We start from the raw sequence: 72,089 nt of genomic DNA on the forward strand, positions 1-72,089 counted from the left end.
GACAAAGGCACGGTGATCTCATTCCCAAAGCTCCAACAGCAATATCACTTAAGCCCAACCGAGACGTTTCGATATGTGCAGATCAGGCAAGCACTGCTTCAAGCGATTCCAGCGGGCAATGATATACCAGAGTCCTCGCCACTAGAAGACAGACTCTTAACAGACTATATGTCGCAAAGCGCAACTTCCCTCACCTATAAAAAACTGATCAACAACCTAGGGGACCCAACGGTAAAGTTACGAGACAACTGGGTGGGAGACGTAGGTGAGATCACTGACTCTGAGTGGAATGAGGCACTGGCTTCCCCAAAGGAAGTTGGCATCTCGGCGAAATTCAGACTGGTGCAACTGAAAATCTACATATCAATTGCTTACTCTTTCCCTGGTCTAGGAACCTTATTCTTTTATACCCAGGGGGTCCTTGTTAAATACACGCGAGCAACTGAAAATCTTACATCGCATTTATTACACTAGGACCCTGCTTCACAGAATACACCGGGCACCACATCCCTTTTGTCTTCGGGGGTGCGGGGAGGAGGGGAAACTATATCATACGCTATGGGAATGCGCACACATACAAGACTTCTGGAGGCAGGTTATGCGTACTGTCTCGCAAACGCTTAAGATCTCCATTTTGCCAGAACCTCGAAAATGCTTATTGAGTATCTGGGACCCTACTGATCTAAATAGGCATGAAATGATATGGGCTACCCTGGCCATGATGGTGGCCAAACGTGACATTGCGCAACAGTGGGGATCACCGGATTTCCCTACAGCTAATAGGTGGGGTAACAATATGGACAAGCTGATGATTACGGAAAGAGCGGTCTATGTGTTAAGGGCCTGCCCCCGCAAATGGAATAAGGTATGGACAGCATGGAATATTTATAGAGGGGACCTTTGTGACCCATTGCCGGAGGACGAAGACCTCGACTCCGAAGGGGAGGACGATTAGATGCTAGGGGGGTGATTACTAAAGTTGAACTGTCAGACAATGTACCGTTCTATTGTAACTGGGATCGTGAGGGATGGCTGACGGTCGGTACAAACGTAAGAGTATATCTACCTGTGATGACCTTTTTATAATGTTACATGTTTCTATATTGTTGCTTATTTTAAACGTAAGAGTATATCTACCTGTGATGACCTTTTTATAATGTTACATGTTTCTATATTGTTGCTTATTTTAACACACGCTGAAAGCTGAAGGTCCTCTAGAATGTGCTCAAGAGATGACTGAGTGACTATATGGACGCGAGAATTGACACACCTGTACAAAACTCACAAGATGATTATATGATTATTAGTTAATTAATATGAGTCAAAGTTAAAAGACTGTGAGAACTGGAATTGTTAACTTGAAGGCAACCGTATGCATATGATGTATACCTGCAACTTAAATAAAAAGTTAAAAAAAAAAAAAAAGGTAAAATCTTTGACCAGCACGAACCTGGTTGGTGTATCCGACCTGACTTCCATCGTGGTCACCATCAATTTATGCCTAGGTCTTCCGCAACAATGGAGTATCATTGGCACCTTGTGATTCTTGGCACTATCGCTACTTGAAGCGTTACATTTCATATCTCAGATTCCGCTTATTGGGTTTTGTCATTTTATTGTTATTTTGTTCATTACATTTTACATTATTTTTCTATTTTGTTTTTTTTGTTTTTATTGTTTTGCATTTTGACTTTTACTGTTTTGGTTTCTGCATACATATTTTACATATTGTCCTAAGTTAAGCCTGCCTGTTCCGTGCCTTAGGTACCAGGGGGTTGACTCCAGGTTACTTTTAATGGCGTTGGGAATTCACTCTGACAGGGGTTGTGATTTTTCCTCTTTCACCACAAATAATCCAATTTCTTGCAGAAACTAGCAGAGAGTTTTTAGAAATGATCTGCAAATAGGCAGTTGATTACCTACCAGGGTTGAATCACTTGGAATATGGGAAGAGTATTGTGCGGGAACAGAACCGCTACAAAATTCAGTTTAGAGATGAACCAAGCATCACGCTTGAACGTCACAACTTTTTAAAACAAATATATTGCAGCTCTTGCATTTTGACAGCCCCAAGCAAATTTGAGAACAGAGTGGATGTATGTAGCAGAGACGAGTTTGTGTTTAACTGTTTATCTAAGAATTTGCAGGAGAGATTACTGAGCTGCAGGAACCCAACTCTCCCCGAGAGGTGAACATTCCTAAAAGCATAGAGCGCTCCACTCTTCCATCTGGAACACTGACCTCTGAGGAGGGCACATCACCAGTGAGTCGCATTCTTGGGACTGCTCTGGGTTGTTCTGTGAACTCCAGAGACCGGACACAAATGAATTGGGCTGAGAAAGCTCATTATGGCAGTTGTTACAGTTGTGGGTTTAAGGCACACGTGGGAAGTAATGGGAAAGGCCCGGATCAAGGACAGTGTTGCAGTGTTGGGGCATTTTCAAGCAGTATGATTGTATGCACTACTGTAAAAGTCGGCACAATTGATGTTAATGAGGAAGAATGTCTCCAGAGGGAATAACTTAGTTTTAGCAATTGATTTCATAGTTCGTTCCACCTTCATGCGACAGGTAATGTGTCCCTTGTGTATGGTTCATGCTGGTACGGTGTTGTTAAATGGAATGGCGCATTCAGGACTATCCATCAAGATTTTGTGTGATGTAGCCTTTGATAAACCTAGAGCTGTGAGAAACAGCTGACCAGCTCCAGTATAAATCCCCACACCTTAGGTGAGCAGGATATCGATATATACTGGATTACTTTGTTAGTCTGCTGGAATGATTGGGTAAAACGATTCCCTCAAAAATGTATGTATCTATCAATGGAAGGTAAGGGATGGAATGGCAGAATCAGACTAAGTTGGGTTTCGCTATGAGGCCGGGTCCTGATAATCCAGCGGTGTTGAGTGACAGGCCTATATCGAATGTAAATTTTTATGCCTATGACATTAAGAATACTTTACTACATTCTCCTATTGTTAACCGAGTGGGTGCAGTAAATGGGTTGAGCATTGTATCAAACTTAAAGCTCAGGCAGTACCTCTCATTCATAGAGTGCGCTCTGTTTTTCTGAGGGTACTGAGTGAGCTTACTGGCCTTTTACATGATTTATGATGTCACCAATTCCTCTGAATGGTTTCGCCAGTTTTTATTGTCCAGAAGAGATCTGGGGACATGCATCTTTTAAAGTACACAGACCACAGCCCTTTGGTTTGAACCCTTAATGGTATCAGTAAGGCCCCTGTAAGGCTGCTAAGGCTGTTTTTTAAAATTACAACTTTGGCATCAAATTTGTACACAGAGACAGGGCTGGCTGCCTATCTAGAAAGCCACTTTTGGGTAGTTTGGGTGACGAGGATTTGGATGTTCATGAATGTTTGTGGTAGCGGTGTTAGACGCTGCCCATGATGCTTCTTGTGGAGTGGTGCAAGTTAACAAGGACTTCACAGATGGTCTCCCCTGGAACTAGTGCTTAAGTGCTGAGGTGTCTGGGTGTGCTCAAGTGGCGGCAGAGCTAGCTGTGACTCTGGGTATGGTTATGAGACCCGATTATTTTGTTCTGCTTGGTAAGCTGAGACGTACTTGTTGAATATTCACCCAGTGTGAGTGGTGAGATCCGCATTGCAGGTCTGCCTGAAGTTTTGATGCTGCCGACAGTAGCGTGTCTGCTAAAAGCAATGGCGTGACTGGTGGAACTATAAAGCCAAATAAGAGAAAGTTATCTTCCGACACCACAGTCTTCGTGACTGAGACCAGTAATATGGAAGACTCTGAGACTCACAGCAGTAATTTCTCCTTTCAGAGCGTTATTGCTGCAGACGGAGTGAAGCCCAGAAGTAAGCACATTACTAAGGTACCAACAAAGTTTAATATTGTTCATTTGTATTAACAGTTTCTCTTTTGGAGCATTTGAGGGAAAATGCATTTTCTAGTTTTGTTGCTTTTTGTTTAGTTTTTTCTTGTAGGCTGTTACCTTTGGTTTAAAGGGAATGCTCTGGAAGCTTGAACTAGTATTGCTCCTGTTGCTGCCAGTTATCCTTGCCCTGCTGTGGTGGGGGTTTGTCGCTGAACTCGCGGCCGTTGCCGCGTCCGCCCCTACCTACCGGGTTGCTCAAACTACATTTCCGATCAACCCCCCGGGCGGCGCAAGAAGAACGCGTCATCCCCCAGCGCCAGGAGGCGCATAAATCTTTGGGAGGGCCCTCGCAGCGCGGGACACTCTGGAAGCTTGAACTAGTATTGCTCCTGTTGCTGTCAGTTATCCTTGCCCTGCTGTGGTGGTGGTTTGTCGCTGAACTCGCGGCCGTTGCCACGTCCACCCCTACCTACTGGGTTGCTCAAACTACATTTCCGATTAACCCCCCGGACGGCGCAAGAAGAACGCGCCATCGCCCAGCGCCAGGAGGCGCATAAATCTTCGGAAGGGCCCTCGCTGCCCGGGACAAGGGTGGGACCGTCCAAGGCCTCCAGGCTGGGCTGGGCCACCCCCTTTGGCCCTTAGGCTCTGGACTTTTTCATCTCGGAGGGAGTGATAGTAACCGGTGACTCGAGAAGGAATTGCAGAAGGACTCTTGAACTGAACACTGGGCCCCCAAAAACTGTAAGCAAAAAGAAGAGGGCTAGAGGGGGGCTCCCTGGTCCATGGTACATCTGTGAATGTTCGGGGCTTGGAGTACTTTTCTGTGAGTGTTTGATTTAATCTATTGGGGTAGTCACACCTAGTGTCCAAACACAGCATGGCTAACAAAGCAAATACCCGTGCAGCAAAAGCAAAATCAAATGTCCCTCTTACACCAAGGGTAATTGTACAGGATCTTAACTCATTGCCCCCTCCTAATATACAACCCACCGCGATTGATCGCATGTTGCGGAAAGCCCTAGGGGCAGTCTCCAACGAAATAGAGCGCACGGAGAGACGACTGTCTCTAACACCATTAATTGACCCTCTTACTTTACCCCAGGATAACATCGAGAGAACAGGTGTCTCCCCAGACACTAGCCTTGAGTTAATCACCCAGGACATTCCATGCGCACAGCTGGCTATTGGTGAAGTCCAGGTGACATCATTGCCAGATAAGATAGCCCCTACCAGTAAGAAAAGAAGAGTATGCCAGAAGAACCCAGGCACTAAGAAAATCAAATCAAGGTCAACTATCGCTCAAACTAGACACATAGAGGTAGAGGTTTATGAAGTTCAAGTGGCCCAACAGCTATCCCCCCCAAGTTGGATGGCTCAGGTGGTAATAGATCTACAAAAATCTTTAGAAACATTTATAGTGAGTCAGATCAAACCACTAGCCAGTAGACTGGACACAATTATACATGTTTTACACAAGAGGGAAAGGATACTGGGCAGCCCAGGGAATCTTAGTGCGAGTGGTAGTACTTCCATATTAGAACCTAGCAAAGTTCCTTCAGTCTGTTACACTATCCGACTGTACTGTCAGTAACCCACAAAGTGCAACACAGGACCCAACAACCCTTGGCTTGCCGATACAAATGAACACTGTACCCCGCCAGGACGGAGGCACTAGTGTTCTAGATAGAAGGTCTAGTACGTTACCAGCACAATTGCAAAATAAAAAGCCGCTGAATAACAAATCACCAGAGACACAAAATCTAGATCAAGACACCAACCCAAGATCAATTAAGCCCCTACCTAGTATAAATCCTTTGCCCGAGGCATGCCCCTACGTAGTGGTACTTGGGGGAGTCCCAGAACTGAAGCCAGATCAGAAAGAGTCCTATCCAGAGCTTAAAAACAAGACAATAGCCTGGCTGAATGAGAACAGACCAGTGGTAGGGAACAAAAGTGGAGAAATCTTACATGTCAGAAGGGTGAATTGGATTGGTAGGGAAAGCAAAGACCTGGTGGGCAACTGTATAAATGTGAACTTTAGGGACATCAGATTGGTAGAGTATATATTAACTAGTGGCTCTTTTCAATCAGCCAGTAACATAAGAACGCTGTCGCTGGGATATTTTTATCCCATGCAATGTGCCCCCTCGACCCAAGGCATTACCTGGGGAGACCGGGGATGGGCCAAAATGTCAAGGGGGCTCGAAGCTATCCCACAAACGATGCTCTGGTAAATAAACAAGATGTTCCTAACTGGGCAAACAGATTTGGTCCCCTTATGTCCCTAGAAGATAACGATTGACCAGGAATATCATCAGATCAAGTAGTGGAGTCAATCAGGAGTGAGGGTGTCAAAATTAACTTACTGGACCGGGCAGAAATAGGGTTGGGTGGGATTAAAAATGATGTCTTGGTCACAACTCCATGTAAGGAAAGTACCTTATTTATTAACAAGCTCTAATAGGGAGATCACCCAGGAGACTGAAAACCAACCCCACCCTCAAACACGTAGTACACTGGAAGAGAAGTCGAGGGTGGTACCAGCCCTGTCATCAACGCAGAGACCCGGGATACAAATCACACCTCCAAGTACTGAGGAAGGGTCGAGGGTCCAAAGTCAGAGAGATAATCACCTAGGCAGGGAATCTCAAGTGGTGGGGAGCTAAAGATATTAACCTGGAATATCACGGGCCTGGCAGGAAAATTTAACAACAACGAATGGAGACAGTACATCAGTGGGTTTCAGATAATTAGCCTACAAGAGACCTGGGCGGTTGACAGTAACCCCTTCCATTTGGCAGGGTACAAATGTTTCTTTGTGCCAGTTCAAAAAGCAAGGTCAGGAAGAGCGATTGGAGGCTTATCAGTATATGTAGACCTAAACCTGGAAGGAGTCTGGACCAGTCCCCCTTGGACCTCACACACCATCCAGGCCTTAGGCTTTACCAGTTTCGGGCTAAGGTTGACCTTGTTCAACCTATACAATGCAGGGTCTACAAAAGGAAACAATCCTACATTAAAGGGACTAGACTATAGACTTCATCAGGAAGCAGCCCATAGAAAAGGGGCTTCAGAAACCACTATATTAATAATGGGTGATTTTAATTGTCACATGTGTCCAACCCTGTTCCCCTTGAATGCAGACTGGTCCCGATGCCCCATTGAGAAGGGCTCACACTTTGAACATTCCCCAGAGGGAACAGACCTTAGTAACCTTCTAAAGACCCATGATTTGGAACATACCATTGATCTGGCCCACCTGGAGGAAGATGGGTCCCTCACTCCAACTTTTAAAGGGAAAGGATGCTCCCCTTATATTGATTATATTTTAGCATCTAGGCAAGCAAAAAATTGGTCAGGGCATTTAGATCAGTGACCAAACTGGTAGATGGTCTACTAAAAACAAAAGCTCCCATGAAGAAAGGGTTCAACAGCAAGTGCTCGCGAGCACTGAGAGACTTAAAAACCAGTCTAAAATCTAACCCAGGGACAATTTAAGAATAGTCCAGTGCAGACGAACATACAAATGCGCGCTTAAACAAAGAAAGACTACTCTCCAAAAGGAAGCATAGGCAGACCTAAGAGAGGCTGAAGAAAGAAGGGACATGGCCCAATTCTGGAGGATTGTAAATAACCCATGCTTTCAGATTAGTAATACCCCTGGGATTGGGACGAACATCTTACCGGGACAGTGGGTATCACATTTTGAGGGATTGTACAATCATAACCAGGATATAGATATGGAGAGGGGGTGGGCTGAATCACAGGGCCCAGTTATCGAGTTGTCTCTAGCTGAAATAATGCAGGGGATCCAGGACCTGACACGTAACAAAGCCCCAGACCCGATGGCTCACCTCCTGACTTGTATTTAAGCAATGTAGATTTGTGGGCGCCCATTCTCACAAGAGTGTTAAATGCGGCAGTTCAGTATGGTTTACCTCGCTCTTGGTCTACTGCAGTTATTGTTCCCATCTTTAAGAAGGGCAACAGGGATAATCCGCAATGTTATAGACCAATCTCCCTGATTGATGTTTTTGATGTTAATTTTGCTGCAGCTCATGGAATGGACAGAAGATCACCATATAATAACGGATATCCAGTATGGCTTTAGAACTGGGAGGTCCACAAGTGATCAATGCCTCAATCTTTATTTGCTGGTTGCAAAATACACTAAAGCCAGCAATGAAGCTATGTATCTGGGGTTCATGGACCTGGCGGCCGCTTTTGACCATGTTAACAGGAAAAAGCTATGGTGCCTGATGAGAGATATGGGAATTGTCCCAGGTTTGATCAACATCCTTAGAGCGCTGCATAGGGACACCACAGCCAAAGTGCGTTATAACACGGAGGGGGGGGACACAGAACCATTCCTTTGTACGAGCGGGGTGAGACAGGGTTGCATCCTGGCCTCCTTCCTGTTTTCACTTTATATTAACAACCTAGAGCAGGCTTTGATTGATCTAAACACAGATTGCCCGAGAGTAGACCGCGTCATATACCGGTGCTTTTATACACAGATGACGCGGTCCTGCTTGCCCGCACCCCGAAGGGCCTGCAATGTTTAATTGATGGATTTGTTAAATGTATGGGCACTTTGGATCTGTCGGTGAACCTGAGCAAGTCCTTTGTGATGTTGGCTGGAACCAAGCCTTGTAAGAGGTTCTCACATAAAATAGGGAACCACACACTAGAAAAGGTGCAGTCTTTCTCCTACCTGGGGCTGCTATTTGATGGTGCACTAAAATTTAAATCCCTAGTTGAGGATCGCTGCACTAAACTAATATCCGTAAATGGGGCAATAGGAAATTTTGGCCGAAGGCTAGGTCGCTGGTCCCCGGGAACAGGTGATGAACCTTTATAGTTCGATAGGCTGTTCGAAAGTCATGTATGGATCAGAAGTGTGGGGTTATGTCAATGTGGACCAACTGCAACTGGAGGAAAACAAATATTTGCGAAGGATTTTAAAAGTCCCCCAGAGCACCCCAGCTGCAATTGTACATAGTGAATTGGGGATCCCTTTCATAGAGGACCAGGTCAAGTTAAGACCCATCATGGCATGGTTAAAAATCTGGGTAAACCCTGAGGCAGAACTAAGCAGACACATTTTGAGAGACTGTCTGCACAGGGATGAAGGGTTACAAATACCATGGTTAAAGTATGTTAAGGTCACCTTGGAGGGTATGGACCGGAAGGACCTTTTTATTAAAACCAGCACTATTTTGCACACTGATAAACTGAACATTAAAAGAATGTTGTCTGACCAGTTGTCCACACGTAGAGCAGAAGACGAGATGACCAAACACTCAGTAGGTGCCCACAGTTTTTTAAAGAACAATGAGGGCATGGAGCCATATTTGTATTTGATGCACAACGTCCAGGATAGGTTTTTAATGACCCGTTTGAGGCTTAATTTATTACCACATAGACTGGCCGATCCGCCAGGTTTTACATTGACAATTGAGCAGAAGGGTGCCTGCGGCTGCGACAATCGGTTTCCGCAGGACACCTTTCACTTTATACTTCTGTGACCCTTTTTTAAGTTTCCTAGGTGAAAATTTTTGGTGGAGATTTAAAAAAAAGAGAGGTTCTGTCATGCTAAAACTGCCCTACTTTTTTTGCAAAGAGCTAACGACCCATGGGCACTTCTTTGTATTATGAATTTTATTAAGATTGCTGTGAAGTTAAGAAACACGAGGAGAGGGCTAATCATTGGATTATTTAAGAATACTTTTTTTTATCTGATTTTAAACACAAATTAAGAAGTTGTTCAGATGTAATTTAATTCATTTTTTAAATCTGTATATATGTGTACTTTTATGATGTTTTTTAATGATCGAATAAAGAATTACTGAACTGAACTGAACTAAAGGGAATGCTGTTGTAGTGTGTGACCTTAATGCTGCAGTTTGCATTTTCATTACCATCATTTGCTTATCCTGGAGAATCTCCAGGGTGCAGGAGGTTTGCTGTTTCAGAGTTCTTTCTTCAGCTTCTGGCCAGTTGTGGCGATCTGTGGTCCTGTTTCTCTGCTCTTCTTGTAGTAGCTCCTATCAGAGCTTCATCCATCCGCCAACGATAATAAGATGCCAGGCATCACCCAGCACACAACACAGACTATGATGGGCTACGTCTATCTGTTCAGCGCAGTTAGAGCGCGGATAACGTTCTCCAGACCCATCAGGCTGTGAATGTAACCTAAGGGCTTCAGATGAAATGAAGAGCTTACCTCCTTCCTGAGTGGCTCCAGACTGCTGTGTGCAGACCCGATAGCTGACAGCACCCTGGAGTATGTATGTATACATCAGATTATGTTGGAAGTAACCTGCAATATATTGTGGCAGGCAGCACCCTGCCATAGAGTAGGATTTCCTGGGTGTGAAGGGCGGCTGATTCTGATTGGGTGCTTGTTAGTTTTCCAGAAACTCATGTTCTTGATTGTTCATTTTTGTCAGTAGTTAATTAAACACGCCCAGGGGTTTTATCTCTTCAGTTGACAGAAGCTGCAATAAAGTTTCTTTGTCGTTGCAAAAAAATATGAAAGGCCAACGAGCCTCTGTCTGTCAAAGAATGGAAGGGATGGGGAACTGTCATTCATCTCACTGCTAAGCAGAGCAGTGTCATGCTTCATCCTGCGTCAGGCCTCTGATTTTGACCAACATCGCTTAGAACACTGGGACTTTAGAGACCATCCTTTTAATGGGAAAAACAAAACTACAAGTCCCATAAGCAACAGTGGTGGAAGGTGTCTGTCACGCATGACCTGGGACAACATCCGATTCAGCACATTCAGTTCCATTTCTTAAGTATTTGACACAATATTGAATTGATAACCTTTGTTTTTATGGTCAGGAGTCACCAGAATACTAAAAACGTCTTTTATTTTCAGGGTCAATTAAGTAATGGTCACCAGCTTGGAAGCTCTGTTAATTATTCAGTATTTGTCATTGATCTCCACGTGTGGCTGGTTTGGGTCTGCCCCTGCATCGTTCCCGATAACTCGCACAGGTAAGGAGCTTGAAGCAGCAACATGAAGTCTTTATATGCTAATTTAATCCTGTTTTATGTATTTTAATCAATTAACTATTTAGTAGCTCAGTGTAAATGTGTAATTATGTACTGGTAGGAGATGTGTTTGGGAATGTATGGCTAAATTAAGCTTTTAAGTACTTTTTTATGGTAAATGTTGTAAATAGAAGAAGAAAGTGTTTTATGATGTCTTTTATGATGAAATATATCGAAATAAAGACGTTTTGAACTGAACTGAGTTAGACACTGATGAACCACCTTTTGCTATTTTTGGTTTTGCTGATTGCAGTGTTAGCGTCAAGGATTGTACATTCCTTGCTACTTGTTTTTTACTTCCAGTTGGCTCACTCAGCGCCCCTTTTGATTTACCTACTCCGCTGGAATGTTAATCTCATTCTTTTTCCCGTTTTATTGTCTTACGGGTTATTGCTTGGGACGGTGTCATCTTTTAGATTTGGGATTAGATCACGAGGCCCCTTTTGCCAATACCAATTCAATATCCTGTACCCGTGTGACTAGCGCCGTCGCTTTTGGGTTCGTTTTAATGTCCTTGATTATTAAGAAAAACAATTACAGCCCTTCCATATTTTAAACCTATGTAGGACAACTGCTCCTCAATTACCTCTGTTTCACGGTTTGCCGCTGTGCACTCCGCTCTTCCAGCCCCCTGCTACCGTCGGCTAATTGTCTGCCCAGGTGCTGTCACCAACTCTAACTCTGCTGGTGCCTACAGCACTTCTTAGGGCCTGTGTTTTATTTTAAGTTTAAATTTATGGTTAATGTGCCGGGTGCCAGGGTTTCGCCGCCTCAAGCTTCTCAGCTAAAGTCTGGACCTCCCCCCTGGCCTCCGGCTGCAATTCTCAGCCTCCAGCAGGGCACCACGGGCCCCCGGATCCTCTATTCACTTAACGCTCCGCTCGGCGTTCAGCAAGAGCGGAGCGGGTGCAGGTACAGTATCCCCGGGACAAACGGGCACGCGAACACAAGCAGCGAGAGCAGGTACGATTGTGCGCGTGGTAACTGAAACAGAGTTTATGGGCAGGGAATATGATCAGCTCTCTATGCCTCAGTACCTTGTCCCAAATATTTAGTGTTAGGGCCACCGTAGTACTTGAGTGGCTCAAGACTGCTGTGTGCAGACCCTATAGCTGGCTGGACCCTGGAGTATGTATGTATAAATCAGATTATGTTGGAAGTAACCTGCAAAATAGTGGCCGGCAGCACCCTGCCAACAAGTAGGATTTCTCATAGTATTCTATTTCCTGGCACATTAATGGTACTAGTCTTTTAACTGGCAGAAGAACAACACTGACCGTACATTTTCCTGGGTTTGTCTTTAAAATGACGTACACATTAGGAATGGCATTTCGTTCTGCTGGAATAATAACACAAGTTATCTTGCACTCTGCTATGATGTTGCATAGATTGTTGGCTGCAATGCATTCCATGTTTCATTCAAACATGCTTTCTACAGGGCGCATACATGATTTGCTGCTGTAGAGAAGAAAATAGTTATTTACCTGTACACTATAGTTCTCCAGTATTATCTTTCATAGATTCACATGCTTGTATCTTCCCCGTCGTCATGGTGGGAGTCTCAAGGTAACAGAATGACCAAAGCAGTATCATAGAGAAGAGAAAACTGCATAGATAAGCCCATAGGGCCTGAAATTATTTGGTAACCAGACCTTCTCGTTGTTTGGTCCAAAACTTAGCCAATCAACACCCCTGCCCTGACATCACACACCCCAACAGAACGTTCCTGCCTCAGATTTCCAGCCCCAAGTGAGAGACATGGATATACCAGAGGAAACCGGTTCTGCCTGAGAAACGGGGAGGTGGGCGGGCGCATGTGAATCTATGAAAGATAATACTGGAGAACTATAGTGTACAGGTAAGTAACTATTTTATTCTCCAGTATTGAATCTTCCATAGATTCACATGCTTGTATCAGAGTAGCAAGTAGTACCGGAAAAAACGTTGGCGTTTCCAGGATAGAACCCCAATAGAATGGTTCTGTTGTTAAAACTTGTGATGTCCAAATTTTTACAAACACCACCTGATAAATGGATAAATCCATAATTATCTTTTAAATAACATAACTTGCATATAATTGAAACAAATGCGAAAACATTCACACATTGATCAAGAATATAGACATTAATAACTTCAACAAGAAACTAAGAAACTTGAAAGTACATGCACAGACTTATAAACTGTATACAACAGGTACACCAATTAAAGAATACCTTATTGAAATAGTCGCTGCAGAACGGCTTGCCCCACTGCCGTGTCCTCCTTCCACGCAGTTTCCAGACAGTAGTGTCTAGTAAATGAATGTATACTCTTCCACGTTGCTGCTCTGCAAATGTCTGGCAGCGACACCCCTGCAAACAAGGCCATAGATGTCGCCATCTTTCTTGTGGAATGAGCTTGCACCCTGGATTGAAGCGACTTTCCAGCTTTTTCGTGACATTTGACGATAGCAGACGTAATCCATCTGGAAATGCTCGATCTTGACAGCGGAAGTCCTTTCCTTTGCCCCTCAAAGGCAATAAACAATTGACTTGACTTCCTAAAGCTTTTTGTTCTCTCGATATAGAACTTCAGACACCTTTTGATATCGAGAGAGTGCAGGGCCCTCGCTGCTTCCGATGAAAGATTTCCAAACAAAGTAGGTAGAATAATTGGCTCATTAAGATGAAATATTGTAGGAACCTTAGGGATAAACTTGGGATTTGTCCTTAGTATTACCCTGTCTCGTCGAAATTGAAGGAAAGGCTCTTCTATTGAGAAAGCCTGTATCTCGCTAACTCTCCTCGCTGAAGTAAGAGCCAAGAGTAGTGCCGTCTTTCATGATATGAATTGGAGATCTATCTTATGTATTGGTTCGAATGGAGGTCTCATAAGCTGAGCTAACACCGTGTTGAGATGCCAGGAAATTGGCGGCCTTTGAATTGGGGGAAATGCTCTAAAAAGTCCTTTGACAAATTCTTTAATTACTCTGTGAGACCAGAGTGACTGCTGATTTGGAACTCTCCTGTATCTTGATATTGCCGCCAAGTGTACCTTCAATGAGGCATGCGAGAGACCCGCTTTCGATAATGACAGCAGGTAAGGCAAAATACGTTCCGGAGACACTGTGAACGGATGCAGCGTATTAGCAGCGCACCAATGACAGAATCTTGTCCATTTTGCTGCGTACGTTTTGTTTGTGGAAACAGCTCTAGATTGTAATAAGATTTCTTTGCAATCTTGAGGTATGTTCATGGCCTGAAATTCGCACTCATGAGGTTCCATGCTGATAATTTCAGCGATGTTAAGGTTGGATGAAGGATTTGCCCGTTGCTCATTGATATCAGGTTCTGGAAAATCGGGAGCTGAATCCTGTGGACACTGAGAGTTGCAGAAGCTCCGAAAACCAGGCTTGCCTCGACCAGGCTGGCGCTATTAGAATTACATGGCATGACTCTGCCCTCATTTTGCAGAGTACTTTTGGATTCAATGGGAATGGAGGGAACGCATAAGCAAACATTCCCGTCCAATTCAGATGTAATGCATTTCCCAGCAATCTATGTTGAGAGTATCTGGTTGCAAACTGTTCGCACTTTGTGTTGTCTCGGGTTGCGAACAAATCGAATGTTGGTGTGCCCCATCTTTGAAACACTCTGTATAGTTGAACCCGGTCCAATTCCCACTCGTGTGACACAGTTGCTGTGCGGCTTAGGAAATCTGCCGTTGTGTTGTGAACACCCTGAATGTGTTGTACTTGAATTGAAATGTTGTGACGGATCAGCCATTTCCAAATTTTCTGTGCTAGCAAGGAAAGCATCTTCGATCTCGTTCCTCCTTGTTTATTTTATTTTATTTATTTTTAAAATTTCTAGAGCGCGCAAATACCTTGCGGTGTCTCGTTTCAAGAGATAGAACATTGTCGTTGCGCTGTCCTTCTTCATCAGCACTGCAGACCCCTGTATCCTGGGCAAAAAGGCTTGCAGACCTAAGAAAACCGCTTTCAGCTCCAGCATGTTTATGTGCAATTTTGCTTCCCACTCTGACCAGTGTCCCTGGATTTCCAGTTCCTGCAGATGCGCTCCCCAACCTTGCAGCGAAGCATCTGATGTCATCACATATCTGTGACTCTGAGGTTCGAAATCCAGGCCTTGACTCAAGTTTTCCCGAACCTTCCACCATGACATAGCCTTTTTCATCTGATGAGATATGACGATCCGATCTTCGAATGTACCTTTTGATTGAATCCACTGCTCGTCTAGGTGCTCCTGTAAAGGCCTCATCCGAAGACGGAGGTTTGGAACCAGTGGGATACAAGAAGACCTCATTCCCAACAAGGACTTGTATATTCTTACAGAAGTGCACTTTTTTGATTGAAGGGTGGATGCCAATCCGACTATCTTTCTGATCCTTTCCTCTGATGGGTATGCCTTTGCTTCCTGAGTGCATAGCAATGCTCCCAGGAATTGAATGGTTTGTGACGGCAACAGCGGCGACTTCTCCAAGTTGATTCACAGACCCAACTGTTGAAACAGATTCATGCAGCATTGCAGAGACATCTTGGCTTTCCTGAATGATGGACCTGTTATAAGCCAATCATCCAGATATGGGTAAATCTGATGCCCTTGCAGCCTCAAGTGAACTGCAACCGGGGTCATGCATTTCGTAAATACTCTTGGGGCCGATTTGAGGCCGAAGGGAAGCACTTTGAACTGGAAAGGGCGACTCTCCACAACAAAGCGAAGATATTTCCTGTGTTTCTGATGAATGGGAATATGGAAATATGCATCCATGAGGTCTAATGAAGTCATGCAGTCCTTTCTCTTCAGTAGAAGAAGAATCTCCTGTAGAGAAAGCATTCGGAAGGGAATTTTCTTTATGTATTGATTTAAGTCCCTCAAGTCCATTACCTGTCTCCATTTTGTAGTTTGCTTTTTCTTTATTAGGAAGAAATGACAATAAAATCCTTTTCCTCTCTTGAAAAGGCACTTCCTCTATAGCCCCCTTTTCTAGTAGCGAAAAAACCTCCTTCTTCAGCGCCGACCGATGTTGTTGCTGCCTGAATACTGGGGGATGATTTGGTGGTATTTGCGCAAACTCCAGGGTATGGCCCTTGCTTATTATATCCAAAATCCATTTGTCGGATGTTATAGAAATCCAAGAGAATAGAGACAGATAGTGGTCGTTGCCGAGGATTCGGCAAGCGGAGAGCGCCATTCTGAGATCATTGCCTCCTATTAGACTGTTGGTTCTTCCCTCGTGTGTAGGACCTGCCTCTGGACTGCTGATGAAACGAGGAATTGGAAGGTCTGTATTGCTGTCCGGAATTGTACTGACGATACCCCTGTTGGTTATAGGTCTGGTATCGATTAGATTGGTATGAAGATCTTTCATTAAATTGCCCTCTAGTACCTCTTCTCCGAAAGGATCGAAATCTTCCTTGCTGAAGTGACCCCAGCACTCTCGCTGTGTCCGTATCTGCTTTAATGCCTTGCAAGGCCTCGTCTATGTGCTTTATTATTATTATTATTATTATTATTAACGAATTTTGTACCGCGCACGGTTACCCAGGGGCATCCCAGCGCTTATAGAGACCTAAAGCGAGCTGCACATGCAGAGCAAGAGAGCTAAAGTTATACCAGGAATAGATAGGTTTTTAAATGTTTCCGGAACCTGAGAAGATTTGGTTCAGAACGTTATGAGAGTGGGAGGGAGTTCCAGGCCCGCGCTGTATGGATGGAAAAGCTCCTGCCGCCTGAACGAGCTCTCCTAACTCTCTTCGTCTGAAGGAGGTGTTTGTTGTCAGAGCGTAGGGCTCTTGTAGGCTTGTAAGGCCGGATCATATCCTTCAGGATGGCTGGTCCTGTCCCCTGTATGCTCTTATGGGCAATACAGAGGGCCTTAAAGGTGACTCTCTCTCGGATAGGGAGCCAGTGAAGTGCTTTTAAAGCGGGCCTGGCTGACTGCCTGGCCGGAATGTTCAGCAGCAACCTTGCTGCTGCATTCTGCACTTGTTGCAGGATCTTGAACGTTTACTCCGGCGCTCCGAGAAAGAGCGCATTACTGTAGTCCAGGCGCGAGATGATTAGACCTTGGACTAACAGTTTCCGAGAGAGTTCTGGTAACAGGGGAAGAACCTTACGGGCCGACCGGAGCATTCCATAACACACGCCAGCGGTCTTCTTGGTGTGTGTCCTAAAGGACAAATCCGGCTCCAGCCAGACCCCCAAGCTCTTGATCTCCTTCTTTGGGTCAGGCGGGGTGCCCATACAGTTGGGCCAGCTGCTCGGCGAGAGGGCGAAGCTTGACTGGCCCAAGATCATCAGCTCAGTTTTTGAGCCATTCAGTTTGAGCGATGACCTGGACATCCAATCAAACACCTCTCCCAAGCATGAGTGGAGCATCTCAGGCTGTTTCTCCAGCTGTGTCAGACCCACTACTAGCTGGGTGTCATCCGCATAGCTTATGGTCTTGAAGCCAAACGGAGACACCACACCCTCCAGGGGTACCATATACACGTTAAATAACGTGGGGCTCAGGGATGAGCCCTGGGGCACCCCGCAGTGAAGTGGGAGGGGAGGAGATTTTGCGTTTCCTTCCCAAACCTCGAAGGTACGCCCCTCCAGAAAGGAGGCCAACCATTCCAGGGCCACTCCTGTGACACCTGACTCTGCTAGACGTTGTATCAGCACTCCATGATTGACCGTATCGAAGGCCGCACTAAGGTCCAGGAGGATCACTGCCACTGACCCCCCTGCGTCCAAAGTGCTTCTGGCCTCCTCTACCACTGCTAGCAGAGCCGTGTCTGTTCCATTTTTTTTTTTTTGAAAATCTGTTTATTAGCATAGTAGGTAAAGCAGTCACAGAATTTCCAGTCCTGGAGGGAAACAGGGTAATACATACATAAGGTTGCTCAGAACATATATTTGCATAGTTGTCTCGATTTTGCATTTTGTTGGTGACAAGAACCGTCACATTATAGACAAACCCCGGTCAAAGCTATCCCTCCCCCCACCCTCAACAAACCCACCCGACACTCTTACAAAAACATATGATTGAGCAATGATTAGACTGGGGCACGTACGGTAGTACAACATATTGCTCCATCTGCCTGTACACATAGATGGAACGAGACTATTACAGTGATGGTGATTGTGATTGGGGGGGCCCCACGCACCTCTCCATAGCGCACCACAGTCAGTGACAGTGTATGTCAGTCCGGCTAAGGACACATTTATCTTACATTCGGAGAGGCACCTGCATCCTCGTCCCCTCCGTCGTCCCCAGCTTCAAACATACCTAATATGGTAAACCAATCCAGTGAGATTGGCGTTTTCCTCAGGCCTCTGTATTCCTCCCGCTGCAGTGCATCTCCCTCTGCCTTGCCCCACCTTACCACTTCTGCCCTCCACAGTTCAGGGTTGGGAGGTCTGGGTGACTTCCACCTCATCGTGATGGCACGCTTCGCCAGCAACAGGGCCAGGTCCGAGAAACGTGCCGCCACGGTTCTGGTGCGTTGTGAGGGCCCCAACCCCAGTAACGTGCATTCCAGTGTAGGAGATCGGGACAGGGCGCCCGCTTTCTGGAGCGATTCATGGACCGTGGTCCAGTAGTATCCTAGTTTGGGGCATTGCCAAAGCATGTGTATTAGTGTTGCGTCCTCGGTGTCACATCGGGGGCAATTACTTTTCGCATCAGGAAACATCATATGTATGCGGCATGGGGTCAGGTAGGCTCTGTGTAGGAGCATCAATTGGATGAACTTAAACTTGGGGTTCCTAGCTACTTTTTTGGGAAACTGAAGGATACGTTCCCACTCTCTATCCCTCAGGGGCCTACCAATGTCCCCCTCCCATGTTGCCCGGAGTGGCGACAGGTCGAAAGCCCTCCCCTTCTTAATACTAGCAGTGAGCCACCTTGTCAGGTGGGCGCCCGTGCCCATCAGGTAGTGCATTGTGATGAGAGGATTTGCAGCCGGCTCTCGGCCCCTAGGGGACCACTTGTGTGTGATATAGTGGCGAAGGCCAGAGTGTAGGAGGAAGGTGCCTCCAGGGACACCATGGGTAGTTCTAAAGTCTGCAAAGGACAATAGGTGCTCTTCCGCGAACAGGTCACCTACGTGTGACACTCCCGCGTCATGCGCCGTGTCTGTTCCATGACCCGGTGGGAGTCCCTCAACCAGCCATTCTCCTCGAGAAAGTTGGATAGCTGTCGGTTTACCAACCTCTCGGCGACCTTACTGACCCCTGGTAACAAGGAAATGGGCCTGAAGTTGGCCAGATTCAGCGGGTCCAAGCCGGGCTTCTTCAAAAGCGCTTTGACGACCGCACTTTTCCAATCAGGCGGCACCGTCCCATGGGCGAAGGAGAGATTGACCAAATCGGTCAAGGGCTCTCCTATCGACAAGGCGGCCTGCTTTAAATACCGCATTGGGACGGGGTCCCGGGGTGAGCCACTTTTCAGGCTCCCGAGGACCTTCAATACTTCGCCTGAAGTTACAGGGCCAAATGACGTTAGTCGCTTTTCCGAGATGCTCGAGTCCCCAGAAGAGGCCGGAGCCCCCATAACCGGGGGAAGAGAGCTTATGATGGTGTCAATTTTATTCTTAAAATAAGTGGCCAATTCCAGACATTTTTCCTGTGGTCTGTTGTGGACAAGTGGGGGATCAGGCGGTTTAAGAAGCTCCTTCATCACTAGAAAAGCTTCCCTGGATGAGGACGCAGCGTGCCTAACTCTCTCCCCATAAAAGGAGGCCTTTGCAGCACGTATTGCAAGTTTATATGTCCTTAGTTCCATGCGATATTTTTCCCTGCTATCTGTCCCCAAATTCCTCCTCCATGTCCTCTCAGCCCGTTTACAGTTCTTTCTCAGGGTTCTGAGCTCTAGGGTATACCATGGGGCGGACCCCACTCTCCTATCCCTGATGAGCATCTTTTTGAGTGGAAGCACATGGTCCACTGCGTTGGTCAGCCAGTTCCTCACAGTGACATCTGCAGTCACCGGGTCCCGACCCTTCTTAGGCAGGGTGACCTCCAAGCGGGCATTCCAGGCCTCTACAGGGAGCCTTGACCATGCCCTGTCTATTCTAAATTTCCTGGATGGGAGAGTGTCATCACACTTTACTTCCCAACTAGCCATAATCAATGAGTGATCGGACCAGGGAAGAGCGAGGGGGGGCATAGCTGATATACCCGCCATATTCGCGAAGAAAGGGTCCAGAAGGTGACCCTTAGCATGTGTGGCCCCAGTGTTCATTAATTTAATCTGCAGGGCGCTCAGCTCGCTCATCAGATTAGTTAACATTGGGTCAGTTGCCTCATCAAAGTGGCAATTGAGGTCTCCCAGCAGGATGAAGTTGGACGAGGCCGAAGCCAGGAGCGTGGTAGTTTCCATTAGTGAAGATATAAAATCACCCGCACTCCCAGGTGGCCGGTAGACTAGAAGGCCTGTCAGCGTGCTAGTAGGGGAGAATTGAAGGGAGAAGTGGCAGCTCTCACAGTCTTTCACCCCTGCCTCCCGTGCCTTACAACCCAGTGAATCCCTGTAGATAATAGCCAGACCCCCCCCCCTCCCTACGCCTCTGTCAAGATGGTAGATCAAATATCCCGGGGCCAACGCTGTAACTACGTCCGGACCCGAGGTGTCAGATAGCCAAGTCTCAGTAAGAAACAAGGCATCAACCTTGTGGTCCAGGACTTTCCGAATAGATTCTCACCATCGAAAGCCATATCGATAATTTTTGCCTGCACATTCTGGTCTAAAAGAAGTCGCTTTCAGCCATCCTTGTATTCTAAGAGAGACAGCCCCTGCCATTTGTCGAAAAGCCATTGAGGAGACGTCCATGGCGACATCAATCGACTCTGAGGCCGCTTTCGCCCCATCTTGGAGAATAGCTGCCGCCTCTCCCTTTTTATCTTCTGGAAGCAAAGCCAAAAGTGGCGCTATATCTGACCACATTTGCCTGTTAAAGCGGCTGTGTAGTGCCATAGCATTGGCAGCTTTAATGGTAGACGCCGCCATAACTGCAAATCTTTTTCCAGCTCCGTCCATTCTCCTTCCTTCCTTATCCGGTGGAACTATAGAAGTGGAGACCGGATTTTTCGAATTTCTTTGCGCCGCCTGCCTCACCAACGATTCTGGGCATGGATGCCCTATCAGACAGGCCGGAGAGGACTCTGGTGCACAGTATTTCTTTTCGATTCTAGGAAGCGAAACCGAAATTGAAGCTGGCGTCTTCAAGATTTTCAGACCCTCATCCCAAATATGTTGAATAATTGGAATTAATCTTGTTGACTTTCTGGAGTCATCCTTAAAATCATATAGAAAACATTCAGTTTCCTGAACCGTCATCTCCAGATCAAATCGCTTAGCTGCTTTTTCCACGATATCGTGAAAACCTCCAATGTCCTGAGGAGGTGAAGACGCTGGAGTAGGCGAAGGAGGAGTTGTTGGTAACACATATTCATTGCATTCCTGTCCCCCTGTGGTATCCTGTAGAAGTTCACCTTCTTCAGGTTGATCATCCCCATCACTGACGGTCAGATCATCTCTGATTGTAACCACAGATGACGATCGCAGCTTTTGCGTCTGAGGCGTAGACAGAGCCATTGGATCTTGCATTCGAGGTACTGTAGGCGTCTAGACCGGAGCATTAGCCTCGGGGAAACGACGATAGTAATCATTAATCATGAGTCTCAGATCCGTTACCAGTGATCCTGGTAGCGAGACTGATTCCTCTCTTGCTTTCTCCTGCTGCTCCTCTTCATCATAGTCGCAAGGTTCCTGAAAAGATTCATATCTCGAAGATTTGGATTGAGTAGTATCTTTAAAAGAAAAAACTTCCTCTTCATCCGTGTCTTGGCTCTTAATGTGAAGCTGAGAAGGACTATATGCCACTCCAGAAGCTTCCTCATCCTCAGAATCCTGCTCCAGTAATGTGGATGGAGGCAGAGGGGATATCTTTGCCCATGCTGTAAATTCTGATGACTTCCTAATCGTCGACGATCCCGTCAACGATTGAAAAGATCTTATAGAGATCACTGTCTTCGACTGCGGAGATTTAAAAGCCTTCGCCGTTGACACTATATTCATCGTCGACAGAGCTGTCGTCGACGGGGTCATCGTCGACGGAGTCATCGTCGACGGAATTACCGTCGACGAGGAGGTCGTCGACGGCTTCGTCATCTATCCTGTCATCGACGATGTGGTCGTCGACGAAGATTGCCTCGTCGACGGGGTAGCTGGTCTCGTCGACCTAGCCGTCGTCGACGACGGTATAGATTTGGTCCCAGTCATCGCCGTGGCAATGGTCGTCGTCGACACTGTAGTCGTCGACGGTTTCACCACAATATTAACAGGAGACACCATAGAACTGGTCGACGGAGCAGAAGATGCTCCTTTTAGACTAGACAGCTTTTTCAAGGGAGTAGGAGGAAGAGATGACGCCTCCTTTCCATTCTTTTTACCCTTTTTAGGATCCACCACCTCCTCAGAATAAGAAGTTTTCCTCTTTTTGGGAGGCTGACTTGAGGATTCCTCTCCAGAATCTGAGGTGGCCTTCTTCTTTTGAAGCCACAACAGAAGGCGAGCTTCTCTGTCCCGTAAGGTTTTGGCAGAGAAAGTTCTGGAGTATTTACAGTTCTTAGCAACATGCTGGGGATGAAAGCAGTATAAGCAGTCCTTATGTGGGTCTTCAGAAAAAACCTAGCTTTCCCACAGGATCTGCAAGGCCTGAAAAGCCTCTTCTTTGAGCTTTCGGCCATTATAAGGTAAAAAGATAGATCACAATACCTTATATCCAGAAATAATTCAGTTAGAAAGGTCAAAAGTTCACACTGGAACAAACAGACTGAGCAGAGCTCAGGGAGAATCCTTTCTCACACGAAGGCAGGAAGGTTCTGTTGGGGAGTGTGATGTCAGGGCAGGGGTGCTGATTGGCTGAGTTTTGGACCAAACAACGAGGAGGTCTGGTTACCAAATAATTTCAGGCCCTATGGGCTTAACTATGCAGTTTTCTCTTCTCTATGATACTGCTTTGGTCATTCTGTTACCAAGAGACTCCCACCATGACGACGGGGAAGATACAAGCATGTGAATCTATGAAAGATTCAATACTGGAGAAATAAGGCTCCTGTGTACTGTGGCAGACTCAGAAATATTGAAAAACGTCATGATTTCTCTTTCAGCATTTCCTAGTAAAATCTTTCACTTTTTGACTCATACATTTAGCAGAAACATAACTTAGTACCATTAAAATAGTTGTGATGGGGAACATCCATGTGGGGTTAGGACAGGCTCGACAAGAGTGCTTGCTGACTTGGAGTTGACCGCCTTGCCTGGTCTGGTGTGGAACCAAGCCAGCAATGCTTTGCTGCAGGCTCATTTGCCCTGATAGCTGGTCAACAGTTTGAGGAGGAGGAGGTGAAGAGCTGGCTAAGTGTGCCATGAAGCTGGCATTTCAGTACATCCCTGAGAAGTGAGCTATGAGTCGATGTAGTGTTCCTCTTATACCACGTGCAGTTCATCCTCTCCAAAGCCTCAAGAATTCCTGGGTGTGAAGGGTGGCTGATTCTGATTGGGTGCTTGATAGTTTTCCAGAAACTCATGTTCTTGATTGTTCATGTTTGTCAGTAGTCAATTAAACACGCCCAGGCATTTTATCTCTTCAGTTAGCACAAGCTGCAATAAAAGTTTCTTTCCCATTGCAAAAAAATATGAACGGCTGGCGAGCCTCTGTAGGTCAAAGAATGGAAGGGCTGAGGAACTGTCATTCATCTCACTGCTAAGCAGAGCAGTGTCATGCTTCACCCTCACTCAGACCTCTGATTTTAACCAACATCGCTTAGATCACTGGGACTTTAGAACCCATCCTTTTAATGAAAAAAACAAAACTACAAGTCCCTTAAGCAATAGTGGTGGAAGGTGTCACACATGACCTAGGACAACATCCGATTCAGCACATCCAGTTCCATTTTTTTTTTTTTTTTTTTATAGCAATCACTTTATTATTTACTGAGTGTATTTTTATCAAGTTAAAATGGACAGGTTGATATTCATGCATACCATTTCCAACGCCAACATTTTTCTTTGCCACAGTCATTTTAAAAAAATTTTTTTTTTTTAAAAAAGACCTTTATTGTATTTCAGCAGCATACACCGGGCCTGGCCTACAACCCCATGGGCCGGCCGTTACGTAGTCAAAATTACTTTGCAATATCAGTAATAACACAGCCCCTGTGCCGACATCCCTGGGGTACGGCGGCATTCCACAATCATGAGTGTACACAATTCACAGAAGGATCATAAATCACATAAGGTCCATTTTCTATTTTTAAATTAACTAAATTGACTAAACTCGGTAAGATCGCATCGCACACAGAAGACGACATAACATTTATGTGTGTAGTAGTTTGTAAACACGTAGAGCAAGTACAGGTAAGTCCCCATCAGTAAACCTTCTGCAGCCACTGGCCGAATACCTGAATGAGCAAAAAGAAAAACCCACCATACAGCACTGAACCTCGGGGAGGAGACTCTCAGTCCGAAAGGGCCTCTTCCGAGTCAATCTGGGGCGGTTCACAAATATCCCCCCTGAACTTGTTCCACGCCCCCCAGATCTGCCCCCATTTCCTGGGGCATCCCCGATGGATAAAAACCGCTTTCTCGGCAACCATTGATATATCCATGTCCCTGCACCAGTCCCTAAGCGTAGGTGAAACTTCAGCGCCCCACAGTCTAGCTATGTTTCGCTTCGCTACCATCATCCCCAGCATGGCCCAGTCCTGTTGTCGAAGGGTTAAATCCGTTGCGTCCCATACGTTTAACAGGCAATGCCGGGGTTCAGGCAGCAGGGAGACATTCATGGTCTGAGACACGGTACGCATCACAGCTGCCCAGAACCTAGCCACTCGACCACAGTCCCAAATAGTGTGGTAGAACGTTCCCCTCTCCCCGCAGCCGCGAAGACAGTACTCGTGTGATGCCCTCCCCATCTTATGTAGGACTGTTCTGGTGTAATACGTGCGGTGCAGTATTTTCAGTTGTACCAATTTAAGTCTGGAGGGGATCGCTGTTTCCCGCGGCGAGGAGATAGCCTCCTGCCAATCTGAATCCTCAAAGTCGCCCACATCCCTCGCCCAACTCAACCTTAACCTAGTCAGCCTGTCTGGCAGATTGTTCACCAGCTTTCGATACGTGAATGACGTGGCTTTGCGGGGCATGTGTTCCGTGAGCAATCTATCCTCAAGAGGAGTGGATTCTGGTAGGGCTGTCTCTGCCGGGATGGCTGCCTGCAATGCATGGCGGATTTGCAGGTACCTATAGTGTTCAGATCGCGCCATCTCATATTTGGCTTGTATAAACGTAAAGTCCACTACCCTGCGTTTCTTCCAAAGGTCTCCCACAACTGATATTCCTATGTTGTCCCACGCCTGGAACCCCTTACTGTTGCAAAGGAGGCCTAGTCTGTATGAGTCCCACAGAGGTGTCATTTGTGTGATTGTGTTAGCGCATCGAAGATATCTGTGCGCCTTGTACCAAATTAGAATCGTGTGACGTGTCGGTCCAAACAGGTCGGTTGGAACACTACGGCTATAAAGGTTTCGCAACAGACCTCTGGGCTCCAGGCCGTGCCTATCAGCTAAGTAAGCAGGTTCGGTCTGTGGGGAGTGCAACCAATAGTTAATTTGTTTGAGATGGGCCGCCCAGTAATATAGTTCTATGTTTGGAAGTGCTATGCCACCATCATACCAATCGTTTACCAGTTTGCACTGTGCAATCCGTGCTGGCCTACCGTCCCACAGCAGAGCCGAAACCGCAGACGAGATCGCCGCAAAGTAGGAGGGGAGGACCGGAAACGGGGTATTTTCAAGAATGTACAGAAAGCGGGGGAGCGTCATCATTTTGAACAGTGCAGCTTTGCCAAGGAGAGTAAGAGGGAGGGAACGCCATACTTTCACATCCCGTTTGAAACGGTCCAGTGGGGGTTTCAAATTCAGGGTGTGGAATTCGTCCGGATCTGACGAAGCGTAAACACCCAGGTATTTGAACGCCGCGTCAGTATAACTCAAGGGGCAGCTCGCCGGGAGAGACGGTGGGTGACCCGCAAGGACGAATAGGACCGATTTGGACCAATTAATCCTATATCCCGACACTCTCCCAAATTTCTCACAGACGTTGAGAAGCTCAAGAATCGATTTTTTGGGAGAGGTGAGCTAGAGCAGGATATCGTCCGCATAGAGAGATATGCGATCTTCCCACGTCGGCGACCATCGGATACCCTTAATGGATGGTTCCCACCTGATCCAAATTGCCAACGGTTCCAGGACCAAAGCAAACAGTAGGGGGGAGAGTGGGCAGCCCTGCCTTGTCCCTCGACCAAGCGGGAAGTCCCTAGAAATGTGGCCATTGGCTACCACCTGGGCCAGGGGCCCAGTATAAAGTAATCGAACCCAGGCGCAGAACTTGGGGCCAAAGCCCATATGGTGGAGCACAGCAAATAAGTAGGGCCATTCCACGGTATCAAATGCCATAGTGGCGTCGAGGGAAAGGAGAACAGCTGGCTCTTGTATGCTGTCCCGGCGGGCCAAAACGGCCTGCAACCGTCGAAGGTTATGCGACGTATTGCGAGATGGCATAAAGCCAGACTGGTCTGGGTGCACCAAGGTGGCAAGGTGCGGGGCCAATCGCTGCGCTAATAACTTGGCCAGGATTTTTGGTTCCGCATTTATTAAAGAAATACGGCGGTAAGAGGTGCAAGCCTCAGCCGCCTTACCGGGTTTATGGATCGGAATAATTGTGGTGAGGCGCTGATCTCTAGGGAGTTCACCCGCTTCCAGACTATCGGTAAACATATTAAGAAGATGGGGGGCCGTAATTTGAACCGAGCTCTTGTACAGCTCCACTGGGAACCCGTTGGGGCCCAGTGCTTTGCCAGAAGCCAACGCGTAGGTTGCCTCCTGTATTTCTTCCACCGTGATATCTGCGTCAAGTTGGAGCACCGCTTCTGGAGAGAGGCCAGGAATGGTTAAGTCTTTGATATAATCATATGCCTCCTCGATCGAGTATTGCGCCTCGGGGGTATATAGGGTCTCGAAGTGGTCTGCGAGCAGGTCGACTATGGTCTCGGGATTCGAGGTCGTATGACCGGAAGGCGATGTCAGCTGGGCAATGACTCTGCCCGCCCTCTCCTTTTTGTCCAGCCAAGCCAGCATCTTACCGGCCTTGTCACCTAGCTCGTAAACCCTGTGAAGGGTGGCCTGGATTGTGCCCAGCACCATTTCTTTCTGGTACGTCATCCACTCATTGCGCCGTAGCCGGACAGCCTGGGCCGCCCCGAGGGACGGTCGAACCTCCTGATCCCGGATCGCAGTGTTAAGCGCCTCCTCCAAAGCGTGAAATTCCCGTCGCTGTGTTCGTTTGTGGTCAGCAACGGAGGCTATGGCCTGTCCGCGTAGGACCGTTTTGTAAGCCTCCCACAAGGTAGTGGGTGAATCCACCGATCCAGAATTTTCTTGGAAATACTGTTCAGTAGCCCTGGTGAAACCTTTCGATAGAGAGGGGACCTGCAGGCAGCTCGCGTGGATAGGGAAAAGGCGGCGTCTATGTGCACGGTGGTGCGTGTATGTGAGTTGCAGTGGAGAGTGATCAGATATTTCCCTAGGACGGATAACTATCTCCTCAATGCCCTGCAGCCCCTCCCCTGACATCAGGAGGTAATCTATCCGGGAGAGGCAATTGTGGGCAGCCGAGTAGTAAGTGTATTGCCTATCATAAGGGTGTTTGTGTCTCCAGCAATCCGTAAGTCCCAGGGCGTCTAGTAGTCCGAGGAGACGTCCAGCTCCCCGCACCGTCGCCGTATGAGGGTGTCTATCGAGGTCCTGATCAGCAACGTCATTGAAGTCTCCCCCTACCACCAATGTCGCGGCTGGCAGAGTCAAGAGAAAGGTCGTGAGGGCTGTGTGTGCTGTGGCATGTAGACCTGGTGGAATGTATACGGACACAAAGTTAAAAAGTTGGCCCCAGTTCCATTTTTTAAGTATTTGACACAATATTGAATTTATAACCTTTGTTTTTTATGGTCATGAGTCACCAGAATACTAAAAACGTGTCTTTTATTTTCAGGGTCAATTAAGTAATGGTCACCAGCTTGGAAGCTCAGTTAATTCTTCAGTATTTGTCATTGATCTCCATGTGTGGCTGGTTTCGGTCTGCTCCCTGCATCGATCCTGATAACTCACACAGGTAAGGAGCTTGTAGCAGCAACATGATAACCCCATACTCGTCTGTAAGAAGGGCGCTCCGAGGCCGGTATACGATCATTTTTGTGAAACAAGCAAGCTCCAATATCTGCTATGTACATTTGTTAACATAAAACAGTCAAATCACAGTATACTGTTCCGGAGGTTCAGTCCCAGAAACATTATCTGTAACTGAACGCAGTCACCCTAGGAAGCATGTGCTTTTAACACAACTTGTGTTCACTCACCTAAAGGTGACATGCTTCATCATTGGGCTATACTCCTCACCAGGCCGGCGCTACAATCCCTGGCGGGCACCACCAGAGGGCACTTTGTCGGAGATCTTTTAATAAGTACGCCGGATGCGCTTAGTTAGGACAGAGGATGTTGTGTCATAAGATGTGAGATTAGTGAAAGTCTGAATATAAGATCAACTATCGACCAGTTGCCACAATATAGTTAATGTGATCTTCCTGGTCCATGTTGAGATTAAAAACAGTGGCAGAGAAATTGAGGAACTAATGGCCCCTCTCACTGTGTGAACGTGTCGATCACCTATGGGCCTGCTGGTAAGCTGGAGTCTATACTTCAGGTCAACTTTTTATATGCCTTGTGTAGTCATGGAGCAATCTGTTGGCATTTCATCAGGACTAAATATGGGAAAATGGGTAAATGTGACCTAATCTTCTCCACAGCGTGAGGAGCTCCCTAGCTCAAAGCTCTGCCCAGTGCATAGGTGATAAGGTGCCTAACATCTTACTGCCACAGTTGAGCGCTGTCTTAGAGAGTGCACTAGATACGGTAACCCTCCTAAAATTCAGGACATATTGACTTATCCAATAGCGAGGACGCCGCATCAGAGGGCAACTGGTTTTAAAAGCACATGCTTCCTAGGGTGCCTGCGTTCAGTTAGAGATAATGTCTGTGGGACTGAACCTCCAGAACAGTATACTGTAAGTTGATGTATATGAAGAATGTGTATACTGGACTGTCATTTTCCTCGTCATCTCTTGTGATATGTAAAATAAAAAACAACACACCGGGAGGCCAACAAATCTATCACACATTAAATGCAAAAATAGCAAAAGGCCAAGCAAACTAACAAGTGACAATTATTTTTGCAATGGACGAGAGCATCCACCCTAAAGCAAGTTGCAGTATATAAAGCTAATGCTACACAATGTATTTTTATACACTTTTCTCCTAATACAAGTCAATGAAACCTGAACACGTGATAGAAACAGTTACTGAAACGACACTAATGAGTAGGAAGCAGGATCTTATCTCGAGAGGAATGTGAGGAGTCCGTGAGGTGCAGATCAAAGATACACAGGCAAGTTGCAGAATTCACTGTTTCTGGAAATAACCCTTCTGTTTGTCAATGTTCAATTTACTACAAGATGCAGGAAAGTGTGCAGATGGACATCACTAAATAAAATGGTTCTGGCCCTAATAGAATCATGTAACTTTTCAGGCATATTAAGGCGAACAGACACATCAAATTAATATAAGAATATTGTAATTTGGTAATGTAATATATCAATGCAGTTTGTGGCATTGATGTCTATGATGTGTAAACAATTATCGGTATTAAAGAAACCAGTATATCCAGTTATGTTTTCTCAATTCCTTCTTCCTAGAGGCCACCACTGCTGCTATCCAGCTGTATTCAGCAGTGCCTCCTGTGACCTGGAATCCTGTATTTAATCAATACCAAATGTTGTCAATGCTTCTAGCCAACTCCGGTCTCTGGTGCCACTCGCACCCCCACTACCCTTGGGCCTGTTATTCTTATAGCCGGCTCCAGTCAGTAGTGGCCCCTTGGACCTGTATGTAAGCCTACTAGCCAGCTCCTGTTAGTATTGGCCCCTAGGACCTGTTATCATTATAGCCAACTTGAGTCATTAGTAGCACCCTGGGACTAGTGATCATACTAACAATCTTCAGTCAAGATTGTCTCCCTGAGACCTATTATCCTGCTAAGTAACTCCAGTCAGTAGTGACCCCTGTACCTTAAATCCTGCAAATATTCAAAACCAGAGGTTAACTCTACTGTCAACCAGTTCCAGTCAATATTGACATGTATTGTTACCCTGCTTGTAATGAATAACAGAGGCCAGCGTTGTTGCTAGCCAGCTCCAGTCACCAGTGCCCGTCACATATTATCCTCAATAGGATCGAGGCCCAAGGCCTGTGCAGCTGCTAACCTGCTCTAGTCAGTAGTGACCTCCCAGACCTGTTATTCTGCATATAATCAGCAAGGCTTCAGCCCTAATAGCACTCACCCCACATCCTTATGGTATATTAGCAATGTAATTTAATTACATCATACGGTAGGTACTGCACTATATCACACGATCCCAAAAACAAAGAAAATCAAAATTTGCCTAATCATTCAGCACTCCACCTTGTCAAAAATGACCAAATCACACCAAGCACTATAGCCTGCCACATCACATGGCACACTCAGCCACAACATGACAAGATACCACGGCAGGGATTTGGGGCCATTAATCCTCAGGCATGTATGCTGTAGATGCACATGCTTTGCATACTCCTGCCATCTTGTGTTGGGTCCGGATGTTTGCAAGTTGTTTCATTATTACCCCTAGATTTATATTCCATCGCAAAAATTACCTGCACCACTCCTTCTTTTTGATCTGGGTTATTTAATTTAATTTGGTGCAGGCTATTTTCACCTTTAGCATGCTCAATTAACCATCTATTATGATTACTAACAGTTTGAGACAATGATATGTAACTGCTTCGTTTCGGTTCCCAGATCTTGTGGCAATTTAATATCCTTCCAGGTTTTTAACAAATCTCTATTCGTTTCATCCCCTCTGATACTCTCCCTCTTTGCTCTATTTGTTTCCAATTGTGATGGCTTATTTCCACTTACAGCATTTCTAAGGACTGAATTTTCCCATTCTCTATCATTTTTATACTAGCAGCTTGATTGTTTAGGCAATTATTTTTCATAACTGCTTGTACCTCCGATAGATCCTTATTAAATAGAGGGTAAAAGGGTTTTGTTGGAGACATTTGTTTACCCTCACCTTCACAATATGATATTTGGTCATGATTGTTCCCAGTGTTCTATCTCACTATATCTGATGCATTTGTATTTTTTATACTTTTAGAAGCTTTATTTCTTGCTTTCCATAGTTTTTTCCTCTATCTTTTTGATAGATGATCCCTCATATCCATTGTTGATGAAAATCAACAATGGATATGGCAAAATTACTTATGGAATTGACCATAAGTAATTTTGCCATTGTATTTCAACATCTCTATCGTAAGACCATAGCATATTCATGTTATAATCACCGGTAATAATAATCTCAGGTTGGATGTCATTGTCCAGTTGCTGCAATATAATAATTATCAAATTGGTCGCCATTGTTCTTCCTAATTATATACGTTGATTACTACAAGAAATGTAATTATATTTTGTTCTTTGTATCATATTTTGACAATTAGATAATCCTTCTGACTTGGGACATCCATTTCACTTTCCATTTTTAGCTCAGTTGATATAAAAATAGCCAAACCCCCACAAGGTCTGCCATAGTTACTTGTTCTCTTAGCTAATGAGTAATAACCCTATACCCTTCCAATCTAAAAGGAACTAAAGCCCAAGTCTCTTGTAAACAAATGATTTGAAAACAGCACAAAGTGGCTAGTTGGTTATTCTGAATCTTTGCTTGAACCCCATTTATATTCCACAAACATAATCTGAGCCTTTCATTCATAATTGTTGGCCCCCTTAAAGGAACTTCAGATTGTAGATGTCAATCCTGCCTGACATTATGGAGGGCTGCTGTTAGCCAACCTAATTTGACAGTGTCAAATAATAGGTCTCCTATTTTTTCCTCTAATGATTTTAAAAGATGCCTGTTGGTCATACCTATGTTTTTTTTTAATATTGAGTATTTCTTATTATTCTCGGTTCTCATTTGGTTATGATTCGCTATTCTTCTTGATTGTGAGGAATTCAATTGATTCTATGTCGGTACATTTAATTTCCTTTAATGAGGGTACTGCATTACACAATTTTAATATGTTCCCACGAGTCATGATATCATTATTGCCCCTAGATTTATATTCCGGCGTAGAAATTACCTGTACCACTCCTTCTTTTTGATCTGGGTTATTTGATTTAATTTGTTCCAGGCTATTTTCCCCTTGAGCATGCTCAATTAACCTTCCATTATGATTACTAACAGTTTGAGACCATGATTGTCGATGTTTATGTAACTGCTTCGTTTCGGTTCCCAGATCTTGTGGTAATTTAATATCCTGCCAGGTTTTTAACAAATCTCTATTCGTTTCATCCCCTCTGATACTCTCACTCTTTGCTCTATTTGTTTCCAATTGTGATGGCTTATTCTCCACCTGTTTATTACATTCCTCCACCTGCAGCTTTTCTAAGGACTGAATGTTCCCATTCTCTATCATTTTTATACTATCATCTTGCTTGTTTAGGTATTTATTTTTCATAACTGCTTGTACCCCCGATAGATCCTTATTAAATAGAGGGTAGAAGGGTTTTGTTGGAGACATTTGTTTACCCTTACCTTCACAATATGATATTTAGTCATGGTTGTTTCCAGTGTTCAATCTCACTAAATCTGATGCATTAGTTTTTTTAAATACTTTTAGAAGCTTTATTTATTGCTTTCTGTTGTTTTTTCCTCTGTCTTTTTGATAGATGAACTTCCGGAGCTGCGTCTGTCATTGTTGATCGTGTCGAGCATAGGTTTATCACTTCTTGATCTTTTGTTTTATCATCTATTTTGTCTTTAACAACAACAGTATTGTCTTTACATTTTATTGTATCTTTAGAGGGGCAGTCGGTCTTGATGGGTTGAATTCCCACATCAGGAAAATTCCCTTTTTTCATCGTCAATTATTGTTTTTAAAATATCCGGAATGGTATCCAGTTTAATTAGTGGGGCACAACTACACTCTGCATACGTAGATATTGGCTGAGATTGTGCCCTTACTATTAGATTATTTTGTGGTGTTATCTTCTGCTCAGTTCCGGCAACAGAGGATGCCGTAGCGCTCAAGAGATCTATTTGGACCTCCTTTTTGTTGGACTGATATGTTAAAGCTTCCAGAGTTAATTGCGAGGTTTTGAAGAATAAATCACAAATTGCTCCCGCGTTCCCACTTCCTGGTACCTAAGTACCTAGGCTATGGTGTTGCCCATTTATGAATGATAGGTCCTTATACTCCTCTTTTTGTGGTCCTTGAAAATCATGTCCCTCGTCATGAATGAATTGTGGACCACTATTTAAAACGTCTTTTTGATACGGAGTACTCCAACGCTGCAGAGTTTCTGGGTTGCTGGTGTATTCATCCTTATTAATTTGAGATCCGTCATTTTGATTACATTTCGGCTGGTGCTGTTTTTGAACTGAATTTATTCAGAGTAAGATCCGATTTCAGTGGTCTATTGGCTTCCCTTATGATTTTCACCCCACCATTTAGTTCATTTGGAGCTTCTTGGTCTGATTGATTTATTTGGCCCAAATTAGATGGTTCCCCTATACCGTTAGCTTTTCTGATTTTTACTTGCACTTCTATTGGCATTGGCTGCCTAAGTTGGTAGTAATTGCTGGGTATCTCCCATTGTTAGATTTGTGCATTTTGGGTCCTTTTGTTGTGAACGACCAGTAAGTGGAATAGTTAACATCTCTATGTCCGTTATTTGACCCCAATGGTTGACTTGGTCCTAAGTTCAATTTGACATTCGTTCGACTTCAGCTTTAGACTCAGGGTGGCCTGGTTCACTTACTTTTTTCTTATGGGATATAATATTTGTTCTACTCAGTGGTTTAATTGGAGTTTGAAGATCACATGAGTTAGTTAGCAATGTTAGCATAGCATCAGTTGGATCTTTCATAAAATCAAACTTTGACAGCGACTTTCCCAGTTTCCCACCTTAGATGATTTAAAGGACTATATGTCACCTGCCTGTTTTATTTTAAACGTATCTAATATTGGTGTTTGTTGTATTTTTCTTTTCCTTTTGATAGGAGGGAAAGGTGGCTGCTCCTTTCCTGAGCTCATAATACACCCTCTAAGGTGAAGTAGTCTTGCTCCTTTCAGAGAATCAAACGGGCCAGTGACAAGACCATAGGACAAAAACACCACCAAACACCTCCAAGGGAAAACACCCAAAAAGCACACCTCCGTACAGAATCTGCTGGTACTGCTGGTTACTTAATTAATTAATTAACCGATTGATTAACATCCGGGCACCGGTTCGGGCTGTAGTCTAGGCATGCGGTGTAATTCAGGGGCCGAGGGGTGCTTCCAGAGGGTCGAAGTCTATTGTCACTTTCCTCTTTCCATAATTTCTCAGATTTTGTATTACAGACTTATTACAGACTCCAATGGCTCAGCGACTTAGGGACCGATCAATCTTAGCTACTCGCCACACGCCACACACCTCTTGCCACTTGTCACTCACCACTCACTGTTCATTGCTTGTTCGTTGCTATTCATCGCTGACAAGAGTACAAGGGAGAATGCTGGCAATCGTTCAGGAGCAAGAGCAGAATCCAGAGCTAGTCCCACTACAGACGGCAGATGTGGGCACTTCCCTCCACTCCTCGGCTCAGCTCTGTCTGCTCTGCTCAATGCTTAGTAAATACGTAAAATCAGGCGGCAGGCCAAGGCTCCTCTGTGCTCCTCTGTTCTCCTCTGTGCCCTGCTACAGCCACCGCACCAGCAGCACCGCAGGCAAAGGCTCCTTTGACCTCTGCAGCGGCCTCGGTGCCGGCAGCGGCCGTTCCTGCCCCCACAGCAGATCCGTAGAACTTAAAGCGTCCGTATAACAGGACGCAGATGAAGCGGAAGAAACCTTCGGGAGCGAGAACCGGTCACAAAACAAACGCGGGCAGTCGTCCCAGGCTCCGCTCCGCTTGCTCGTCAACTCCTCCTCGGCTCGGCCCCTCAGCTCTACTCTGTACGCTTTGCACTCAATGGCGAATCACAGGCCGACAACGACTGTGAACACCAACAGAGGGAAGAATTGTGTTTTTCCCCCAGTTAGTAAAAAAAAACAGCATAAGTCTTGGCTGCTTCTGCTGCACCCAGAGTCTTATGCGTCTTTGCAGTCTAATTTTTCTGTCTGGAAAACAATTGTGTCCTGGTTTTCTGCACCCAGTAAATCCAGGTGCAGAAAAACCTAACAACTGATAATCAGGTGGAATAAAATGAACACATGAAAGTACGCCTTCATTTCATTGCCCTTGATTCATACTCTGGACCATATTTGAGAGATTGGTCTAGGCATAGTCCTTGCAGTACACAATAGATTTGCTTGAGGCAGAGGCCAAAACTCAAGTCAGGATGCCAGATACAAGTAGGTGGTAACTCAGGGCAGGGGAAAACACCTGTTGTCCGTGGGGAGTCATTCCCGTCCCAGAAATCTGCATTACAAATTAATTAATAGTATATATTTTTATATTATCTGTTTGGTGCCAGTCCATATGACTTTAATATCTGCCTTTGGGATTCTATGTTACAACTCCATAGGGTACATGTATCCTTTGTGAGCTTAATAAAATGTTGAAAATTCTACAAATCCTCCCTCCTACATCCAAGTACTCTCATGCTACCATTCTACACTCTGCTCTGTCTGGAAAAACAGCTCAACATTTTCCAAATTCTGCATTAATTTGGCTTGTAAATTATATCTTTGGAAATGTACATTTATTAACTATTTCATTTTAATACTATAGGTGATTGAAATTACGGACGAAGAAAGCAAGATTTAGCAATAAGCAACTGAATGTCAGTGCCATAAGAAGGATTATTTTGAAAAACTGAAGGACATCCAGCATTCTACGTTTAAACAATTTCCAAAAATCTAGGTTTGGCGAGAAAAGTACTATACCTGTAAGTGAAGTCTCTAATTTTGCATTTCATTATCCCAGAGCAAAACCATATCTGTGCACACAGCATCAGAAATAATGTAGAAAGACCACTTCAGCATCCTCATCTGAAATATTATCAGAAAGACAAATTGCCTCATCATGACAGAAAAACGCTCATCTAAAGCATCATGTAATTCCAGAGAGGAAGCACACACTGCATAAAAGAAAGTTATAACAAAAGGTATCTTCTGCATACCATCAAAGTAAAGACACATTGACAAGCAAAAGACTGAAAAATCACCTTTGTTCAACAACCATTTTTAACCAGTTACACAATTTTGAGACTCTCTGCCTCTGGATAGAACATCACGGCCCACTCTGCTCACTCTTGCGAAAACCTTAAAAATTCACCACTTTATTGTGTTCATGACCATCTCAGATTGTTTCCTTTTTATTGTGTACTTTTCTGTAATTCTATGTAAATTGCCTCAACATTATCTGCTGTGCATGAGTGATATGTAAAACTGTTAATTATAAAAATGGATTAGATGAGCACCGTTGCGCTATAGGTAATGTAAATAAATCCTCGCCTTCGGAACTACAAACCTTAACCTTACACCAAACATAGAAAGGATAAAGATAAAAGGAACTGATGTTCTGCGACTGGTGATCCACAATAGTACTGTGCATGTTCTAACACCCTCAGTTACTGCCTTTACGTCAGTGCAAAAAGGTATATATCAGACCAAAACCTCATTACTGCAGTGCTAAGAACCTATATAAATAGATTGGAGAAAAACGTCAGTCACAAAATAATTTACTGCCGGAGAGGCTATTACCTAAAGACTATTATCTGCTTGAAACATTTCGACAGGTGTTACAGGACTGCTTCCAGACATATTTTGCTCAATTCAAGTGTTAAGAAGATTACACACAATTTCTTTTAGAGATAAATGCTGAACAATATCTAAAAAAGCCAGACTCTAAAATCAGGTTCACTCTTACCGTGGCATAATAGCAAGAGAAAACTAAACATAGAGATATTAACCCTAGGAATACACCTTATAAAAACACGGACTGTGAGAACAAATTCAGTGTTCAAACCCGCCTCAATCAAGGCAAACTAACTGAAATTGGGGAAAAAAGTTACTTGTGCCAAAAAAGATACAGCTATAAATCTTATCTCACAGAATTTGACAGAATGCACACTGGGCGAAACCACTCTCAGTGCAAAGTATGCCAAAAAAGTTTCAGGCGTAAATCTTATCTCACTGAGCATATGAGAATCCACACTGGGGGAAACCACTCTCCGTGCAAAGTATGCCATAAAAGTTTCAGGCGTAAATCTTATCTCACTGAGCATATGAGAATCCACACTGGGGAAAAACCTTATCAGTGCTCTGATTGCCAGAAAAAGTTTAGTATCAAAGCGAGTCTATATCAACATGCATTAACCCACTCTGTGGAAAAACTTTACCAGTGCGCTGAATGCCAAAAAAGTTTCAACCGTAAATCTCATCTCACTGTTCATATGAGAATCCACACTGGGGAAAAACCTTATCAGTGCTCTGAATGCGACAAATGTTTCAGTCTAAAACCCAGTCTCATTCATCATATAAGAACCCACACTGGGGAAAAACCTTATCAGTGCTCTGAATGCCAGCAAAGGTTTTGGAACAAACCAAGTCTTTCTCGACATGTAATAACCCACTCTGGCAAAAAACCTTACCAGTGCTCTGAATGCCAGAAATGTTTCAGTCAAAAAAACATTCTCACTCAGCATAGAAGAGCCCACACTGGGGATAAACCTTACCAGTGCTCTGAATGCCAGAAATCTTTCATTTACAAACACAATCTCACTCTGCATAGAAGAATCCACTCTGGGGAAAACCCTTATCAGTGCTCTGAATGCCCAAAACATTTTAAGTGTAAATCACTTCTAACTGAACATTTGAGATTCCACACTGGGGAAAAACCTTATCAGTGCTCTGAATGCCACAAATGTTTCAGTACAAAAAGGAGTCTCACACATCATATAAAGATCCACACTGGGGAAAACCGTTATCAGTGCTCTGAATGCCAGAAATGTTTCCGAGACAAAAGAAGTCTTTCTCAACATACAATAACCCACACTGGTGAAAAACCTTATCAGTGCTTTGAATGCCCAAAAGATTTCAAACTTAAATCACTTCAAACTGCACATGTCAGATTCCACACTAGGGTAAAACGTTATCAGTGCTCTGAATGCGACAAATGTTTCAGTCTAAAATCCAGTCTCATTCATCATATAAGAACCCACACTGGGGAAAAACCTTATCAGTGCTCTGAATGCCAGATATGTTTCATTGAAAAAAGCCGTCTCACTCAGCATATAAGAACCCACACTGGGGAAAAACCTTATCAGTGCTCTGAATGCCACAAATGTTTCATTGGAAAAACCATTCTCACTCATCATATAAAAACCCACACTGGGGAAAAACCTTATCAGTGCTCTGAATGCCAGAAATGTTTCAGTGAAAGAAAGAGACTCACTCAGCATATAAGAACCCACACTGGGGAAAAACCTTATCAGTGCTCTGAATGCCACAAATGTTTCAGTCACAAAAACAGTCTCATTCATCATATAAGAACCCACACTGGGGAAAAACCTTATCAGTGCTCTGAATGCCAGATATGTTTCATTCAAAAAAGCCGTCTCACTCAGCATATAAGAACCCACACTGGGGAAAAACCTTATCAGTGCTCTGAATGCCACAAATGTTTCATTGGAAAAAACATTCTCACTCATCATATAAAAACCCACACTGGGGAAAAACCTTATCAGTGCTCTGAATGCCAGAAATGTTTCAGTGAATGAAAGAGACTCACTCAGCATATAAGAACCCACACTGGGGAAAAACCTTATCAGTGCTCCGAATGTCAAAAATGTTTCAGACAAAAATCTAAACTCACTGAACATGTGAGAATCCACACTGGAGAAAAAAAATTATCAGTGCTCTAAATATCAGAAAAGATTCAGAGGTAGAGATGGTTACAAGCGCCATAAGAAAACACACCACCAAAATAATTCAGTGCTCCGAATGCCAGAAAAGCATACATTTTAAACTCAGTCTCACTCTACATGAGCAGACGCACACAGGGGAAAAACATTACCAATGTTGTGAATGCCACAAATTCCTATTTGATTGGCACAGCCTCACTAACCATAAGCGGCTCCATACTGATAAAAATCTCATGAATGTTCTGAATGCCAGAAAAGCTGCAGAGAAAAACGCTATCTCACCATGAGAAACTCCACACTGGAGAAAATCCTTATGCCATAAAAGCTTGAATCTGAAAGACAGTGTTATGCTTCATGAGAGATCCCACTCTGGGGAAAAACCTTATGAGTGCTCGAAATGCAAGCAAAGTTTTGGTTACAAATTACTTCTCACATGACATGAGCGAACTCACACGGGGGAAAAAAGCCTTATGTGTGTTCTGAATGTCAGATAAGGTTTAGTCTTGAATACTATGTCACTTCACTTGAGAGAATTTACACTGGACTAAATCCTTATACAGTAGGGGAAAGCCAGAAACGTTTTACTCAGGAAGGAGATCTCACTAAAGGAGATCTCAGTGTAGCCATGTAGTGTTTTGAGGGTAGGTTGCAGTGTTGGGGGAGTAGCTTTAGGGCAAGCAGAAAGGGCCAGTGGTTTGTGGGAACGGATGATGGCAGTGTTTAGGGGAAAGGGTCTGTGGTTTTCAAGGCTATTGTGGTGGGGTTGGTGGCAGCGCTGTGGGGTGGGGTAGGGTGACATGGAAAAAGGCTAGTCTAACTCCTTTTTAGGTTTCGGCCTAGTGTACACTGCGCAGCAGTGTCATGCAGCCAGAGTCCTTTTCTCTGGGGTTTTGAAAATGGACCTGGAAATTCAAATTAGCTCCTGCGTGTTATTTCCTAGGTTCATTTTCATTGGCCTTTGTGTGCGTGTATTTTTAAAACAGAACACGCAATAGGCTATGGTAGGTCGCGTAGCTCCGCCCATGGCCTATTGGTGTCTGTTACACACACCAAAGGCCATATATCTTCAATTATCGCAGCCAAACACAGCCGAGATAATTGAAGACATATGCTTCGCAGTGGCGCACGCTCGCGTTTTTTTCTTTAACAATAGCGATCCGGAAAGCGATCGCTTTCACTGCTGCTTGTTTAAGATGTCTGTGATGTGGACAGTGTGTGAAGGGTCGGTGCAGAAGCACGGACGTCCAGTGACCTCGTTCTGCGCTGCAGTGCTGAGAGTGCAGTGGCTCTGATCTAACGCGGGCTGTCAGAGCTCTCGGGCGTCCCAGCCGGGTTAAACAAACAGTTCTGTCTTGATGGCAGCTGCTGGCAGTCAAAATGGTGGCTTTTACTGCCTGCCTGTCTGTGTTTATTAAGCTGCTGTGAGTGTACGAGGTTTGATGGGTTCAGATAGCTGCTGCGCTGGAGGGAGGCGGAGGCCCGGCTTGGGCTGACTCGTGTGAGCTTCTCCACTCCGGCCGTGCTGGGTGGCAGCTTCTGTCCGTTGCTCAAAGTGAGAGATTCTCACGTGTGTTATAGGATTTAAAAATGCGTTTTAGATTTTACATCATGCAAGTACAAAGTCGCTGCAGAGGATGTCACGCGCCTGATGTGCAATTGGAATATATACTCTGGCATGAAACCGAAATAGCAAAAACACTGCAGGATCCGCACCACCCGACTAGATTTGAACCCGTGGGTTTTGGAAGATAGCCCCTCCCACTGCAGAGATAAAACTACTGTACCTGTTCCTGGTTTGCTAGGGTCCAGGCTCTTTTCGGTTCCGACTGCTGGCTGCTTTTTTGCTTGGGCATACTCCCTACCAGAGTGCTCCTGGCCAAGTTTGCTGCTAGCCGCCGTAGGACTGATTTCTGTGATTGTGAGTTCAGAGGGCGGGGGACAGTAACCCACGTTATGCTGACTCTTCCCTGCCCCAGGCATACGCCCATTGTCCCGTACATTGTCATGTAATCAGCGGAAGTGTTGCCTTTTGTATTTGAAAGCTTTTGTAGGTGGCTGAACCTGTATTCTGAATTATGGAACCTGTTGACCTCAAATGAACGGAAGGGCTGCTATTTGATTTTAAATATCCTTTTTATGGTTGCAGATGTATTATTGTATTTAGTAGTGTATACATTAGTTTATTCTACCAAGGCATATATATGCTAATAATGATAGACTTGTCAATTCTGGCTGTAACAAAATAGTCCGGATCCAACTGCGCTGGGTGGGTTGGGGGGAGGAGTGATGGGAATCTTGTCTTCGGTGTAGCAGGTGCATGTTTCGTGGGTCCCACCATGACTTGCTAATCTATTGCTCACCTGTATGGGTCTGTCAGCGTTCCTCGGTCCCTGAAACCAGACCAGGGCATCAGTTTATTTAAATTTTTGTAAACAAACCTGTGCCGATTCAAAATATCTTTTCATTATCCAGTGTGGTGTGGACTGTCATAGAACATGAAACTTGCCTACTGGCCTGTCAGTTTTTGAAACATTCTGTGAAAATGTTACAAAGCGTTTACTTCGGAAATTCCTTCCCCAGTATTGTATGGGTTTGTGGCACACAACAATTTGCTATGTTGAGATAGGAACCCATATCCTTGTGCCCTGCCTTCTTTAATTCAGTACCCTTTAAAAACTCTTTAAGTTATAATGAAGCTGAAAAAAACACTCTTCAGGTTTGTTGATTCACAAAGCGTTTTAGTAGTTAATTATTTTTTATCTTCGACTTTGGAATCAGAGCACCACGTGGTTGTGAATGAGGTGTCAGGCTTCCACTGTCTGTCTCCTCGGGGCTGTGCTGAAGGTCCTATAACCTCCCTAATAGAATCCTCCCCACGTCTGAAATAACTATACAGACCATGAGAAACGATTCGACTCGGGAAGAAAAGGAAGGAAAGGATAGGGACGGCAGGGAGGGAGAGCTGCAGTGACAAAAACACAATACGAATAATCACTCTCTTTCACTTATAAACTCAGATGTTATCCATACATTTAACTTCAAACCCCCCACCTTGTTACCTGTGTAGAAAAGAATGTAGTTTTATAAATAGAAGATAGACCCTAAGGAGGTACCTGGGATATTTCTAGTACTGCAAAGAAATGAACAAAAGACAATTGGTACCATCTCTGGATCACCTTATATCATAAACAAATTACACCAGCACTACCACATACCATTGCACAATCAGGCATGAATTTGTAATGATATCCCCAATAGATATGGTACCCCTCTGTCTTATCTCCTATGTAAGGAAAAGAAGAAACAACTTGTGTTTAAATCATATCGAAAACGAAACAATAGAAGTTCATAAGTGTTTCACTTGAGTCTGATAGAGAGCAATGCTCTCTCCCTGACGTTTTGAACAAAAAGACCTTCTTTGTGAGTGTCTATTAATTCATAGATCCACTTTCGGGCCCCATTACTTGCGAATACGATTCCACTCTCAAGGTTACTTTACTCACAGTACCCCAGGATTCCTTCGCTCCCCAAGTTCTCTCTCTCACGGTCTTAGACTCCCGCGAGAACAAACGCTTTCTCAGCCGAGAAAGCTCCGGTCCGGTTTCCAGAATGCTCACAAGAAATACGAGCACGGCAACACTGCACCCAGCTCGTCACACCACGAAGTTGGTCCAAAATAATCGGCATTGCCGATAATCACAGCAAGGCATTTATGTCCGCGTTGCGTTTCCTACATCGGAAACGGAACGCGTCTCAAAGCATGCCGGGATTTGTAGTTCCTTAACTGTTCGCTCCGTTCTACGGCAATGCACAGCGTAACCATTGCCGAATCCTGACATGTGGCATCTGTGTTTCATAAAATATATCTATTTGTGTGACATGTTATTTTCAGCACTCTTCACAGCAGACGCCAATTTTTCAATATATATATATATATATATTACCTACTGGCGATAGCCAGTAGGTAGTTATAGTTAGGATCTACTTTCCATAGGAAATCCGCAACATTCTATTGGGAATAAGTTTGGCGCCGGTGGACGAATCTTCGTGAATTTCTCAAAGAAGATGGCCCGCTCCGCTCCTTCCCTGAAAATGTGGGGGGGGATTCGTGAAGCGGGAGCCGAGATAAAAGGGGGGTCCCAAAACGTGTTTTCCCCATGTTAATTTCCATAGGGCGGTTGGACTCACTTTTAGCCCGAACGGCTGAATGGATTTCTACCAAACTTGGCAAAATTGTAGGGACTGGTAGCCCGATGTGCCTTTGCTATGTCTCAAGATATGTGCTCCAGTGGATTTAGAGTAATTTAGGTTCAAAACAATATATATATCTGTAAGCGTGCCCCGGTACGCGCACCGGGGAGCGCACCAGCGCGCTACGCGAGTTCGCGCGCGGAAAGCTGATTGGCTCTCGGGTGTCTGTAAACATTCCAAACAGTCCGGAGCGGCCGCCATCTTGTGTCTCGGTAGGATCGAGACACCAGAGGTGTAAATGTAAATGTAAATGTAGTTGAGCTTATATAGCGCACAGCTACCCGCAGTGGGTTTCCCGGCGCTTGCTTAGGGAACCCTTCCTGGTATTCCCCTGTGAGATAGCAAGGTATCCACAAGGTGAAAGTCAGGCATCCCGCCGCGAGGGGCCGTTGTGGAGATTAAGCAAGCTACTGCCCAGAGTCGCAGAGTGTGAACCCGTGAGTCGAGGAGGCACCGGGGCGAGAATTATCGAGTCCGTGGAATTTTTAGCCCAAGACCCCGCCGAGGCGGGGAATTGAACCCTGGTCCAGGACCGATCTCAGCTTCCGGGTCTGCTGCCTCTAACCCCTGAGCCACACTTCTCCACGAAGGTGGCTAAAACAAAGGGGGAAAAGACCATAAGGGGGCAGAGTAGCCCCCCCTGACCCCCTAGGTTTGATGTGGAGGCCATAAATGGGCCCCGCGGGGCAAAAAAAATAGTAATTTTTTTTCGATTTTCGCGGGGGGAGCGCCCGGTACGCGCACCGGGGAGCGTACCATGGGGAAAAAAGAATGACAGAGTTTTTTAAAAATGAAGCCTTTTTTTATAAATTGGAGGTAGTTCTGAAAAGAACTGTTTTTTTTATTCTTTTTGTTGTTTTATATTTTTATTATTGTTTTTTTGAACTTTTTTTATTTTTTTGGCTTTTCAGAACAATTTAATATTTTTTTGTCGTTTTTCTGGGGTCAAACAAAGCACAGGGAATTGAAAACAGCTCAACTGGAGCAAAAAAAATTTAAGTTGCTTGCTGCAGTGATGGTTGTCTGCAGCTTGACTGAGTAAAGTGATGCTTTGCTCACCATATGAAATTGTTTTGTTGCAATATATGCAAACAAATTTAAATTTTCCAAACTTGATTTGTACATTAGGGACCATCTCCCTAGCCTCTGCACCCGATGGAGTGGGTTGATTGGAGGTGCTTGAAGAAGAAGGATGGGGAGGGTTCTTGGTCAGTTCCCTCACCTCTGCCTGAGAAAAATTGTTTGGGTGCTTCCTCTGCATATGCCTAATCATAGTGTGGTTCCCAAAAGAATACTTCTTGTTTGGGTTCCCTCTTGACAGTTGTGCGCCACAGATGAGGCAAGTCACCTTAGCTGCATTCACTTTTTTTGCACCCCTTTGGCATCTTGTAAAACTCCCAAATAAAATGTTCCTTGGGCCTGTATGGGGGATTGTCCTCATGCAGAAAGTGCCTCTCCTCCTGCTCCTCTTCGTCCTCCTCTTCTTCTTGACCACCAATGTGGTCTTGTGGTGGTCCTTGTGGTGGTCCTTGTGGTGGTGGTGGTGGTGCAGATGCACCTGCAGCTGCTACTAGTGAAGCCATTTCTCACAGAAGGACTGCAGGTCTTCTTCACTCAAACAACAAAGTGAGAATGAGGAAAAAAGGTGGGGTCTTTCATCATTTGGAAAACAAAACTGTTGTGAACCAATCAAAAGTGTTATTTTCAGGTCACATGACCCGACGCGCTTACGCTACGCGCCCCGGTGCGCGCCCGGGGCGCTTACGTTGCGCGATCGTATGCGCTCGGGTGCTTCCGGGTGCGCTACGCGATACGTCACAATGTTGTTTTCATTCGCGGGAATTGCGCTAACGGGACGCTCACCGGTACACACCCCGGGGCGCGCCAAAGCACTGCGCTTACCGGTGAGCGCATCGGTACGCGCCCCGGAAGCGCTCCGGGGCAAAAAAAAAAGAAAATTACATAATTTTACAATATAAAATTCGTTATAAAAAATATTACATTTCATACCTATAGAGATTTGCTATTAAAAATCCTATGAAATTCACAGAAAAAAACATAGGTTTCACACCAGTTATAGTTAGGAATTAGCATTTAAAGAACCTATGAAATTCACTGAAAAAACCATAGGTTTCACACCAGTTATAGTTAGGAATTAGCATTTAAAAAAAGTAGTAAATTCACTGAAAAAACCATAGGTTTCACACCAGTTATAGTTAGCTGGAAATTTTACTGACATAAAACCATTGAAATTCCACGTTATAGTTAGTTGGACTCACTATAACTTGCGCGCCTGCAATGCACTGCTGATGACGTCACATATTACATCACTCATGACATGGTCAGTGACATCACTCATGACATCACTGATGACACCATCCTTGTGACAGAGTGACAGACCTCCTTTCAGTGTAATGTAACCCTCGAAACACATATTAAAAAAAAGAAACTAACATTTTCTTAAAAATAGAGATACCCATACCAGTTACAACAATCAATTAAGTAATTCCACCATCTATATACACATCCACTCATTCACCAACAGTTCTATATAGTCGCTCATACATATACTCACTCATCATATGTAGTGATACACCTCTACATCCTGTTACACACCAACAGTCATCCAAAAGTTACTCACACACATACTCACACATGGAAATAAACTATTGAACATCCATTTATTTGCATATACAGCTATACACACACTACCACCTTACATCTAAGGAAACTTACACATACTTACTCTCTTAAACAATCACTTATAGAAACACATACTTATTTAAACAGGAACTCTTACAATCTCTTACTCTCACATATACTCACTTATATACATCAATACTCACATATACTAGATTAAAACATATGTAGTTACTGATAAAGACACTAGTGAGACAGTCATTCACTCACTAACACACATATATACACACTCATCCACCCATACAGTCCTGCACATATGCTGTCTTCAAAACACATACAAACAGTGAGTCAGTCATTGATGCATCTATGTGCTAAGTAACACCCCCACTAAACCATACAGACACTCATACTGTTACTAAAAAAATCTAATAACCCATATACACACACATGTAGCTACTCACCAACCCATGCAGCCACTTATACACAAAGTGAAAACCTGATACAAACATTTAAATATTTAAACAATACTCGCTAATATATGTATTCACTAAGATACACTTAATAAGCCAGTTAACCAATCATTTTTTTTTAAAACATCCATTAAGACACTTATTTAAAAATGTATTCTTCCATCGACCTTTCCAAATACATTTGTAAAACATATTTATTTTTCAGAAAGACACACATTCACTGGATGGTGTCATCAGTGATGTCATGAGTGATGTCACTGACCATGTCATGAGTGATGTAATATGTGACGTCATCAGCAGTGCATTGCAGGCGCGCAAGTTATAGTGAGTCCAACTAACTATAACGTGGAATTTCAATGGTTTTATGTCAGGAAAGTTTCCAGCTAACTATAAATGGTGTGAAACCTATGGTTCAGCATTAGTCCGGTTGCCCTTTACTGTCTCTATCACTGTCCATGTGAAGCTGTGTTTTTCTTGATGACAATGTTGGACCAATTTAGTCGTCAGTTTTCCTGCCCTGATGGTACTAAGGTGTTCCTGTATGCGAACCTTTATTTTCCTTGTAGTGAGTCCAATATATTGTAGGCCGCAACTACACAGTAACCTATAGACCACATTGGTGGTGTTACAGTTACTGAATTGGTTTAAAAACCATTCTTTTCCTGTGGATAACATGACGCTGCTACATCTTTTAGTCAGTGGGCACACCGAACATGTACCACAAGGGTAGTAACCCTTCGGTACCGTTGTGGAGTCACTTCTCAAAGGTACCCGATCCCGGGTATGGACAAGCCTGTCCTTAAGATTGCCTGACCTTTTAAAGGCAAATCTAGGAGGGGGCATGGAAAAATCTTGTTGCTTAATAAGCCCCAATGTTTTCTGATTGACTGCCTAATCTTAGTGGCCATAGGTTCAAAAGTCATAACTACTGGTAGGCAGTCCTTTTTTTCTTTAGTGCTATGCTCAAGCAGGGCAGCACGGGGGGTATTGAGTGCTCTCTTTCTTGCGTTCTTGACAACCTTATGGGGATAATTCCGCTGTTCCAATCTTTTGGTAAGGTCACAAGACTGTTCAACAAAAGTGTCAGTCTCAGAACAATTTCTTCGGTATCTTAAAAATTGACCCACCGGGAGGTTGTCCCGAAGGGCCCTCGGATGGTATGAATTATACAGTAAAAGGGAATTTCTATCTGTAAGTTTTTGGTGTACTCGTGTGCTCAAGGTTCCATCTCCATTAGCCTCTATATCTAAATCTAGATAAGTGACACTGGTGCGGCTATAGGACCAGGTAAATTTCAAACTCTGATCTTGTGAGTTTAACCAGGTAAAGAAATCAAGTAATGACTCCTCTGAGCCGGACGAGATGCAGAGCACATCGTCTATATATCTTTTCCAGAGACAAATCTGACTCTGGAAGGGGTTGGTATCAGGATAGACGATGTGCTCCTCAAACTGGCCGACGTATATACAAGCCAGGCTAGGGGCCATAGTGGCCCCCATGGAAGTACCGAGGTCTGCAGGTAGAGCTGGTTTTTGTACATGAAATAGTTGCGGGTCAAAGCCACTTCAACGCATTCCATGACAAATGATTGTGGAACATCATAGAACCACTCGAGTTCCCCCAGGGCGCGCGCTGCTGCCACCAGCGTGGCGTCCTGGGGGATACTCGTGTACAAGGACTCAACGTCAATGGTTGCCAGCCATTGTACGTTTGGATCGTAAGGGACAGTCTCCAAGGTGTTTAAGACATCAGTTGTATCCTTTATAAAGGATGGTTGGTTAAGCACTGCTTCACGCAGAAAATAATCCGCATATTGCGAGAGGGGCTCAAGAATTGATTGTATCCCCGACACTATGGGCCTGCCGGGGGGTGGGCGAGTAGGCTTATGTATCTTTGGTAAGATATATAGTGCAGGAGTCCTGGGGGTCATTTACCAGAAACTCTGCTTCTTTCACAGAGATCCATCTGTTAGTCTTGGCTCTGCTTACCATTTCCTGAATCATTTTTGATAACTCATCAACAGGGTCCTTGTTTAGAGGGCGGTAATTGGCACGTACGCTCAGCAATCGCTGTACCTCTGCATCGTAATCCCTGGTGTTTAATACAACAACCGCACCCCCCTTGTCTGCGGATTTTATAGTTAGCAGACTATTCTGTTCCAGTGACCTTACTGCCTTCCAATCATCTGTAGTCAAGGTGGTACGGTAAGGAGAGAGCCCGCGGATGTTGTCTTCCTTGCTGCCGGTTCTCCGGTTTTCTCACTGTCGTGCTCGAGGCACAATACGAATAGTTGTGACAAGGGCGATGGGGTCACAATGTTAGGTTGCGTGCAATACATCGTTTTCGAAATGTGAGTGACTGTTTGGGGACTGAACATTTTTGAAAGGGTATTATACTACACCTCTTTAGACTATATTAGTCTGGGACCCAAGTCACTAACAACAGTCACGGCTAGAGTTGGGTTAATGTAGATTCTTTCACTGTGTACAAATAGGGCTCATCCTATTTAGATCTGTGCTGTGGAAATCCTTTTGTTGCTTTTGAGTAAAATTGTACTTTGGAGGGACTATAACTCCGCTAAGTAAGGATAGCTCATCATTGAAATATGACTTCATGGGCATGTTATTCCTGTACTTATTGCACCTAAATGATCTACAGGTTGATACTACAACCGACAGCCAGGCGGAGAATTGCCTTTTCAGCTGGTACGAGTGAGCATAGCTGATCCAGGGTAAAAAAAAAACTCCTTTCTTTTGTTATACATGTGGTAAACTGGTGGAGGACAACAACAATTTTTTGGATCAAAAAATTGTTTATAAAAAAGAAGTCTAACAATTAAAAAATTTCGGGTTCAGAATGGGTCCTAATTATATTATATTTTATTTTGTTTTTTCAACTCGGCAGCTTCCTGTTTTAAAGATGTCTGAAGTGGGTGCAGCAACAGAGTGTTAACCCTGATGAATCTGCCATAATGTCTATTGGGCAGTGAAACATGTCGGTTGCAGGTAGTGGTATGCGACAATAAGCTACCAGCCTTTTTATCTCAGCAGTGCATACCTCAGTTAATAATAAAGTGGTTCAGGAGGTCTGACTGTTGATTTTACTCTCACTCTGTTTTGTTTGTTTTAGGAGCCATGCTCTAAGCTCCTTGCTTTGCACCTTTTCTTTGCACCTTTTTTTCACTTGTTCACAAATTCTGGAATAGGAACGGCCACCAATTATGAGAAAGGGGCAAAGTATTTGGTAAACATATGACCAGATCGCCCCGAGGGTGTTCGCCCGTGAGGTGCCTTCCTCTCCGCCACACATTTTTTCTGTATCAGTTTTGTATGTGTGGGTGTATGTATGGTCCTATTTAGGGCTGACATTTTTAGGTTGCGCCGAGTTGAAAATACAGTGAACCCCCCTTAATTATTAGTATTTACAAACTATGTGTTTGTTTGGGACAGTGGGGCATTAGAGACAATGAATACCTAAACATAGAAACAAGAAGAGGTATATCCAGAATTTTACGATTGAAAATTCCAGTGGAGATGGTTCTCATGCCCGTTAGATAATTGCTAACTTGAGTCCTGGGTACAGGGATTTTTGGATTGAATTTCATTGAGTGGAGGGCTTTCCCTAACAGTACCCATTGTTCCCTCTAAGCTCCCTTTGCTATTGTCTGATATTAGCATAACAGCCTTTGAAACGTATTTCAACTAAAGATGGCGGTCTGGAGAGCATGGGAGAAACCAATATCCCGCTTTCATTTTTGTGTACACAGTGTCAGATAACAGCCCAGAGACGCTGTCTAGTGATGTATTGGTTTTGTCCAGACCCTCGGGCAGGAAAGAACAGGTGTCCTCCAAAGTGTCAGTGGTGCTGTACGCGGTAGGGATTGAGTAGTGCTGTAGGCGTTGCGGGTTGAATGGTGATGTAGGCATTGCGGGTTGAGTGGTGATGTAGGCGTTGCAGGTTGAGTGGTGCTATACACGGTGGGGATTGAGTGGTGCTGTAGGCGTTGCGAATTGAGTGGTGCTGTACGCGGTGGGGATTGAGTGGTGATGTAGGCGTGGTGGGTTGAGTGGCGATGTAGGCGTTGTGGGTTGAGTGGTGCTGTACGCAGTGGGGATTGCGTGGTGCTGTAGGCGTTGCGGGTTGAGTGGTGATGTAGGCGTTGCGGGTTGCATGGTGCTGTATGCGGTGGGGTTGAGCGGTGCTGTAGGTGTTGGAAGTTGAGCGGTGCTGAACGCGGTCGGGTTGAGTGGTGATGTAGGCTTTGGGGGTTGAGTGGTGCTGTAGGCGGTGCACGTTTTCAGCAGGCACACTCCTCCAGCCGTCAGTGCACACTTTCACCAGACACACTCCACTATACGTCACTGCACGCTTTCACCAGACATACACATCACCAGTTGTCAGTGCACGCTTTCATCGGGCACAAATACCACCAGCCGTCAATGCACGCTTTCACCGGGCACAAACACCACCACACGCCAGTGCACAGTTCCACCAGGCACACACCACCAGCCGTCCGTGCACGCTTTCACCTGGCACACACACCACCAGCCGTCAGTGCACGCTTTCACCAGGCACACACGCCACCAGCCGTCAGTGCACGCTTCCACCAGGCACACAGAGCACCAGCCGGCAGTGCACACTTCCACCAGCCACACACACCACTAGCCATCAGTGCACAATTTCTACAGGCACACACACCACCAGCCATCCGTGCACACATCATTTGTTTACACATCCACAATTAACTATTGTAGCAATCGCAGTATGGCGCACTTTACTTTTAAACATATTCATCTAAAGCGCAGCATGCCACTATTGCTACAAAAATAAATACACATTTTTTTGGCCTACAATTTATAGACTTTTGTTGCAATTGGTGTTGCAATATTTTGCAATGCCAATAGCTCAAACTTAATGCGAGACCTATTGCATTGCACTGGGTGAAATTGCCCCTTCCTTTAGGAATGTAACTACTTGATAATCGGATATCCACACCTGGGTGGACTTTTTGACTAACCTGCTTATACAAATTGCAATTCATCCAAATTGTGGACACAGATGCCATACTGAAATGGTTTGTACGCAATGAACCAATTTCACGCCGCACAATTCCACAACTAACAATTCCAATCCAACACACATAATTCCACTACACACCACATGCATACACTCCATAACACATGGCTAAAAGACATTGCCATTTACAATGCCATTAGCTCTAACTCAAATAAATCTGAGACCTATTGCATTTCCAATGCTTGTTGTTCTTGTGTAGAGTCTTGGAGGGTAGATTCTGCTGGTTCTAGAGCTCTTGGGCTGTCTGGTAACTACAAAATACTCTTGCTGCTTTAAGGCTCCGGTCAGTCTGGGGTTCAGTACACTTCTGGGAAACTCAGAACCTTGTGGGCTGGATCCATATTTTTGTACTCCCACTTGAAAAGGGTGGAGGTAACATGTGTGCCCATCTCCCTTTCACAATTTGCATCATGCCTGTCTTATCTATCCTAGACAATTATTGCAAGTGTAAAAACGAGCCCCCTTTCCCAGGACTGGCCCAACGGAAACTCTTTGTTTTGTAGCACATTTCTGTTTTTTTGCATTTTTCAAATTATTTGATTTTGGCGATATTAAGTGTTTACACCAAGGATCTTCAACCTTTTCTGTAGTGAGAGCTACTTCTGATCAGTGAAAATCTTGAGCTACTCAAGGCTAATCATCTCGTGCATTGTTATCAGACAGTTTGTCAAGTTGGGCCTTTTAGATTGAAGTCTAATGATCTGTCTGCAACCTTTCGCGCCATGGTACTCCTATGATCTCAAGAAATGTAAAAGAAAATGTAGGCGCCAATAACAATTTTGGAGGAAGAGTTACAGCCTATTGTTCAACACAGTTAAATCCCTTTCATCATTTGCTTATAAAAATTTAGCAACTCCCAGCCAAAAAGCTGTGATGAACTAACCAAATTCTTTTTTCCAAAGTAAATAAAATATTCCTGAATTTTAAGATAACACCTGATAATCTTTAGGGACAGATACAGTGGAGTAACGTACTGTGAATAAACTAACTTACCATTTCCTGGTAATGAGTACATTCACCTCACTTTCTGAAGAGAAAGTCTCTAATATTATCAACACTATGAAATTTGGAGCCCTGCAGATTCTTGCCCTCCATTCAGTTTCAGCTACCATTTCTGCCCATCTCACTTTGTTATTACAGTGGTGCTCAAGTCCGTCTTTTTTCCAGATGCTTGGAAAAAGGTATCTATTTTGCCACTTCTAAAGACTCTTTCCCTCGATCCCTCAGATGTAAAGAACTACAGATCCAAATTGGTTCTTCCTCTTCCCGATGAAATTTTAGAAAAGGCCATGAATCAGGAGATCACAACCTTCTTTGAAAATACAGACTGTCTGGATCCTGTTCAACATGGGTTTAGACCCTACTACTGTATAGAGTCAACCTATCGGCAGCAACTGAAGAGATCAGATCCATTGTGGATAGAGGAGATTAATGCCGCATTGATATTATTGGATCTTTCGGCCATATTTGATATGGTTACCATTTCTTTTTGGTAAGCCGTTTCGAAAGTATAAGCATTAACGGTACTGCTCTCAAACTGACCTGGTTCTTTTTGTCAAACAGAAGGCAATTGGTACCTTTGGAAGATTTTACCTCTGCCCCATTTTCACTTCCTTGTGGGGTCTCGCGGATCTTCAATAAGTCTGACTTTGCCTAATGTCTACACCACTTCATTAATTGGACTAGTTCGATCCTGTTGCTCCTCTACATTCTTTTATGCCAGTGATACCCAAATAGTGGTATCGGTTACTGCAGAACCTGAAAAAGTGGCAAAAGATTTTAGAACGAGTATGACTAGCATCGCTAATTGGATGCAGAAGAATTTCTTAAAATTGGATGCAGAAAAAACAGAGTTTGTGCTATTTGTTAAGGATTCCTCCTTCTGGAACACCTTTTGGTGGCCACACAGTCTCGAGCCCCTTCCACTCCCAGTACAGAAGGCTAGAAATTTAGGTAGTCGTCTTTGACTCAAAACTCACTTTCATTGACCACTCCAATCAGGTAACCTCTTCCTGTTTCCTTATGTTAAAACATTCAAAGAAAATATTGCCCTTCCTTCCCACGGAGCTTAGGAAAAGTGTTATCCTGGCTCTTGTCGAATCTAAAATGGATTATTTTATTGAACTTTATATAGGCTCCCAGTTGTCTTCTCAATTAGTTGCAAACAGTTCAAAATGTGGCAGCAAGAGTGCTGAAGAACCTCCCCAAATTCTGCTCGGCCTTTAAAGCCATTTAAGAACTCTATCGGCTGCCCATTAGGACAAGAATTAAATTCAAAGCCTCATGCTGTGCCCATAAGGCACTGCATCAGGCTGGCCCTCGCTTCCTACAAGATGTTCAAATGATATTCCCCTTCTCGTACTCTATGGTCCAGCAATACTAGGCAGATATGTGTACCCAGAATAAAAAGTGTCCATTGGGGAGGAAGACGTTTCTCCTACTCCACCTCCAGATGGTGGAACTCTATCCAATCACTTGAGGTCAGCCTCAACTATTGGAGTTCAGGAAGGAACTTAAGACTTTTCTTTTCAGCCCATAGTTTAATGCTCTCATCTAACTGCTAGGTAAATGTTTATTTTATATCCCGTACTGTCAGATTTTCAAATGATAATAGAGCCAGGATGCCTTTTTGGTAATCGTGCGCTTGATTTAAAATTTATTTAAAATTGTTGATCTCCAAAAAGGCCTAAATCAATAAATTGAATTGAAATTCAAGCTTATCATTGTAATCCTATTTTTGGAAAAGATGTGATTTTTAACCCCATGAGACGGTTCCTTTCCAGAAATCATTCAGGTTGTAATCATGAGTCAAATAATGCTAGGGAGTAGGGCTCCCCCGATTGAGGTATGGAAAAGGGGCTTGGACTATTATATGGGACTGGAACGTCCAGTGTTTGAGGCCCGCGGCTGCCCCAGAAAGCACTATAAAATTTGGAAGCGGTGGGCGGAATACAGGGGGGCTGTGGCTGCAGCCGCCGCCGCGGCAAGATGCAACTGAAGACCGATTGTTCTGAGAACCGGGGCGAGGATGAGAGTGTAATACCGATATTGTATAGACTGATTAGCTTAGTTCCAGGTGACCATCGTGACCAGGGCTAGGGTTGGTTGGGGGGGTGGGGGTAGTTCAAAGTTAATGCCTTATCCTGCTTACTGTACTGATTGCTATATTTTGCTTCTTGATTACATGCTCACAGCTCCTCCGGTGTTCGGAGTACTGTGGATGTCTCGCAATCGTATTTCAAATGTCAATAAAAATGTGGTTCTGAAAAAAAATAATTATGCTGAGGAGGTTAAAATATTCAAATTGAATTCTAATTACACATGAAATGTTCATTGTTCAATATATTTCTCTTAGTATTTTAATGTGAGGACTTTATTGCTTAAGGAAAATAATTAGTATTTGTTTTTCTATATGTAGGAAGCATTACATTAATGAAACCACTGTATCCCACCTTCTTTCCTTTCCTGTTCTTTATGAATGTTTCTATTGTTGAACTTTAAAGATTGCCCGAAATTAAGAATTGTTCTCTACATAACTTTGCTGTGTTACAGTATGTTTATTTTTTATGTACAACTTTTGTCTCTTATGTGTATGGCAACTGATGTTTTGTTTTGCTTTAATAATCAGCTTATGTTTATTAGGTTTTATTATTCAATAAAATGTTTCAAACACAACAAATGGTAGTTAATATGTATTTACAACTGCAGCATTTTTATTGTATGGGCAGTTTCAAAGGGGCCAAAAATATGGTCTGCGGGTGGACGGAGTACGACATTGGCATCAGCAGGGAGAGGTTTGGGCAGGTGATTGGGGGTACATGTAAAGTTGGAATTAGGGGTAACAACGCATGTACATTGTGTGGACTGTGACTCCTGGAGTTATTGTGAGGGATATCATGCTACCCTGTAAATGATTTCCCTAGTGATTATTATCACGGTGAAGATCCCTCAGAAATAAAATGATGTTACTGTCAATGCCAATGGAGGACATCATCTGCCACAGCTTGGACCTATTGACCCAGTCGAATGCTGAGGACAGGTCCATGAAGGCAAGGTATATGGGGCTGGAACGAGCCACAGTGTATTTGCTCAGAACCATGTACAGGTTTAAACGCTGTTCCACTGTGGAACGACCTGGGCGAAAGCCGTATTGGATATCGGATAAAAAGTTGTTTTCCTCAACCCATGATACAATGGGCTTATAACAATAGGTACTGTCCCGTTATCCCTTTTTAAATGCCGGGACTATAATCGATAAAGCCCAAGAATCTGTGGGGCAAATCTGGACTGCAGTATTGATGACAGCTGTGAGGACAGGCACCCAGGTTTTTAAGTGGGCGATGTAGAGATCTGGTGGGATCCCATCTGGCGCGGGGGTGTGGTAAATAAATAAATAATTACCGGTTCTATTTTTGACTGGATACAATATAAACAGATAGCTCAATAAATAAGAGTCAAGATACGAGGTAGCTGGAGTATACAGGCTTTAATCAAGCATAAAGGACTGGAACAGGACAGCCTGTACGGGAATGGGATGGCAGGGCCCGGCAGCTGCCGGGGCAGGATCTGGGAATGGCTAGCAAACTTTTAATAACAGTGCACAATATTTATAGTTAAACAAATACATTGTATTCAATACAGTAGGCGTAGCAGTAGGCGGAGTTTGTGGCAGTCGCGAAAGATAAGGCATAAAGTGGGTGTAACAAGAGGTGTGTACAGGGCGTATACATAGACATGTGATACAAACGTAACAGAATATGTCATAAACGGGGCGGAAACATGGAGGGGGCTACCTGAGCAGCTGGGACCTCTAACCTAGTGGTGCGCGCAAACTGGCAATGACGTGTTACTAGGGAGAACTGGGGGCTATGACTTCTGTGCTAGAAGAGGAGACTAAAGTCTGGAGTGTCAGAGCCTATCTAGTATCTGGTGTTTAGAGAACATGTTGATAGAATCCAAAAGTTATCAGGGCAAAGGCTAACAGACATTAAGACTGGTGCATGCATAATTCTACATGTAGTGTGTGTGCGAGGAATATTCTATGAATATTAATACAGTATTTCTCTTACATGGAGACATAAAGGCTAGACCATGACGGAAACTATTGATGCGATTCAGTAGCTTAGGAATGCAGAGAAGGAGGGCTGGACTGATAACTAGAATCATAACATACTCTTGGCAGACTGGGAGGCAGAGCCAGGCCGAGCCGGGCACTGCGTGGCAAGAAGTAAGCTAAGGGTCAGGGATGCAGGTGGGGGCTGTATCGCTCCTCGGAGAGGGTTCAGGAAACAGGAGCTGAATCTGAGTCCGGGCCCTTTTGAGGCCTAGAAACGGGGATAATTCAATGAATTAACGTGCACACTGTAAAACGTGGCAACGTAGGATTACATAGGCCTGATATTCGTTGCTTTCACGGAGACTGGAAACTGGCATACTAGAGATGGACACAACTGTAATTGTATCTTTAATCGATCAGAAGGGAATACATGCATATAGATCATGCACATATAGCATAAGATGGGGAACACGTAGGCACATATGACATGGCAAAATTTACTTTTCCACATTCCCTCCTTGTGCCCTACGTTTCCATCAGGAAACATCTATATTCATGATACCATCTATTATTTCATATAGCATCATTTGCTCGTCTCGAATTGTGAAGTAGTGTGGCTCACTGGTTAGAGGCGGCAGACCCGAGAGCAGAGGACGGCCCGGGACCAGGGTTCGATTCCCGGCGCGGCAGGTTTCTGGACCAGGGTCAGCGGACTCGATAATTCTCTCGCCTCGGTGCCCACTCTGATCAGCGTTCACACTCGGCAACTCTGGGCATTAGCTTGCCTCATCTTCACTAACGGCCCCACCAGACCGCCGGGGATGCCTGGTCTCACCCTGGAGATACCCATTAAGGGACCATCTCTCAGGGAAGCCAGGAAGGGTTTCGCAGCGGTCGAAGCGCCTTGGGACCCTACGGGTAAGTAGTGCGCTATATAAATGCCTATACATACATACATTGTCTTGGAACGGGACTTAGGACTAGGAATACAAGAGGTAGCACACATGCCGCAAATCGCAGGGCCACATTGTATACAGAGGCAGCAACTGAAAATGATCATTACTGCGATACCTAGAAATGACAATACTTTCCATCCCCAAGCAGATATGATACTCCAGAGCCAACCGGACCATGTCCAGGTGCCTGGATTCTGGTGTAACTGATGGGCAATTTTATGAAGTCTGGTTATAGCTGAATAAACAGACGGCGCGTTATTAGGAATGAAAATGCAGCAACTAGATCCGATGACTCTACATGCTCCTCCTCTATCGGCCAGTATGACGTCAAGAACGAGACGATTTTGGAGCACGACAAATCTCATAGCAGATTGCTCTTCGGTTAAGTTACCTAGAGCAGAAGTAGTCTCATTCACTACTGCTTCAAGGGTTCTGGTTAACCTACGTATTAACTTACTATTCTGGACAGGTCCTATAAAGAAGAAAAAACCTTTATTAAAGTCTTGATACTGTTCTAGAGTAGTTTCAGTTTGATCGACAATTGGGGACTCGATCTCCCTTCTATGTCTGACGTGTACTAGATGTGTGTTTCTGTGATAATCAGATGGGGCTAGAAAAACTGGTGGTAGTAGGAAGGCAATGTAACAGGTTCCATCCCAATCGAGGGGCAGACGAACATATGCGGTCTGACCACAAACAAAATAAGAATGACGTGAGGCTTTGAAGATAGATTTCCCACTGTCACTATACTCGACAGTAGTAGTACAATCACTATGTCCTACATGTGCGGAACCATTATTTCGGACACATAATTCGCCTTTTACTGGTAGTACTGAAATAGCAGGTAAGTCTGGAGTAGTATCAGACTGAACATTCAGGACCATAAAATTCGAAGAATAATTACCTAAATTATAAACTTCATTTTCTAGATCTAACCCTGTTCTATGGGGGAGACCTTGCTTGTCTGGAAAACATGTTCTATTCAGAAGGGACATATCATTTGAAGATGACGTTAACGTGGACCATGCTCCACACGAACCATTATGTGAAAACGGATAAGGAAAGAGTGGCAGAACTCCCTTTGGTGTCTGGAAAGGGGGGAGTCGACCACACACCCAACAATTAGTGGCATTGCTGGTCTGGTGTGAATAGTGTAACATTCTTATAAATGTATTATTTCTCATAGCAATACGATAGGATAACTCGTGAGGAGGCAGATCACTAAATGTGTGCTCTACTGTGGCATTAGAAAACTTATTTACATGAGAAATTGGAAAACATAAATGCAATGCATAACTTGTGCAGGTAACCATCAAACTTAGAAACAATAGAAAACTTAGAAAAATGATACATCGTATAGAGTTTTGACTAACTCTCTCACTATGGGGGTCTATCTCATACATGTCAGATACCTGTCTAACCGTTTCACCCGAGGGGGACTTAGACAATTAAACTGGCTGACTTATTTTACTAGACCGGAGCTTTAACTTATACTCCTGCTGCGGAGTTTTCTCAAACAGAGGAACTTTCAGTTCCGGATTTGAATCAATGTCTGATTTAGAGTCTGGTTTCAGGCAGTCTTTAAAAATGGAACAGTCATTGGAATCGTCATTAAAAGTCTTTTTCCGGACCCCATGGAATTTCTTGATATGCGACAGATGGACCCATCCCTTGCGGCCTTCCAACTTCACGGCCGTGCGGGTGGTCAGAAGGACTAGTTTCGGCTCCTTCCAGCGAGGCTCCAGCGGACTTGAACGATCAAAGTTCCTTACGAGAACAAGGTCTCCTGGAATGACCTCGTGCGGTTTCACTTCAGTATTGTCTGGAAATGCAGCGGCAACCTGCGAACGACAAGAGTGTAGGGCAGACATCAAGGAAGCTAGGTAATCTGTCAACATATTACTGGAAACATCTGTAATACTGCGGGGTCTAGGTGTACCCCACATGTTTGGGGGGCGGCCGAATACGACCTCATAAGGGGACAGACCTGATCTGGAATGTGCAACCATGCGCATAAAGAATAAAGCAACTGGCAGGGCAACTAGCCAGTCTACACCTTTTTCTTTACATGTCTTGGCAATACGGATTTTCAAGGTCTGATTATGTCTCTCTACAAGACCGGCTGCTTCAGGATGGCGTACACAATGGAACTTCCACTGGTACCCTAACAAAAGGGAAACATGTTTCATTAGCTCAGATGAGAATGGCTGGCCGTTATCAGAATACACGACCCTAGGGAGTCCATAACGGGGGAAGAATTCACGAACCAACTGCTTGGCAGTGGTCGCTGCTGTGTAATCTGGAACTGGATATGCTTCTGTCCACCTGGACAAAGCGCATACAACTACAAGAACATACTTGAAACCTCGACATCGCTCCATCTGAATATAATCCATCTGGAGGACTTCAAAAGGGTGGTCAGGGGGTTGGAATCCACCTTGTTCCACCGGGACACTTTTACCTGGGTTGAACTGGCAACATATCAAACAGGTACGGACTTTCTGCTTGGCTGCAGCTCGTAAGTGTTTGTTGAACCAAAGGTTCTGTATACTGTCTAACATGGCTTTTTCTCCTAGATGTGCTGGACTATGTGCGGTATTGATAATGACTTGAACCATAGAGTCGGGGAGAAACCATGTGGCTTTTCCCTTCGTCAACCATCCCTGATCTGTCTGGACCCCTCCTTGTTCGGACCATTTCTTTATTTCTTCGGGAGTAGCATGTAACTGTATGTCTATGACATCTTGTGTAGGGTCCTTAACTGTCATACAAGTAGTCTGTTCTGGAATGCATGTCTGTGTCTTGTTAACTGGAATGTCTGGAGTCTGAGCTGTAAGCTTGGCTGTTCGATCTGCTAGATCATTACCTTGGGAAATGATGTCAGTAACTTTCGTATGTGCCTTGCACTTCATGATAGCGATAGCTGTCGGTAAATGTATTGCATCTAACAGAGCTTGAATGAGGAGACCATGCTGAATCTTGGTTCCATGAGAAGTCATGAAACCTCTCTCCTGCCAGAGCACTCCGAAGTCGTGTACAACTCCGAATGCGTAACGTGAATCTGTATATATGTTTACTTTCAGGTTCTTGGCACGTATGCATGCTTGGGTCAGAGCAACTAGCTCTGCTGCTTGAGCAGACAGGGTGTCAATACGGTGTGTCTCTATAACTTCGGTTTCAGTAGTCACTGCATACGCGGCTACTAGTTCTCCTGTATTAGTTCTCATACATGAACCGTCCACATAAAGTGTCAGGTCGGGATTAGGTAATGCAATGTCTGTCAGGTCTTGTCTTGGCTTTGTCATAGTGTTAACAACTTCCACACAGTCATGTGTGGCAGGATTTGAAGTAACTGACGGTAACAGTGTAGCAGGATTTAAAACGTTGCAGCGTCTGATTTCTATGTGTGGCTGGAACAGTGTCAGTTCATAACCTGTTAAACGTGCAATGGTCAAGTGCTGAGTCTGTGTTCGGTTTAAAAGAACTTCCACGGAATGTGGAACTTGTACTGTCAGGGAGTGTCCTAATACTATGGAATCACTTTGTCTGATAGCTAGAGCTGTGGCTGCAACTGACTTGAGGCACGCAGGCAGAGCCTGGGCTACTGGATCTAATGTGCTCGAAAAATAAGCACAAGGCTTGTACTGTCCTGCTTGATCTTGTGTGAGAACAGATAATGAAGTACCATTACGTTCTGTGACAAAAAGTGTAAAAGGCTTACTGTAGTTCGGTGTAGCTAGAACAGGTGCTTGGCATAAGGCTTTCTTTAACTCATTAAAACTAAGTGTATGTTCGGATGTCCAAGGGAGGACAGTCGATACGGCTGCCTCCTGTGTCGTTAACTGTATCAGTGGCTTAGCTAGAAATGCATACTGAGGAATCCATTGTCTGCAGTAAGAAGTAAGGCCAATAAAAGCACGTACCTCCTTCTGTGTCTTGGGCTGTGGAAGACTCGCTATTAACTGGATACGGTCTGGTGTCAACTGCCTACCCCACTTGGACAGTAAGTGGCCTAAGTAGATCACTTGCTGGACACAGAACTGAAGCTTCGAAGGGGACACCTTGTGCCCCATCTCGGCTAGGAAATACAGAACTGTAAGTGACGCACGCTCGCAGTCACGTTCAGAACGGGCTGTGATCAGTAGATCATCGACATACTGGAGCAGGGCGGTGTCAGCTGGCATGTGAATATTGTCTAGTTGTCTTTTAAGTGCTTGACTGTAAATACTAGGACTTTCTGTGAAACCTTGAGGAGCTCGTGTGAATTTATAGCTCCTTCCATTTAAACAAAAACCGAAAAGGTACTGGCTGTCTGGATGAATGGGAACACTGAAAAATGCATTCTTGAGGTCTATTACAGTAAAAAATGTAGCTTTGGGATCAATAGCTGTCAATAAGGATGAAATATCTGGGACTACTGGATACTGGGGTATGATACATTTATTAAGTTCTCGAAGGTCAATCACTAATCGATATACTGGAGGTGCATTTGGATCAGTACGTTTCATGACTGGAATGATAGGAGAATTACATACATTGGAGTCAGTTTCTACAACCACTCCTTGAGCAATGAGCTCATCAATAATTTTGGATAAGGCTGCTACAGCCTCAGGTGGCAATCTGTACTGTCTGATTCGTGGTAACACTACACCTTGTTTCAGAGTCACACGATGGGGTGTGATGTTCATACAACCAACATCAGTTGGACCTTGCGCCCATAAATGCTGCGGTACATTTGACAATCTTGGATCAAAATCACGTAATACATAGTGACCTTTAAAGTCCCTTAAGAACAATCGGATTCCTTCTGGGGAACAGCAAATTACTGCACCTAATTCTTTCAATGTTTTAATGCCTAACAAATTTTCTGGACATGATTTCGTAAGTAACAAATCCGTAGTTCGGGACAATGGACCAACTTCTAGAGTAACTGGCTTTGAAATCTCGTTCACAATAGGCTTTCCTGAAAATCCAAGGGAAACGTTTCTAGAGCCTGAGAGCGGAGCCCCTGGAACCTCGTCATGACTGATAGTAGTCCTACTTGCCCCTGTATCAATCAGAAACTTTCTGTCTTTCCCTAATACTTGACTGTGTACATAGGGACCCTCTTGATCTACAGGTATCTCGATGAGAGGCAAGCCTACCTCCCTCTCTAGGCTATTTCATGAATACTGTTGATACTCTGGATACTCTGTCTGGGCATACTGGTACATCTGCTGTGTAACATGCTGTGTTGCAGGCTGCGGTGCTGGAGCTGTCTGTTGTGCATTCTGTGGTGGCTGAGAAGTCTGCGAAACTTGTTCTTGTCTAGGCGGACGTGGTCTTTCTTTAGTTTTACCAGTTGCTATGTTATGTTTCAGAACTGCACACTCGTTTATAAAATGACCTGGCTGTTTACAATAATTGCATGTCCCTTTAACGGGAGCTGTAGGATGACTGGCTTGATTCGGACCCCTCTTCTGACTGTCTTGTGGAACAGATTGTGCAACTAGTACTTTCATTTTCGTGTCTTTCATACGTCTTCTTTCGTGTTCTTGCTCTTCCCTGATTCTGTTCTGGTGATACTGGAGCATCTGTAACATTTGTGACGGGGTACTAGCTTGCCAGGTACTTTCGACTTTCAAAACTCGATTTTTAACTTGTGGACTTGAATTCTCGACTAGTTTGGTAACAAAAAGATGAGGGTATGACTCGCTACCTGTCTTTAAACCACTGTTGATAATGAAACATTTTTCAAATCTAGAATAAAAATCACTAGTGTCTTCATCCTGTTTCTGTTTACATGCTGAGATTGCATCCCAATCTTCCTTTTTCGTGGCTAGTAACCTTGGCAAAACTTGTATCAATAACTCGGGCAATTCTTTACATTTATCCCCAAGACCGGTACCTGGTACTCGTATTTTATCTTCAGCTTCTAGAGCTGTCCAATCAATCTTTTTCTCTCCCACCTCCCATTCTTTTTCCTTGAGTTTTTCATATACCCCTGCGGGCAACAGGACCTTTAACATTTTAATGACATCGGGATACGTGTATTCTCCCATACGGAGCATGTCTTTTAATTCTCGATGGAACCCTGCTGGATCTTTGTCGTGACAGGGAATTAATTTCTTCATCTCTAAGAGTTCCATCTTTGTGATAGGGGTGTAAACAAATACTCGTTGCATTTCACCACCCGCTGTCCTAACTGGGTGTACTTCTCGTAACGGATGCTGTCTATCTTTGTAAAATGATTTACTTTCTGGAGGTGAGACATGACCAAAATGCGGATTCAGAAACGTTCTATATTTGTGGCGCTGTTCTAGAATGACGCTAATTAAATCAGTACCTAAACCTTTCCATTTATACTGGAGTAACTCGTTCAGAACATCATGTAACGGACCTGGATCAGAATGCTGACCCTCATACAGTGTAATGAGGTGCTGGATCATATACATACCCACCAGTCGCTGCTCGGCTGGGGGCAGTTTCAGAAACATTTGTGCCACTATTTCGTCTGGAAAAGTGGTAGAATCAGTAGCCCATCGGACTGCTGATCGGGCTAGTTCTTGTTCATGCATGGTACTAAGTTCACTATAACCGATTCGTGATTTCAGAATGTGATCGGTAGCTTGAAATACTTGTTCAAGAGAACCTTGTTCTGGTGCTGGAAGATGAAAAACTTTCTTGTGTTCTAGGCGTGAATGTCGGTCTGGAAGTCTAGATCTACCTACATACGCTATTCTGGCGGTATTCTCGTCTTCTACTTCTTCAGTATCAGTGTTGTCTTCTTTCTCGCTTACTTGTGCTGCTTTACGATTGTCGTGTAACCTTATTATTTCCTTACGAATTTTCTTGTACATACTCTCTATACTACTGAGTGTCTTGTGTCTACCCTCGGCTATATTATCACTCCACCTTGTCAGAACTTTCATTTCGGTCGGATCTTTAGTCGGACAATCTTGTTCCCTTATTAAACAATTAATTAGAAATTTTAATAGCATGAGCTGGGTCTCAGCTTTCCTTAGAGACATGATTTCGCCAATACTTTCTGGATCGTCTCCTGTACGGATGAAACGATATATTCTGTCTAGATCTTCTTTCATATTCGGTAGGGTGTCCAAATACTCGGTCACCCGTCTTACGCGCAATGAATATATAACCATATTATCATCGCCTGGGACTGGATCATAACGGCATTCGGTAAGAGCTCGCTTGATATCTGCAACGGACTGATATTTGGGCGTACGCTGTAACGCACGTTCATGTAACTCGACTAACGTTACACGTTTGTGTGGCGGCGGGGTACCAGGAGGACCTCCCCCCGCGGCCCCTAAACTGGAATCGTCGACCGATACTCTTCGTGCTGGCAGAGTGACCGATGTAGCGGGAACTTGTACTATGGGCTGGACCGGGGGTACCGTAACAGGTGCTGTAACAGGTGCCCTGGTGGCTGGAAGAACAGGAATTACATTATTTACAGGAACTGGCGGAACAGGATTTGCATATTCTGGGACTGTGTCGTCCAAATAGGACGAGAGAAAAATATCAGCTGCGGTCGGTTTGTGACGTAGCTTAATCGGAACTAATGGTGGCGGAAAATTACATGGTGCTTCCGGGGTTGCTTTCGGCAAGCCCTCGGTAAGAAGAGGATACATACCCTTAATGAGGGCATTTCTCTGTCTGTCTGACTGTTCGGCTTTAACTCGTTCACCTACTTCGATTAATTCCCTTTCTTGGGCTCTTTCTGAGGATTCTCTACTTAACTCGGACTTTCTGATTTCTTTCTCTGTTCTTTTGTGAGATTCTTTGCGCCATAACTCGATGGCATCTTTCTGGGACTGTCTGGATTTCTTTTTCCATAATTCTTCTTCTACTCGCATGATGCACTCGGCATCCCACGTACCTGATACGGGCCATCTATACTTTTCCTCTAATTGTTTGGTGTACTCCACCCATAGATCTAGATATAATATAGCACTTATGCCATGTTTATGATACATAAAATGACCTGGACTGTCCCTAGGCGGGACAGGAACTGCTTCCTCGAGCAGACCTTTTCTAGTTCTTAACTGACGTAACTTTGAGAACAGAGGCATGACTAAGGCTGGACACACTACAATACACGAAAACACAATGATAACTGAAAACGAATCATTCATACCACGACATTGAAAACACATGGAATAACATTTAAAATAACAGTTCGGACAGAATATTACCTGAAATACTGAGAACAGAACACATGAACTTCTCGAGAGCAGAACAGAACTTACTGGAATGACTAGATGCACTGCTAAAACAGTACGAAACTTACCGGTCTCATAAAGAGACACGTCAGGACCCGCATCCACCTAGGTGGACACTTCGTGTTGGATCTGTGTACCCAAACCCACGGACCAGAGACAAATTAATTGACCCTGTCTAGATACTACCCCAGCAACGGTACTCACCGGGCAGCAAGAACGGAAGGCCTCGGACTGGACTGGACTGCTACGACGACGGACGGACGAACTTCGGACTTCAGTTACAGGTGGGCCTCCGGATACCTCGGACCTTGGACTCTCGGCTTGGGCTCTGGTCGGGACTCGCCGCGTTCCTCCACCGCCTCGTCTGGACGCTGGACCGCAACCTCCGTCTCCTCCGTGGGCCTGAGGGATACTTGAAGCAGAAATATCTGCACGTGCACGGTATGGTTCCGTCACGGCTGCAGAGGATCAGGGGGCCTGCGTGGCTTCTCCGGCGCGTGGGGAAAGGGCAAGTCCCTATTCGGGCGCCATTATGTGGTAAATAAATAAATAATTACCGGTTCTATTTTTGACTGGATACAATATAAACAGATAGCTCAATAAATAAGAGTCAAGATACGAGGTAGCTGGAGTATACAGGCTTTAATCAAGCATAAAGGACTGGAACAGGACAGCCTGTACGGGAATGGGATGGCAGGGCCCGGCAGCTGCCGGGGCAGGATCTGGGAATGGCTAGCAAACTTTTAATAACAGTGCACAATATTTATAGTTAAACAAATACATTGTATTCAATACAGTAGGCGTAGCAGTAGGCGGAGTTTGTGGCAGTCGCGAAAGATAAGGCATAAAGTGGGTGTAACAAGAGGTGTGTACAGGGCGTATACATAGACATGTGATACAAACGTAACAGAATATGTCATAAACGGGGCGGAAACATGGAGGGGGCTACCTGAGCAGCTGGGACCTCTAACCTAGTGGTGCGCGCAAACTGGCAATGACGTGTTACTAGGGAGAACTGGGGGCTATGACTTCTGTGCTAGAAGAGGAGACTAAAGTCTGGAGTGTCAGAGCGACATGTACCTAAAGCCTATCTAGTATCTGGTGTTTAGAGAACATGTTGATAGAATCCAAAAGTTATCAGGGCAAAGGCTAACAGACATTAAGACTGGTGCATGCATAATTCTACATGTAGTGTGTGTGCGAGGAATATTCTATGAATATTAATACAGTATTTCTCTTACATGGAGACATAAAGGCTAGACCATGACGGAAACTATTGATGCGATTCAGTAGCTTAGGAATGCAGAGAAGGAGGGCTGGACTGATAACTAGAATCATAACATACTCTTGGCAGACTGGGAGGCAGAGCCAGGCCGAGCCGGGCACTGCGTGGCAAGAAGTAAGCTAAGGGTCAGGGATGCAGGTGGGGGCTGTATCGCTCCTCGGAGAGGGTTCAGGAAACAGGAGCTGAATCTGAGTCCGGGCCCTTTTGAGGCCTAGAAACGGGGATAATTCAATGAATTAACGTGCACACTGTAAAACGTGGCAACGTAGGATTACATAGGCCTGATATTCGTTGTTTTCACGGAGACTGGAAACTGGCATACTAGAGATGGACACAACTGTAATTGTATCTTTAATCGATCAGAAGGGAATACATGCATATAGATCATGCACATATAGCATAAGATGGGGAACACGTAGGCACATATGACATGGCAAAATTTACTTTTCCACAGGGGCCTTGTTTTTAGATAGACCCAGAATACCGGCACTCACCTCTTGCGTGGTGAAAATAAGTTCCGACTTGCCTTCCACCCTTTCCTGCCCCTCAATTGGAGGGGTATCCGACTGGAAGACACCCCCGAAATGATGTACCCAATCGTCCTCTGTGATTTGGGCAGCCAGTAAATTAGCATTATTTCCAGATAGAAATGGGCTGTTAATAATGCCCCAGAACTTTGAGCTATTACGCGGTTTATAAGCCTTCACTAAATCGTTCTAGGCCTCCTCCATCAGGGCAGACTTGCGAGTTGCTAGAGCAGCCTTATATGCTCTTTGTAGGCCTTTGTCTCGGGGCTTAACACCCAAGGCCTGTCTCAGGTTCTTGGAAGCCTGGGAGCACACCGAGTCAAACCATCGCGGACCTAGTTGCTAACGGCCACTACCCAGGTCCCGTAGTAACTTCCTTATGACAGTAGACATGGATCCAAATGCACCCATGATGTCCAGAGCACTTGCCTCATCGTCGAGACAGGTGGTAAACTCGCTGCAACACTGAGTTAAAAGGTACTCGTGGAGTAGCTCTGGGACAATACACTCCCACGTTACGCTCCTTCCTGCTTCCACCGCTTTAAGGGGGACAACAGCCCCCCCACGCCCTCCTTGGTGTGTCCGAGTGTTCGGGTCCAGCCTGTTAAGACACAAATGGTGTTGTGGACACTACATTTACTTGCCTGCACAGAAAAATCGGTAACCAGTGAGTAAAAGGGGGTATATACAAAGGTGAAATCAATAAAGGTCTCACACCCTCTCCCAAAAAGGTGGGAGTAATGTCTTTTTTCCCTGGAGGCAGCTTATTCATTACAGATGTCAGATCAAATTCAAGCAAGATGGAGTTAAGCTCAACACCCTGGGGAGTTTGTTCCGTGTGTAAGCCTGCTTGTCGTGCACAGCCCATAGCTTCCACTCCTCCTTGCCTGAAGTCCCCACACATGAGTGTTAAAATCCCCTGTTAGAAAAATGTAGTGATAACTCTTACCTTTCAAGATGCTATCCTGAAGTACAGACCCCAGCAGAGTTATACAGCCCTCATCCGGGTGTGTAACTCCCCCGTTGTAAAAGTTTACCCAGAAGTAGCTTGCTCTTTCCACTGGACAACAACATCACATCACACCTACCGTTATCACTGCCACCGCAACCAACTGCCATTGTGCCACTGTGCAAAAGAACGCAGAACTCAGCTGCCTCGCACATCACATGCAACTTGCATCACCTCTTAATTCCCCCATCTAATCGCACCCACACCCACTCCCACTCCCCCCCCCCCACCCCCCAGAGGGGTGGTGTAACGGAGGATGTGTTCAGGGAGAGTAAGAAGCACACCTCCACCAAAGAACAAGGAGAAAGCTAAAGAGGCAGCAGCCAAAGAACTCCAATGTATGATCTCCCCTGGCTCCCGTCCTTCTGCCAAAAATGAAATGCATCAGGGGCCAGAACCTGGAGCCTCAACAGATAAGCAGCCACCGCTTACAAGAGCAACAACCATAGCAACTGCAAGCAACTGGTTAACTGCTGCATTAAAAAAACCTATAGCGGCGACTCCTGTAGCGAAATGGGGCGGCAGTACGAAGACCATCCCGATTGCCCCACCTAGGCACCACTAGGCACCATACAACAGTAAACAGGCACTGATTACGGACTTTTTAAAATTTGTAATAGAATCTACCTCATCTAACCGACACCGCCACCGCAGGAACTCTGGCGCCTTCAATACAAGAGGCGAAACCAGCACCAGCCCAGCGAGTGAGGTCACAACACGCACCCCTAGTGGGAAAACTTTGAACCTGGAGTGCGGTAGGAAAGGTTCCCAGTCACCACAACGTTTGGAAGCCCCCCATGAAGCATTTACAGGCATTCCAAGCCTCCAGCTCCTATCATCCAAAGCTCTCATCCCTTTTGAACTTAGACATAGGCAAAATAACCAAGTCTTCAAGGCACAAATGCATAACTCTCCCACTTCTGTCGATTATCCCAAACACCAGACATCATTTTTATTTTTCCCACGTATAGATGGACCCCAAAGTTACAATGAAGGGGCCCCTGCCGAGGAGACAACCACAAACATCTCGCACTCAACTGGGAACCTAATGGGGAACCAGACTAAACCCCAGGGCATCCAGAACATCGGGGCCCAGGGATTTGCCAACCCCAATCCCATTAAAAAGCCTGTTTTTTCTTCATTTTTGTTCGAAGCACAAGCAGAACAGAATCACTGCCAGTCCCCCCGCCAGGTAACCCAACAGGAGGTGCAATTCCCCCCTCCCTGCTATGCAGGACTTAAACCTTTTTCATCCATCATCCCCAACTAGGGAAACACTTAGCAGGACCCCTTCCTTTCTACACTCTCCTTGGTCAGCACGCTCAATACATAGGACAAATGGCGCCCAGGCCTCTCCAACCATCTCCTTACGTCCTAATTTAAAGCTGAATTGCATCTCCTGCTCTCCACCGATCCACACTTTTAACTGCACTGGCTGTAATTTTCATCTTGGCAAAATGTCGAATTGTAAGGCAATATGTCTGGCCCGTACACGAGGAAGTCGGAGGAGAACTAATAAATCTCCCCCAATCCGCCCTTTACTTCAGTTTTGGAGTATTAATTGTAGATCCCTCCCAAAGCACAAATTAAATATCTATGATTTTCTTGTTGATGAGCAACCCGATGCATTATTTCTCACCGAGACCTGGCTCCACGAAAGCTCCGGTCCTGATATTGCCATGGCTATCCCCTCCAATTATGTCATAGTGAGGCTGGACAGAGTTTGCGGAAAAGGGGGGGGGGGGATTGCGATAATTTTCAAGTCCTCCTACACCTGTAGGCTTGATTCTTTTTCTTTATCCGGATGTGAATCTGCTTTATTCAAACTTGCAATTAATCCACAGTTTACCCTGTCCGGCCTTCTGGTTTACCGCCCCCCTGGTAATTCTCTTACTTGGATATCTTCATTTGCTGAGATCATAGCTCCCCTTCTTCTTAGGGCAGCACATTTTACTATTCTTGGTGATCTCAACTTGCATTTAGAAGATCCCGCATGTACTACCAGCAAGCGTTTTCTATCGGATTTGGAAACCCTTAATCTCTTATTGTGTAATTCTGGACCCACTCACTCGGCTGGACATCAACTCGACCCTATTCTCTCCAACCTTCCGCTTGATTGTTCACAGAGTGCCCGTCAGTTGGAATGGTCTGACCATTTCGCTGTTCATTTCTCCTTATTTTACGCTAAGGACTTGGTCACGAGTGGCTGCGGTAAGGGTGAATTAATCCATCGGTGGGGGAAGCTTGATATTACTAAGTTTAACCAGCACCTTGTGAATACCTGTCCTGAAGACAGTGATGCTTCAGTCACAGAACTAAATACAACTGTATTTCACTGGCTCACTAAGGCCGCAACCACTCTCCTGCCTCCAACCCCGATACATTCCAGGACACATCGCCCCCCAGCACCTTGGTTCTCCCCTGACTTGAAAGTCCTTCGAACCGAATGTAAGGCTTTAGAAAGGAAATGGAGGCACTCTTCTTTGGACTCACAGAAGAATGTCTACAAAGAGGCCCTAAAGAGATATCATTTACAATGCAAAAGTGTGAGAGCTGCCTACACTGTGAGCATTGTGTCGCAAGCTCAGAACTGCCCTCGCACTCTCTTCTCCGTTGTCAAAAAATTGACAGGAGCTGACGCCATTCCGATACCCCCAGCCCTGGACGTAGCTCAGTGCAACTCCTTTGCGGAATTTTTCATCGCCAAGGTTGAGCGCATATACGACTCTATGAGCGCTCCCTTGGCTGCAAATGAGCACCAGTCGGAAGAGGCGGGAGAGATGGGACAACCATTCCCAACGGCGAAGGTTATCAACTGGCAATTGTTTGATGATAATTCGTTCCTCTCCTGTTTGAGCAGTGTAAGATCGGGCTCACCTCGAGATCCTGTTCCTGCAAAAATTTTAAAGTCACTGTATCTCGAACCCCGACGGGTTCTTATGAGACTTCTAAATGCATCTCTGACAGAGTCCCATGTGTTACAGGACTGGAAGCATGCGATGGTTGTTCCTCTCTTAAAAAAGGCTGGAGCCGATACGTCTAACCTTGCAAACTTTAGGCCCATTTCCTTGTTACCTGTTCTCTCCAAAGTGCTGGAAAGGCATGTCAACATCCAGCTAAACCATATTGTGGAAAGCTCGGGATTTTTACATTCTTCCCAGTCTGGCTTTCGTGCGCATTTTTCCACCGAGACTGCCCTGCTGGGGGTGACGGAGAGGTTGCGGCACGGTATCGACCGCGGGGAGACATCTGCACTCATCCTTTTGGATTTGAGTGCGGCGTTCGATACCCTGTCCCATTCCATTCTTTTGAACTCTCTCCGGTCCCTGGGAGTGGACGGTCCTGCGCTAGCCTGGATTGCCTCCTTCTTAAGTGAGCGCACCTTCCAGGTTTTTTCCACAAAAGCCACATCTGATATATGTCCATCAGCGTATGGTGTTCCGCAGGGGTCTATACTCAGCCCCCTGTTGTTTAACATCTACGTCAGACCCCTGGCTACCATCGCGGAGGATGCGGGGCTGACTATTTTTTCATACGCCGATGACACCCAAGTGGTTTTTTCCCT

General features: G+C 44.8%; 1 long non-coding RNA gene across 1 annotated transcript; it reads left to right on the forward strand.

Moving 5' to 3' along the window:
- The first annotated feature begins 3,799 nt into the window (after nt 1–3,799).
- LOC144768264 (uncharacterized) lies at nt 3,800–36,099 on the forward strand. The gene is made up of 3 exons (XR_013598512.1): nt 3,800–3,852; nt 10,745–10,863; nt 35,894–36,099. It is a non-coding gene; the product is annotated as an uncharacterized LOC144768264 (long non-coding RNA).
- Nucleotides 36,100–72,089: the final 35,990 nt, after the last annotated feature.

The sequence above is a fragment of the Lissotriton helveticus genome, chromosome 1_1 (assembly GCF_964261635.1).
Source record: "Lissotriton helveticus chromosome 1_1, aLisHel1.1, whole genome shotgun sequence".
Lineage (NCBI taxonomy): Eukaryota > Metazoa > Chordata > Amphibia > Caudata > Salamandridae > Lissotriton > Lissotriton helveticus.